This window comes from Hesperophylax consimilis, chromosome 20, assembly GCF_061612785.1.
Source record: "Hesperophylax consimilis isolate HC1 chromosome 20, BYU_Hcon_1.0, whole genome shotgun sequence".
Classification (NCBI taxonomy): domain Eukaryota; kingdom Metazoa; phylum Arthropoda; class Insecta; order Trichoptera; family Limnephilidae; genus Hesperophylax; species Hesperophylax consimilis.
The window spans coordinates 6,106,092-6,178,180 of record NC_142855.1 but is presented as its reverse complement, the minus strand read 5'-3'; the positions used below and the strand labels follow the sequence as shown (position 1 = coordinate 6,178,180).

At 33.7% G+C, this 72,089-nt stretch overlaps 2 protein-coding genes and 2 long non-coding RNA genes across 5 annotated transcripts; 1 reads left to right on the top strand and 3 right to left on the bottom strand.

Annotated features, from left to right (window-relative positions):
• The first annotated feature begins 15,174 nt into the window (after positions 1–15,174).
• On the top strand, positions 15,175–17,810 carry LOC149413981 (uncharacterized). Of its 2 annotated transcripts, XM_089643717.1 has the most exons (7): positions 15,175–15,352; positions 15,435–15,544; positions 15,712–15,951; positions 16,199–16,270; positions 16,383–16,499; positions 17,291–17,597; positions 17,752–17,810. In XM_089643717.1, exons 3-6 carry the CDS (start codon positions 15,877–15,879, stop codon positions 17,579–17,581), a joined length of 555 nt encoding a protein of 184 aa, XP_089499843.1. In that variant the 5' UTR covers positions 15,175–15,352; positions 15,435–15,544; positions 15,712–15,876; the 3' UTR covers positions 17,582–17,597; positions 17,752–17,810. The 2 variants fall into 2 exon arrangements, with proteins under 2 accessions (XP_089499843.1, XP_089499842.1); XM_089643716.1 differs by having other exon boundaries at positions 17,291–17,797.
• Positions 17,811–20,031: 2,221 nt separating this feature from the next.
• LOC149413980 (uncharacterized) lies at positions 20,032–20,834 on the bottom strand. Its single transcript, XR_016303992.1, has 3 exons — positions 20,522–20,834; positions 20,147–20,428; positions 20,032–20,065 (listed from the first exon to the last, which is right to left on the bottom strand). It is a non-coding gene; the product is annotated as an uncharacterized LOC149413980 (long non-coding RNA).
• A 5,401-nt stretch (positions 20,835–26,235) lies between these two features.
• On the bottom strand, positions 26,236–28,100 carry LOC149413979 (uncharacterized). Its single transcript, XR_016304068.1, has 4 exons — positions 27,708–28,100; positions 27,565–27,627; positions 27,380–27,463; positions 26,236–27,268 (listed from the first exon to the last, which is right to left on the bottom strand). It is a non-coding gene; the product is annotated as an uncharacterized LOC149413979 (long non-coding RNA).
• A 4,915-nt stretch (positions 28,101–33,015) lies between these two features.
• LOC149413978 (uncharacterized) lies at positions 33,016–42,995 on the bottom strand. Its single transcript, XM_089643955.1, has 8 exons — positions 42,942–42,995; positions 41,669–41,829; positions 39,304–39,450; positions 34,277–34,392; positions 34,038–34,176; positions 33,880–33,948; positions 33,477–33,602; positions 33,016–33,029 (listed from the first exon to the last, which is right to left on the bottom strand). Exons 2-8 carry the CDS (start codon positions 41,820–41,822, stop codon positions 33,016–33,018), a joined length of 765 nt encoding a protein of 254 aa, XP_089500081.1. The 5' UTR covers positions 41,823–41,829; positions 42,942–42,995.
• Between the last annotated feature and the right edge of the window lie 29,094 nt (positions 42,996–72,089).

Genomic DNA, 72,089 nt, shown 5'->3' with positions numbered 1-72,089 from the left:
TATATAATTTTATCAATGGAAATTAATATATAAACAGTAGGTAAAATAAATGTAAATAATAGAAATGTTAATGTAGTTATATGTTAAGGTTTATCATAGCCCGTCTCACTAGGCTTAGCCTGTGTTGAGGCAGCTATCTATCTAGTTTATTTATAGTACTATAACGTACCTACAATTATATAAAAATATGAACACTAAATAGTTAGGTAGCATCAATATCAATACATCATATACCAAGTTCGTTTCTAGTCCTAATAATATACCTACAATTATATGAAAATACATACAATAATTAGGTTGCATCAATGACTGCGAATATGAATGAGTGCACCGGTAAAGGCCCTATCATTACTTTTAATCCAAATGTTTACGCTATCTTTGAAATTTTTTTGTGAATGACATGTTTTTATTTTATCAGGAAGAATGTTATAAAGTCTAGTCGCAAGATATCTAAAATTTCGTTGTCCAAAAGTAGTGTGCGTTACAGGAATTTGAAGTAAGTCTTTGTTATTGCTTCGAGTACAGCGAGTATAAGATCTTTTTTCGTAGTATGTATGTATATTTGTGTATAGGTGAGTGAGTATTGTTTTTGCGTATTTCTGCCGAACATCAAACACATTCATAATATTAAAGATCAAGTTCGAGTCAGTAATTAGAGGAAGCCTAAGAATTATTTTTATAATAGTTTCCTGTGCCCTTATGATTGGGTCTAGTGCAGATGAAGTTCCACCTCCCCACGCTATGATACCATACTCAATAATAGATTGACAGAGTGCAAAATAAACCATTTTCAAGTGTTGTAAGTTTAAGAAGTTTCGTATCGTTCTGAAGAAGTGCATGGTTTTTCTAATTTTGTTTGCAATACTTTGAGTGTGAAGATTCCATTTGAGGTATGGATCAATGGTGAGGCCGAGGTACTTTATCTGAGCAGTGCGCTCAATGTAGGGACACTGAAAACATTCTTCAGAATTCAAACATGTGTGTATTCTAATAGAGGCATCGTCATGAGGTTGACCTGTAATATTAATGCTTGATGTGATGTATTTGGTTTTCTCGGCATTCAGTGTGAGCGTATTTGTATCCAACCATTTTTTTACAATGCTTATGTCCGTTTCAGCTTTTTGTAGACAGCTGACCAAGTGTCAGCTTCAAACAGAAGAACAGTGTCATCGGCAAAATTAACTATTTTCCCCTGAATATTAATGTTACATAAGTCGTTAATATACACCAGGAACAAAATCGGTCCTAATATGCTTCCTTGTGGTATACCTACCATAATTAGTTGAGCAGGTGTTGCTTAATATGTTATTTATTTTAACTTGTTGCTTACGCCCATTAAGGTAGCTTTTAAGGAATTTAAGTTCGTTGTCCGCAATACCGATTTTTTCAAGTTTATTTGTTAATTTACTGTGCGATATGGTATCAAAGGCTTTAGATAGGTCTAAGAAGATTGAAATACATTTTTTGCTTTTATCAAGGTTTTTAACAATGAAATCAGTGACAGCAGCAATAGCGTCTGAGGTACTCTTGTTTTTTTGAAACCCGTATTGATTTTCTGAAATCAGTTTATGGCTCACGATAAATTTTACCAACCTTTTCAAATACTTTAGATATACTAGTTAGTAGAGTTATTGGTCTGTAGTTGTTTATGTCTGTCTTGTTACCTGTTTTATGTATAGGAATAACAATACCTTGTTTCAGGTTTGAGGGGAAGTGGCCCTGAGTGATACCAGAGTTTATTAAGTGTTCTAGGGGCAATGCAATTTCCGTAGACAGCGTTTTTAAAATCTTGGTTGATAACCCATCATCTCCGGCACTAGACGTGTTTTTTAGGGAATTAATTATTTTTAGAATCTCTTCCCCAGACACTGTTTGAAAGTTAAATCTTCTTTGAGAAAATTGGAGTCCTATTTCAGAAGTTTGAGCATTCCCACAATTTGGTAGACGAGAAGCAAGATGTGACCCAATATTAATAAAAACATTATTGATGTGATCCGCAACGAGCTTTGGGTTTTTTGAGGTATCAATAATTTCTCCATCAATGCAGAGTTTACTTATGTCTTGTTTGTCTTTAGTGTTTTGTGGATTTGTGGCTTCTCTTAAAATTTCCCATATTTTTTTGGGATCGTTGTTGCTTTCTTTGATTTTGACTCCGTAATAGATTTCTTTTGCCTTTCTGATGACGTCACCGCACGTATTTTTGTATCTTTTATAGATGTTTATTGCTATTATGTCATATGGATTTTCTTTCACTTTTTTGTGTAGTGCGTTTCTTCTACGAATGCAGTTGATGATTGAATGACTTATCCATGATTTCAGGGGTTTAATTTTTTTTGGAATTTTTTTTGACAAAATTGTGGTATTATTACTTAATTCATTTTTCAGAAAGTCAACAAAATATATCCATGCATCATCTGAGTTTTTTTTATTTGGAAAAGCTCTTGCCAAGATTTATTTTTAATTGAGGCTTTTAAATTTTCAAAGTTAATATTATTGTATATAAGAGACTGATCTCGTCTATTTTTTGTGGTGTCGGATTGCAAAGTGAAGATTGTTGTGTAGTGATCTGTAATTGTTGATTTGTAAATTATGCTTTTGTTTTGTTTATTAGTTTTGACCATTATGTGATCAATACATGAAGTTGATTCATTGACTATTCTTGTTGGTGTATTGATGGTACTAATTAATCCATGGAATTCTAACATGTTCAGGTAGTCATGACATTGGTGATGTGAATTGTTTGGGAGTATGTTGATATTTAAATCTCCCATAATTATCAAATTTTTAGTATGGGAAAGATTGGATAATATGCTATTAAGACTATTTAGAAATGGTGTAATATTACGATTCGAAGGAGAGCGGTATATTGCTAGAATGCAAGTGTCATTATTGTATGTTATTTGCAAACAGATCGCGCCAGTAATGTCTATTTCCGTTACAGTGGGGTTAAGATCATTTTTTGTGTATACCAGTTCATCCTACAAAGTTCATATTCAGCAAATAGAGCCGGTTCAAAATCAGTTTTTTCGTACAACCAAGCGTATTGTGACATGCGAGCTCGATCAAGTATACCGATAGACTAAATTTCTTCAATGTACGCACCCCTGAACAGAGAAGACTAAGTTTTGATTTAAATTTTCTTTTCAAAATTATTAATACTTTAATAAACTGCCCTTTTCTACTCCATCAAATCATGTTCAACGTTCCTAGAATTGATTCCGACTTATTCATTTTATTCCGATACATATTAAAAAATACGAATCTAAGCTAGGGTATGACTCACCTTTACCGAGAATGTGACGTAATTGTGAGGGAAGGACATTATTATAACCTTATTTAACCACGGACGGATTTTTTTATACTTCACCTAAAAAGAATTCTTCGTTAAAAAATGTGTTTCCACAAATTACAAATGCAAATGTATCTACTAAAATATAATTGCACTCGGAACGCAAGAATGATTTTTCTTTTATTCCGTCATCTCGAAAATTTTTAATAATAATTTTACTATAGTCCACGAGCATAGATAATTATAACATGAGGAGCAAACAAATGGATTTCCTCGGAATTTCGCAGCATATGGTGTGAAACTAGAATTTATACTCCACTCGGAACATGCGAATGGATTCTTTCAAAATGTGTCAGCAGATGAATCTGCAAATGCAATTTTAACAAATGATTTGGAAGAAAAAACTATTTTTTTATGTTAGGTTCGATATGATTAAAACAAATGTTAATTCAGTTTTTTAAGCACATAGTCTGCAACTAGAACTTTTTAACTGCATTTAAAATACGAGAATGGTATGTAGAAATATTTATTTCTTTCGAACTTATTCACAGTCTGTATTTCAAAAGTTATGTGTATGTGACTTGTAAGAGCATTGTGTTGGATCTTGGGTCGCAGGTACCTACTAAACAACCAACACATGTTCGTAGATCACTGCAAGTGTACCGGTATGCACACATAGAGACTTCTCTGATTTGGTCGTCAAATTGAAGGAAACGTGCGGAAACGAATACAAAAAATGGCATTGGCTTAAGGAACGGACAATCGGACAATTCAGCTTTTCGACATGGTTTATTCGGCTCTTGCAATGAAATTGTTTATTTCCTTTTTTGCAGTAAGCTAGAGATGAGTGACATATCTATCTTTAGAAAGCCAAAATTACTGCGCTTGAAAGAGAAGACTATAAGCATATTGTGTCTACTTTTTCAAGTAAAGTAGACTAAAAATGATGCATAAATATGAAAGTTTGATGTAACATCTCTATCTGACTAGAGACAAAAATGAGAAGCCATGTTGAACGTAGGTTAACCAATTTGAAAAGGAAAATAATGCGTTGTTTTCAAAATTATACACATTGAAATAAATGATTTTAAAAAGCATGTAAATTTTTAATATGCTAGAAAAAGTGCTGGACTTGACAACATTCCACCTGTGTTAATTAAAGAATGTCTAATGAGCCTATCTGTTCCTCTTTGTAATTTTTAACCATCAATGACAAGATGTTTCCTTAATATATGGAAACATAGTTTTCTTACCTTTAAAAAGGTAAGAAAAGTTTTCCATCTTTAAAAAGGGTGACAAAACGGATGTTTCAAATTACAGACTAATATTATGTATCCAGTCATCGATACCTAAACATTTTGAAAAAATAGTACTTGATAAAATATCTACAAACATTATAACTCCCTACCAACATGGCTTTTGTTCAAATAAATCTACATTAACCAATTTACATACGAAAATTTAATATCTACATCCTTAGCAAACAGGTGCCAGATAGACTCATTATACACTGATTATACACTGACTTCACCAAGGCATTTGACAAGGTGTGTCACAAAATATTAATCAATAAATTAGCTAAACTTGGAATTTACGGTAATTTACTAAATTGGTTAACTAGTTATTTGTTCAAAAGAAGTCTTTGTGTGAGAATAAATGGCACGAATTTATGGCGACAAGTGGAGTGCCGCAAGGCTCTCATCTTTATTTGTTTATTTTATATTTATATATATAAATTACAAACAATTTAAAACAAAATGAACCTTTGTCTGTCCAGCTGGGAAGGATTCCCGTTTCAGGACAGCCAAATTTTGTATTTAGTACATAATATTCTTACAATGGAATAGCGATGCTGTCAAAACAAATTTTGGGAACATTGCTGAGTGCATTCGAAGTGACAGGATGGTTTCTTTATCCTTGAAAGAATCGCAAGATGTAATTTATTACCAGGGTTAATTTGGATAACATTAGTAATTGCATTCAGAAAGGATGATTGAGACAAGTCTGAAATTTTTTCCAGGGCATTTTGGAGAACATTTACAATTGTATAGATAGAATTTCCACATTTATAAATCAGTGTGACATATGCAATATAGGGTGGAACACTTTTGTATGAAAAAATTTTTTTTTTCGAAATTCGAATTGGAATACCAGGGAAAAGTTGCTTTATGTAATTCTAAATAACAGTTCTCAATTTGGAACTTCTAGCTCGACATCTTGAGGTCCCGCTAGAGACTTGAAATTTTATTTTTTAAGTTTTTACAGACGTTTTGTATTAAACACCCTATAAACAAAATAATAAGTAAATATAATATGTTATGCATGAAATGATAAAATAAAAGTAGATTTTAATTAATTAAAACATTTATTTCAAAATTAAACACAGATTAAGAAAGTTATGTTGGTATGAATAAAATCATTTTTTATAGCAAAAAACCATTTTTAGGTTCAAACTTTGGCATGAGTTTTCGAGATGCTAATTTAGATTTTATGAATCCCTCTCGTCTTATCTTGTCGAATGCACTTAGAACTGCTTCTGTCACAACTTTTACAAATCTTTCCACAGCCTAGGTATGGCAAGTCAGTCTCATAAACTTCAACAATGTATCTTCTCCATTTTCAATAAGATCTTGTAACTGACCATCGGAAATATTCATCAGTATTGAGGGTTCGTATATATTTTGTTGCCAGTCAATCATGTCTATGTAAGAACATGCATTTAAGTTCACTTTTGGCACCTCAAAAATGCGCGAAACAGATTTTTTATTAACTTGACGAGCCTTTTAAATGCGTCTTGCAGCGAGTTCTCTAATGTGCTTACATGAATCTGTTATCATACTCAACAACAAGTTTTCTGGATGAGCGAAGTAACTGTTACAAATTATAACAGGGTCCACTATCACTAACAACTCGTTGGACAAATATCTAGTGCTGTTAATGAGCTTCCATAAATGATTTGAACCATCTTTGCAGGATGAATGTGTTTTGATAGTAAACCAGACAGGAGCGTATGATTATACGAAAAACGTTGCTAAAGTCACAAGATTTTGTTGTGGATTTTCTGCAGAAATATACAAATGCAGTATGCGATTAGCTCTTGTCATCCAGCGGGCATGGGGTAGTTTACCTGAGCTTCTCTTTAATAAATCCAGGAGACCAGGATCCATTTATGACAGCAGTAGTAATTTCTTGTAAATATTTCTGGTCTGTACTGAGATCTGTGGATATTTGTGGAGGTAGTTCACCTTCTATCTTCTCAAAGTTAGCCAACGGCAGCGTCTCGCATATCTCTAATGCTTTACCAATTTGACCTGCAAATGATTTAGGTCCTGCAGTAGGGCCATCCAAATAGGTAAACAAATGCCTCAATGGTAACTCATTGGAGTGTAAGAGACAAATTATCCATTGCAATGGTCGAGATTGTCTGTTTTCCCTGTATTTGTTTGTTTTTCCATCACAGCCAACAGCCATTAAACCATCTAGTGATATCTTTTCAGTCATTTAAAATCTGTGGATAGCTCTTTCAATATTTCTTGCACTGCCCGATGTTGGAACCCCATACCCGACATAAACAGTACCTGGTTCTTTTATAATCGAAATATTTTCCTCTTGTACAATCACTCTAAGCCTCTTCGATCTTTTTAAAACAGTTTTAGCCGTCTTGTCTTTCCTTCCATCGAAATATAATGAAGGAATTTCTGTTACTCTTTCTTCGGTTAAAATTTGCTCGCGTCTCATTCTGCCTTATTGTTCTTAGTTTCATCCTATCTATTATGCCTCATTTCTTGTTTGAGAGTACGTAATCTTCTATTTAGCATTTTTTTACTATGGATAAGATCAGTTCTTCCTAAAGCCATTAGTCAGTTAGTGCGTTGGTCTTCTTAAAACATTTGTTCCTCTTTTGGAACTTTTTTTTTCTCTCAAACAAGTACAGCTTACAAATTTTTGACATTTACTTGCAGCTATGTCAAAAATCTTTCTACTCTGTACTCTGAACTCTTCTAACTTTTCTTCCTTAAGTTTCTTCAAAGACTTTTTCAAATTATAACACTTTGAGTGATAACTTTTTAGTAACTGTAAGATTATTTTGTGTGTGACAATTGGAATCGAAGATTTTATCCACAATTCTTCAATTTTCGTTCAAACTACTACGGCAATTTCCAAATACGTAGATTCTTTTGTTGTGTTATTCCTTACTTTTAAGTCTTGTCTAACCCATTCGTAGAATTTCATCACATTTTCATACGTAGGTAGGATATTCTCTTTCAACTCTGCACTTACACCAAATATCGGACATTTTAAATTTTGTCTTCTAGAAATCAGTTTAATTCACTTAAAAAACCTTTATCAATAAGTAGTCGTGAATATAATTGACGCGCGACCTTTCACCTGAGACAATTATCGACAGTAGTTTAAACAAAATAACTGCATTTCGTAGATTGTCAGGTGCCGCTCTCCGCTTCGTCCCGCACTTTGCACCTCTGTTACAGCGCCAAAGTATATTAAAATAAAGAAATATTTGATTGCAATAGCTAGTTAACTATATTTGAATATGTTTTTAAATAAAATAAACCTATTTTAATAAATTCTGTACTATTTTCTAGGCCGCGCAAATATCCCATAAACTGTCGTTTTTGTAAATGTTCGATGTCTTGGCGGGGGCTCTTACCGTTGTCTGATATTTTTTATATTTTTAATTGAGGTAATTGATGGCAATTGGCAACTTAATACAACTATTCCAAATCAGAATTAGAAAAAAAAAATTTTCGTTCCGCCCTAATATGCATCCTATGGTACTTTTTTAGAATTTCTTAGGTGATAGAAATTACCCATTACTAAACCAAATTTCTGAAAATTTTGAATTTCTAATTTTAAATTTTCGAATCTTTATTTATTAAATGGCTAGTCATTATTATACAGTAATCGTAGTATACAGATTCGTAAATTTAAATAATAACAACAATGAAGATCAAGTATTAGAAACAAAAATAACCATTTTTAAACTTGAAATAAAAAGTGACTTTACATCCTTATCTCTCATATGTATAAAATAGCCTTTTGGAATATGAAAAATAAAAATTAACATAATATTATCAACGCCATTATATTTTTTCTATCCAAGTACTTAAAAAAGTTCTAAATAAAAGTTCTACGTCCCATTTGGTTTATAATATTCATAAACGACATCGTTGATGTATTTACTGATATAAACGTTCTACTGTTTGCCGATGCCATGAAATTTTGTACAGAGATTAACCACATTAATGATTGTATTACACTTCAAACTAACTTGAGATATCTTTTTGAATGGTGCTCAATCAAAAAATTGGCATTAAACATAAATAAATGTCAGTTCATTCAATTTTCCAAAATAAGTAATCCCCATAGACATATGAATATTAGTAGACCTGCCCCAAGTGATTAAAAGCGTATTATCCCCACTCCCCATACCGGTTCCATTGGAGCCGGCTGTGCTCGCGTATGGCCTCAAGTGAAATTTGAAAACGTGACGTCATCATTCTTGTGCGAACTATGGTCGAGGCATCATCGGTTCATTTTACGAAATAACACGACAAAATGTTGACTTGTACTATGAAAACTTGTAAAAATAGATGTGAAAAAGAGAATAAACCCAATTGTCGTATTACATTCCATATATAAGCATTATTTTACTTTATTTTAAGCATATTCACATCGTATAATATAGATCAGTTTTAGAAACATATACTATCACATCGAGAAACGTCTGGACGCGAAACACAAAGCTGGTTGGTTGCTGGGAAGTAAATTATGAACATTTATAAAAGTGTCTTAACTAAATACTTAAACGAAATATTCGACTCTGAAAATGGAACCGAATTTTTTTGCCGAATTTGGACTTCGCAAATTTGTTCATAACGTGGCGAGTAATTTGCGCTCCCATGTAAAAATGTCTATTCATTCAAAAGCAGGTTTTACTTTTAAGAAGTAAATGGTGATATTATAATGCGAGATGCCTATTTACTGTCAGATTGATTTATTGACGAATCACAGTCAGCCTTACTCCCTTCGTTCTTCAACAGTTGATTTTACCCCTCGCCATTATCTTCTCGTCTATTAATTCCTATGTCTGTGGTAATCCCATTTTTTTCAATATTCATTAAATGATGAAAATTTAAATTGTGCTAGTAAAATTATTGATCTAGGCATTATGTACGACAGTAAGCTCACCTTTGTATGTGTTATTAATAATATTATCAACAAGGCCCTAAAGACTGGCTTTGTTTTGAGAGCTGCAAAAGATTTCAATAATTTAGGAACATTTATTATGTTATGTAAAAGCCTTGTCAGATGCCAACTTGAGTATAGCTCTACGTTATGGTCTCCATTTTTCAATATTCATTCAGAGATTCAACAGAAGTTTCTAAGGTTTATAAATTATAAATTGCATATTCCTATACAAAACATAAATTACAATTACCTCTTGGATAAAATGTCTCTATTGAAACTTTCAGAGAGAAGAATAAGCCCAGATTTAATACTGTTACAAAGAATACTACATTTTAAAATTCACTGTCCCGAATCGTTTCATTTTTTTTATGAAGGTCTTCAGTCAAATAACATTACAGTAATTGGGGAAACTTTACTGGGGTAATAACCAAAAATAATTTCTAACATTTTACTCAGAAATCAATAAACAAATCAGTAATTGAAATTAAAATACCTATCTAGAAATAATATAAATGTATCGTGTTTAAGTGGGATACCCAGAGTTTGATAATGCCTTCAGAGGGCGAAACAGCTGTCAGACGTATAATAATTACACAGCAGAACTTGTTTAAAAATAAATTGTTTTTATAAACCCAATAACAATAGTATTAAATATATAAAAAATAAAAAAGGAGTTCTACAGATTAAACTTGATAACAATAAATAAACGAATTGCTTCAATTTATCAATATCCATGTTCCCAAAAAATCATGCCGACATTTCTTACCTTTTTACTTCAATAACACCAGGACACTAGCTTACCAAAATTCTCCGATTCCGAGATTTCACTACCTAAGAAACAAATATTCTGATCTGGGTGATATATTTTATCTTAAAACTAATCAGTATAAATGTTGTATATTCTATCACTTTTATTCTTCTAGACACAAATAGATCTATGTACCCATATAACTTCTCCGCTTCTACTATTTTGTTTTGTTGAATCTTTTAAATTCAATTATATGCGTGAGGATTTCTTTTTGTCATTATGTTTACATTCTTCTTTATTGTATTAAGTGTTGCATGTATTTTTTTTAAGAAAAGCCCACTAGGGCGTGTAATAAATAAATAAATAAAATATGCTGTTTCATTTGACGTCGAACTGTATTGATATTTAAAAAAATATTTTTTATTATTTGACCTAGAATTGCCACAGTGTTTATAATATTTTTAATGATTATAAAAATATGTATTTTAGAAATACCTTAAATACTGATTAATTTGTTATGTGCTTTTACGGAGATATGGAAGATTTAAAGACCAATATAGACCATCGTTACATTATGGACACGGGCGGGTTAAATAAAATAACAAAACTAACTGCACAATAAACTGTTACACATTGAAAACTTAAAATATAAAGAAATAGAATCAACCTTACCGTCAACAAAAAAACAAATATAAATGATATATTTTTTAAAGTTTGACACATCTCTCATTGGAAGATCTAACGTCAATCTACCACGCTATAGTACAATCAAATCTCCAATACGCTATAGAGTCAGCTGGAGAGCTGCATACAAAATAAATCTACTCCCTGTTGAAATTTTACAACGTCTAGTTATAAAAACCTAGAGATTATACAAAGCATATATTTTTTTAATTTAAACTATTAAAAATTGATGGTCTTGTCCGATAAATACCTTATGATTAAAATAATAAAAGAAAAACATAATCAGAGTTTTTTTACTGGTAGTCATACTTGTCAAAAACATACACTTCCAACACAAAAATGTAACACCACTTTTGATCAACATCATGACATATATTTAGGGAAAAATGCTTCAACAGCCTACACGAAAATATCAGAACAACCGAAAACGATGAACACCCACTAAAAGCGATTAAAGTGAAATTCAATGTAAAAATACCAAATTGATGAAATTGTCTTCATAATTGATGTAAATTTTAATTTGTTTATTTACGGGTACATATATATTTTTTAATAATCTTATTTCCTTAATTGATAATTAATTAAAAACACTTATTATTCTTAATATTAATGCTCACCACTCTTTTAAACACGATCGCCTGCTTCTATAGAACAGAAACATAAAAAAATCAAAAGCGGTCAAAATTAATTTTACGAATTATTTTAGTAAATATAAATGATATTCTGTGAACTCATTAATAATGTTTAATAAAAATATTGCGTACGAATATGAATAAAGAATTAATATTTTAGTTAAAATTGCTAAGCAATAGCTTATTTCAACCAAATAAATAAATTAACGTTATCTACGAAAACGTAGGTTATAACGAGCGTTGTGTTCCACAAAATGAAAAAGGCATTTCGATACAATTCACAAATACTTGTTTGACAACAACATAATTTTTGAAATCAAAGTAGACAAACACGAAAGTCAAATCAGATTATTATAAGTTGTTTAAATACATAATTCATAGTTAATTCTAAGGTTAGGTACAAAAATGGGTTACAATAATTAACAGCCACAATTCTTAGATGTACAATGAATGTACGGACAAGTAATTGTATGCTACTGTTATTATTAATTTTACGATCGTAGAAATTAATATGACAAATATTATTTATATTCTTAGAATTATGCTGACAACGAAATCGCTATCGGTTTTATCTTATCGCTAAAAAGGTTTTTTTCCAATATGGGTACGCATATGACGAATTAAATCCCTTGTGAGCGGATGAATAGGTACAGAATGTACATTTATAAGTTTTTTCTTGAGTATCGGTAAGAATGTGATATTTTAAATTTCCCTTAACAGAACATAAATAGCTGCAGAAGGAGCATGAATAAGGTTTTTCTTCAGCATGGGTAAGCATGTGCGGTTTTAAACGTCTCTTTTCAGAACAAGAATAGCTGCAGAAGGAACAAGAATAAGGTTTTTCTTCAGAATGGGTAAGCATGTGCGGTATTAAACGTCTCTTCTCAGAACAAGAATAGCTGCAGAAGGAACAAGAATAAGGTTTTTCTTCAGAATGGGTAAGCATGTGCGGTATTAAACGTCTCTTCTCAGAACAAGAATAGCTGCAGAAGGAACAAGAATAAGGTTTTTCTTCAGAATGGGTAAGCATGTGACGTTTTTAATTTCCCTTCCGAGAACCAGAATAGCTGCACAAAGAACAAGCAAAAGGTTTTTCTCCATTATGGGTAAGCAGGTGATTTTTCAAATATGCCTTTATAGAACATGAAAACTGCATAAGGAACATGAATAAGGTTTTTCTCCAGTACGGGAAAGCATGTGGAGGTTTAAAGTTTCCTTGTGAGAACATGAATAGTTGCAAGGCTTTTCTTCAGTATGAGAATGCTAGTGTCGTGCTAACACTGACTTGCGGCGGCTTAAGAAGTGGGAACATGAATTAGATTTTCCTCCAGGATGCGTCTTCAGGGCCAATTTCAAGTCTGAAAAAGATAATGGATAAAGCTCAATAAGTTTTTATTATCATAAATTAAAACAAAAAATATTAAAACGGGTTCAGACAAATCAAACCGATTTTACCTGCAGTCTGGTTAATACTTTCAGAATGCTCTAAGCATTCCTTTTTAACATCCAGCAGGTCTATGTCTATTTTTGTATAAGGAATTCCACCTTCGTCTTCTTCTCTGTGTCCTGCCTGGATCGGAACAGTCTCCACATTAATGCTACCTGGAATAACAAAACATCAAAACATCTACACATATGTAAAGACATACTGAGTGTCGGTCTGCGATTTGCGGGTACAAATTTCCATTAAAAACATGCAATTATATAAATACAGTTTATTTTATTAAGACAAATCACTTTATTTTATATAAATTAATTATTTGTCTTTTATATAAAATTAATAATGCCATCACCGAGTCATTGCATGTAAGGAATATTTTTTTTAAAACAACAATATTACATATTAGTTTTTACAAGAACTTTGTGCTTTGAAAAACCCTTTGTTGTTGTTAATTGTTGGCCGACTAATGACTGACTGACTGACTGCTCGCTACGTCAGGCCTATTTATATAGCCCGGCCGATAGCATCAGTAGCTGTGCGAGATCGCGGGTAAAATGGAGACAACTCGCTCAGTCTGGGTGCTACTGGAATTTTCGTTGGCGCTGAAATTATGTCTAGGCAACAGGCTAGAACCTTCTAGCGAAATCGCGTAATGTGCTAGACCAACTCGCAACGTATTGTCGTAAGTAGCTCTAGGCGTCGCGAGTAAGTAGTTCACTCGCAAGTAGGTACTCGTAGACAGGTAGGTAGCATCTTATTTACTAGATATATTAGGTAGATACTATTGAGAAATTATGAAGAAAGGGGAAATAAGAAAAGAAATTTTGTAATTATGTTCACTTATAAACATTACACCAGATGGCTGTTTTTTCAGCGATTGTGTTCTATTCTTGAGAAGGTCTAGTTTATTAATGTCAATCGAATAATGAATTCCGAAATCCCCATCAAACGTCAGGATACAAGTTTAATTAAAAAATACACGTTACATATATCTTATTATCTCAAATTATTATTTTTTTCTTAGGAACAGATAACGTTTAGAAGAGATACTTTATTTTATTGGTAAAATGTAGCGAAGCAACAGCTTGAGGAACAAGGAATTCTTTGCGGGCATTATAAGTTCACATTTTCTTAGTTCGACGGTTTCCAGCAAAGCAATATTACAAAGGTAAAATCAAAAGTACTGATAGACGACAAGAGGTGAAGTAGTAAACAAGCAGCTGTCCTGACTGCGTCGTCTGAAACTGCTTTGTGATAATATACTTAATGCAACTTACTAGTTGGCTGAACACTCTCAGCATACTGCAAACATTCCTTCTTTACATCCGGAAGGTGGATTTCTATATCCATATACGGCATTTCACCTGCGCCTACTTCCTGGTATCCTGGTTCCATCTTGATGGAAAAATTCTCTGGGTTGGGAAGGTTCATGGCACTGCTGTTAGGTGATGGTAATTGGTTAATTGATAAATATTTATTAATTATTTCAATAAGGAAGCTTGAACCCCCTACTTACTGGTAGATTGTAGATTAAAGATTTTAAAAATAAATACAGTATTATAAAGCCTTAGCATTTAGTATTAAAGACGAAATCGATAAGTTATTGTTTTATTTTAATTTATAATGTGACATAACAAACTATCTGCTTATATTAAGAAACCTAAACCTAAAAAAGTATTTTGCGGTATTAAGCTCTGGTTATAGGTTAGTTAGTAATAATTTCTAATATTTCTAATATTTTACTCAAAAATCATTTAAGAAATCAGTAATTGAAATTAAAATACCTACCTAGAAATAATATAAATGTATCGTCTGTAAGTGGGCTACCCACAGTTTGATAATGCCTTCAGAGGGCGAAACAGCTGTCACACGTAATAATAATTACACAGCAGAACTTGTTTAAAAATAAACTGGTTTTATAAAACCAATAACAATATTATTGAATACATAAAAAATAAAAAATAAATGGAGTTCTACAAATTAAACTTAATCAGCCTTACTCATAATGAAATCCCTAATACGACGATAATACTCCGTATTAGCTATACAGGGGTGGGGGCCTATACTGGTCAGATTAAAAATATTTACTCATAATCATAAATTTTCCCAATGTAGCTCGACCGCTGGATTATGGAATATGATTTTTTTACAGTAGCAACACTTGAAAAATTTGGCATTTTGCGGCGTGTTGCCAACTTCACGTTTATTCAAATGTCAAAAAAGTAATCCAAGAATTGGTTTGTTTATCTTCGAATAACCTAAAAATGGATAATGTTGAGATTAATTTTGTTGAAGAGGTAGAATTAAAAAGGCGCAAGCGTAACAAAAATTGGGGTGACGTTGAAAAGGTTTGTTAACTTTTATCTTGGCTCTAATGTTTTGTTTACTTGTTTGAAATTAGTGTAAGTATAATGATTGTTTTCCTTGTAGGCCTTGTTGAAGGACTGTGTGACTGAACACGTGAGGGCTGTAGAGAACAAAAACTCGGACGGTAACACCCTAATTGCCAAGAGGGAAGCTTGGAAGCTTGTTTTATTAAAGTAAGTATACCTCCATAATATATCCGCATTGTTAACTTTTCTACAGATTAAACTTTAAGTTTGTCGCTTCGTAGCTTTGACATCCATTTCAAATAAAAAAATACCAGTATAAAATTAATCAGGTAAAGGTATTCATACCACATAATTAATAGCACACTATTTTTCAGATTTAACACACTAAGTGACCAAAAAAGAGACATGGGTCAGATACAAGCTCAATGGAAGATGCTCAAATTGGCTTGTAAGAGCCAATTGAGCCGGTATAGGAGGGAAGTGATGGCAACAGAGGTGGAGGTCCCCAACCACCAAGTCCTTCGCAGGATATTCTCTCGATGGTGGATTTGTTACCACATGAATTCGTAACGGACAAAAATGTTGACGATAGCGATTCAACATTTAAAGCAAAGGTAAATATCTTTTTATCGAAGGAAGCAAATACTTTGTGGTGTGACATATTAAATGGAAAACACACACTTTGTAAAACACAACTTTTTATATGAATTAATATTTAACAGCCAACCAGCATTTTTTTTTTCAAAAGATAAGTTGATAGTAATATTATTGAAATATTGATGTTTCTGTCTATATTTAAACTCATGTAAATCTTGCTTTAATTGTGGGAGTTATATTGGTAATTGTGTTTTATTATTACAGATGAATTTTCCTACATCAACCCCTCACTCCACACTGCCACACTCTGTTCCCAATAGGAAGTTGTCTTTTGAGGTAATATACCTAAACCTACTTAAATGATCAGCGCAACAATGAGTGCTAACTATTTGCAATATTTAAAGCAGTAACTTTTCAGTTGGACATAATCTTTTGTTTATATCAACAGGAAACAAGTGAAGCTGATTCACCACCACCGCCACTATCACCACAAGCACACACCATCCAGCATGTCCCGCTGCATGCTTGCCCTCCACCTCTACCTCGGAGGCGACCACGCCATAAAGTAAGTATTTCTTCACACCACATTTTTGTTTGCTCAACTGACTTTATTGTCGTACCAAAACTGAAAGTTTACTAAGAAAAACAATAACTCATATATGAATATTATTTTTTTATGTATAAAATGCACGATAATTAAGAGATTTGCAGAGAATAGATTAAAACACCGTACTAGGTGACTGCCTGTTTCATGGTGACTAAAGTTGAATATAGTTATTTTGTATGTAGTGTTGACATATGGATTAATAAAAATAATAATTGTAAAGCGCCGTTTTTGTGAGAAATCACCTCTGCTGTACACTTTGTTATATATAGGCACTATCTAAGTTTATTATTTACAAAGATACATAAACATACTTACCTGGATTGGAAATTGGAAAAATTATAATAGAAAGTTGGAATTTTTTTATTATGTAATAATTACAGTTTACAATGTATAATAATATTTGCTAACAATAATGATATATAAAAATTAGTTTTCACATTTTTTTTTTTGAATTTTTTTGATGTTTCTCCTTTATGGAAGCAGACGCTTGTGTTTAAAAGAGATGCTGAGTATCGAGATGAACATTATTTATATAAGTATCCTTATTAATAATTTAAGGAGTTAATAATATTAAAAATATAAGTGTATATCAACAATGTACAATTTAACGATTTATGACGTTACATTATTTAATTGACGAATTTCGTTATTTTGATTTTTTACATTGAAATGATCTCTGATAGAATAATTAATAATAATTATGTTAAACCAGTTATGAAAACTTTGTCATTTAATGTTTTTATTTTCAGGAAGACGACTTAGCCCAAATGAAGGCGAACGTCTTTGAAGAAACAAAAAAAATAATGCACCTTGAGCACCAAAAAAAAATGGAGTACTTGTTCAGGCTCATGAAAGACGAATCCAGGGCTAAAATTCGTCTACAGGAAGTAGAGTCACAGACCAGGGTTAGCTTGATGAAGAAGGAAAGTGACCTTAAAAATTGTCTACAGGATGAAGAGTCGCAGACCAGGATTAGGTTCATGGAGGAGGAACACAAAATTAAAATGTCGATGCTGAAAGATGGATGGATAGCCAAATAATTATTTTATTTTAAGAGTATGTATGATATATGGTGTGATTGTGGGCGAGGCAAGTGGTTTGACAGACTGTCCTCTCTGCGTAACCTTTCTAGGAAGGGTGCAATGTTTGGTTAATTAGAATTTGTATACATCCCAATTGATTTCTCGTAATATTTTATATATGATTGCAGACCCCTAGCAGCTCTAAAAAAGGCGTGGGACAACTTGAAACGAGATGCCCGAACACAGAGGGCAAGTGTTCGTTGGAACTGGTGGAGGGCCCAGTCAAGACATAGAAGATCCAGTGCTGCTGAAGGTTGAGGCAGCAATTGGATTAAGTTCCTCCGAGATGGTAAATTCGTAAGTTAAAATATCTTGTTTTTAATTAAATTGGTATTTGGTGATAACTGAACATATTAAATTCTCCCTATATTCTATTAATTGCTAGTTTTGCTTTGTGGGAACTATTTTCTTTATGATTTATGATTCTTGTTTATTGGTCATCGTTCATTAGCTTCGCAGACCAATATCAATAATAATGCCTTTTATGTGTACTTTTTAATCTTTCTTTGGTTTGCTTTCATGTTGCCCACATCTTCGAGTCTCTGTTGCCGAGGGTTACGACTCCCACTCCAAACGCTCTGATGAACAAGGATACTCCACTAGATGCGCTCCTTCACGGCATAGAGAGCTGCCAACACCAACGTTCCGGATGCCTGTGATTGGTCACTCCGGTTTATTGGTGTTGCTTCCATACTATGTTCCTATAACATTCCATACTAACACATTCCATACTATGTTCCTATAAACTGTAAACTATTCTATTATTTATGTAAAACTTGTAACTTTCTGCCTAGTTTTTTAATGCTGAATCTTTATGTGGATGATGTTTTTTTCTGTAGTTTTATCAAAGGTTACAGTTAAGAGTTTAGATTAAAAAAACCTTCATTAACAAAACAGTTTTTTCTTTGTTTTTTTTTTTTTTAATTTCCTGAAAGTTCAACCTCGTAACACATTTTACGTCGAGTACTGAATATTTAATATTTGCTCATCAAAACCTAACAAAACTGCATGTATTTTCATTGGCCGACAGTTTAGAGAGACATGACAGCAAAAATAGATTTAAAATCAGTAAATTAACTGCCAAATCCATCCACAAAGAGAATAAAGCTTTTTCTAGTAGCGTGGATTCATTTATTGCAATATATGAGACATTTGTATAGCAAGAAGAGATTGTTTAATTTATAAATGTACCTAACCTTCCATTTCCCAACCCTTATGGGTCAGTGAATGACCAACAACCAACTGAAAACATGACAAATGACTCTCCGAATAAGCTAATGGGAGAAGAGTTTGGAACGTTAAGAGAGTTAGAGCGAAGCATGTCAGTCCACCATTAATCGAGTTATCTGCATTTATCCCTTCTTTCAATATCTCTACAACCTTGTCAATTCTCATAAACATGCTTCCCAAATACACTCTCATTTACCTATTAAATATAAAGTACCCATTAATCATACACATTCATTTTAAAGTTAAGTTGAATTGAATTCCTTGTAATATAAATAGACCAGCTCAACGCCCATGTAAACATAATGAGGAAATCTATAAATGGTTTCTCAGTTAGGTGAATTACACATGACTATAAATTAAGCACGTTGTAAACTGATTTCCCTAAAATAAAAATAAATAAACAATATTGATCATACCTTAGTCTTATTATTATATCTTCATTATTGTGTAATATGCATTTGTGTCGCAGGTACATTATACTACTGAGTATGTACATTTTTTCAGTGTAATATAATTATATATGTAGATACAATCATATCGAGTACATACTAATACATTTAAAAATGTTGATCAATGAACACCTGTCTAGTGGCATTTCCAATATGATTGATTGGGGCTACTTGTTCATTTGGGGCTACTTCCATGAAACCACCACCACCTGCTTCTGTTCCTGCACCCTCATCATGTTCTTCATCATCATCTATTCCAAATTACAAATCATAGAATTAGTACATACAAAACTCTAATGTAAGGAATATCTAAAAACTGACATATTATATTATGTTTCATTTTAACACATCTTTTATTTTGAGTTGTTTTCTTACCTAACTGAGGATCATTCATATCGATGGCAAGACAATGGAGAACAGCAAGAGCTACGATAGTTGTCTTGATGGTATCGAGAGATCCTGACATACCCCGCAGCAGGCAACGAAATCTCTGTTTCCATACCCCAAAACATCTCTCCACCGTGTTGCGAGTAGATATTTGAGCCCTGTTATACGCCACTTCTCTGGGGTTTCTTGGGTTCCTAACTGGGGTGAACAGATATGGTGTACAGGCATAACCTCCGTCTCCCAACAGTCGTCCGTTGAAGTGACCTTCTTCAAACCTCTGCTTGATGGAACTTTCCCGGAAAATACGAGCATCGTGAGTACTGCCTCTCCAATAAGCAACAATATCCATAATTTTTAGTTCTGCATTGCACACCACCTGGAATGAATTTATTCATGCAATCAATGTTGGTTAATGTTTATATTTCAGACACGTATTGAGGTTTATCACTTTACAAACCTGGACATTTAAGGAATATATCCCCTTCCTATTGATGTAATATTGGCCGGCATCACCCCCAACTTTCCTTATTTTAATGTGCGTGCAGTCAATGGCACCCATTACTCCAGGAAAACGTTTTATTCCTTGGAACTTTGCAACTGTTGATTGTTGCTCTTCAATAGATTGTGGCATTTTAATGTACTGTGGAGAAAGGCGGGCAAATGCAGTTGCGACCCTTTTGGCAATACGGGACATTGTCTGTTGACTAAATCCATGTAAATCTGCACAATCATCTTGTATCTGCGAAAAAATGTTATAATAATTTAAAAACTGTTTAGTTATCGATTTTGCTGATTTGTTTCACAGGAATGCAACTATAAACACTATCCTTACCTCGTTTCTGCCCCAGTATCGTATGGCACAAAGAACTTGGAGATCGGTAGATATTTTTCCACCCCGTTTGTTATTGACATGCAAATATGGCCGTACCAAGTCGATCAAACGTCTCATATTTGCTTTGGTGAATCTATATTTGGACCTAAAATCTCCTTCCGTTAGCGCCGTAAATGGGTCATACCGCTTTTTGTATGTTTTCCGTGCCCGTGGTGGATGAATACGGTCAAGATTTGCCAAAGCTCCAGTCAAAACGTCAAAATTGTCAAAGTCAGCCATTTCCGAATTTAATACGCTCATAATACTGCCTAATCCTGCTCTTCGGGTGGGTTGAATTTTGACGTCTGCTAATACGGTCAGATTAGGCAATGCGCATGCGCGCGAGTTGGCGCTATTATGAGTAAAAAATTCACTTAACCTGTCCGTATTATCGTAGTGTTTCGATTATGAGTAAGGCTGAATAACAATAAATTAATGGGTACTAACATTATCTTCTTACTCACAGTTAGCTGTTCAATGATCACAAGGAATTGCACTTTTGATATTTACAACACATCAAGCTGTAAAGCTTCTTGTTCATTTGACAGGTAGGCCTATAAATAAACCACTCAACATAAATCAACTATCTATAGATTGATAAATCCACCCTCTTTCCATACGATTGGTTTGGTCCAATTTTAACCTTAGATCTGGCAAATTTTAAGACACAACGATTCGGTGACGTCACATCAAACCATCGACAAAGGATAGAGGAAATTTTAAAAATATGGCGCAACCATAGACAATATAATTCTACTTCGGAACCTAAATTACTTATTATTATACTGAAATGAGACCCACAATCTGATACATATTGAGCTAAGATTGGAAAATCAATGAATTCAGATTTTCCTAATATCTCCGACACCGTTCCCGAAATCGATTCTCAAAGGTAATGGTTTTTTTATTTTTTTTTATTCTAGATAAAAAGAAAAATTACATTTTTTTCATTTATTTAACTAGAAATAACGAATAAATAACACATAAATATATTACCCAACGATATTATTCAATTTCATTGTTTTGTTGATTGAGCATAAAACTGAATAATTTTTATTTTAAATGTACCTACACTTTTTTCATTTTTAATTTCATCTGGGATGCAATTATATATGTTGCTCCCCTCGTAACCAATGGATTGCTTGCCATAGTGAGTATGTATGGTGTTTAAATGTATTTTATCGTGTTGCCGTGTAAAGTGTGTGTGTACTTGGGATGTTTTAATGAGTTCTGTATTTGTATGTACCTATGTGTTTATTATTTATTTTGTAAATAAGGAGACATGTATTATTTTCATATAATTTTCTTAATTTTAATAGTTTTGTTTCCATATATAATTTTTTTGTTGATGTTCTTGGTCTGAAATGAAATAGATTTTTGATTAGTTTGTGTTGTGTTACCTGTAGTTCATTTATATATGTTTCACATGTATTTCCCCAGATTTCAATCAACTTGTTTAAATGTGAGTGTACGAGGCTATAATATAAACCTTTTTTAATTTTATTTGGTAAAAAATATATGATATCCGGCTAAATACGCTAATTAAGGGGGTGATTGTTGGAAAGTTAGGTGTTTATCAATGCACAGCCCAAGATATTTCTCCTGTATCAGTATTTGCAGGCTGTTATATTCAATTTTTAAGGGTACATGAGGAGGAATTTTTTTACTAATTAAAAATCAACATGGCCGCTCATTTTAACTAGCCGCGTCCTGATTGGTTGAAAGTGGAGATTGAACATTCAAGACCTCAACGTTCGGCGGGATGTTGAACAAATATCAATGAATTTTAAAAAATATATTATATTCATAACGTTGAGTATTTTAATGTTCAATATCCGGGAGTTTGAACAAATAAGAACTAAAACATTGTTCCGTGAGTGGATATCATATAAATTGGCACTCGAAAATGCTGAAATGTCACTTAAAAATCAAAAAATTTGTTTTAATTAGCTTCATTAATGCGTAATAGTCTAATGAACATATTGGCATTCATAACTCAGTTTTGCAAAAAAAGGTCTATTGAACATACAAGAACTAAGACAGAGATTTGTCAATGATATTTTACGTTTTGTTTCATTCTTCAGCTTCATTCTTAATCGATAACAACATAAAGAATTATTCCAAACTTTTTCCGAACTATCCAACTGAAAAACAACCATTGTTCCACACACTACAAGAGTGTAAAATGAAAAACTGACATATATTATGTTTATATCACCATCTCTGTAAAAGGTATAATATTCATCGTTCTGTCTCGCTCACGGCTATTACCTTAGCGTCCCTAAGGGTGGGTTTCTTCATTTACCGAGAATGCTAAATGCAATGCTAATTGTAAAAGTTAACAGTAAAAATCATAAAAATGGGTTTTTTCATTTGACATTTACCGTTTACTTTCACCTAAAATCTTACAGCAAGGCAACCGTGCTGTAAATGCTAAATGCAAAGTAAAAAAAATGGCTGCCATTGTCAAAGTGACAGTTTCAGAGTTGAGAGGTTATTTTTTGTTGTAGCTATTTTAGAGATTTTCTTGTTTCTATTTTACGGTATTTGCTAGTATATTATCATTATGTTCTCGACAAGTGACAGTTCGTCAAGCTCTGACGATGAACATATAATTAATTATATGACACGACGTATAAAGCGTCATAATATACGGAGGAATTTTTATCTAATGGAAGACCTGGATTTCGTATGCCGATTTCGAGTTAATAAAGAAACTGCTCGACTTTTGACTACATTAATTGCAGATATGATATGTTCTCCCAGTGACATGTAAGTAATGGTTGATAAAGTGTAATTACAAATATTTATTCAAATGACATGACGTAATAATGAAGCTTATAAAATTTGTTTCTTTCTGCTAGGAATAATGCCGTCAAACCATCTGAGCAGTTGTTATTGGCTTTAAGGTTTTATGCAACTGGATCAATGCAAAGAGTACTGGGAGATGTTGCGAATACACACAAAAGTCGACGAATACACCTCAGGAAGAATAGCTAGGGAAGCACTCATTCATTCTTATTTTGACCAGTAAGTATTTATTCCTTGTATCCTTCATATTTATGTACACGGATAACCACTTTCTTACGGTATTCATGGCATTACGGGCATGAGTGTAGAGCTGTCCTCTCTGCCTACCCCAATAGGGAGATGGTGTGTACTGAGTATATGTAAATATCATTTTGTTTCAGGTTGGTGGCCAGAGACACAATGTAACTCATGTGCAGTGACTGCAGTGTGCAGTAGGCACATTTCAAGGAATAAGAAAATGAGGAATTGAAATGATGAACTCTTTTAAAAATATTATTTTTTATTTAAGAAGTTGTAGGACTTATGTAAGAAAATTATTAGTTCTAAATAACAATTAAATGTTCATAATTTATTAATGCCCTTTTCAGGGGTTTTTGATGAAAATATATAGTTATAACTAATACTGTAATGTATAAAAATGATGTGAATGAATGTGAGAATCATGAGGATGCTAATCTTAAATAAAAGATTCATATTACGGAATATAATTTATTGTGAAACAAAACATAGCATGAGACTCGATGAATGATTTAAATATAAATTATCTCAGGGTGCGACTAACCTCGAAGAAACGTTAGTAGGTCGGTATTATTACGTAAAACATATTAACATGGTGATTGAAAGTTATGCTACATTGTAGGCAGTAAAATGAATTATAATTTTAAATATCATTACTATAAATATCAAGGGCGCCAGTTCCATATAACGATAGAACAAAATTTATTAAATTATAGTAAACCAATATTGCAAACAGAAAGAAACTAAATAATGAATATTTGAAATGAATATTGAAATGCATAATGATAAACTAAAAACTTCCCGATTTCGTGTTGACCGCCATCCGCGAAGAGTCCTTTCTTCTCCGTACGTCTGATTGCTGGATCCGCCACCCCATAAATATACCACTCTCTAGATCGATATCTTCCGGCTTTTTGTATCCAACAGAATTATACAGTACTTAACCACAGATATACAAGCAGTACCTACCGTGCTGAGCAGAGCAGTAGACAAGGTAGAGGAAACTCAAGGCCATTTAAAAAAAGATGCGACCATAGACAACATAATTGCTATCAGCCTACTTTATTCACTCACTAGCCCAAAAGAACTATTATAAAAATAAAAATGTCCTTGAAGCAGAAAAATGTCGAAATGTTTTCCAAGGGCAAGGTTCATCTGACTAAGAAAATAAACTTTTACAGTGCATTTCCTTAAGATGAAACTTGTTAATCTGAGAAGAAGACACCCAAAATGACAAGAAATTTGCAAAAACACTGAAGAAAATTTCCAAAACATGATTGTCCGACAGTACGACGAAAAATTCCGACATTTTTCAGCCTCATGAACTCATGGTTACATATGTTTAAAAATCTTTAATTTCACCAAAACAATAAGATAATACAGGATAACACTAATCAATAACATGAATAAGTTTATCGATATTATAAATAACATTTATACGTTGTGGAGGAAGACATATGTCAAGTATCAAGCATTGTTCAAAAAACCGAACGAATAACCTAAAACTGTTAATTCACTTTAAACTTGAACTTACGTAGGTAGGTTGAATATAATATGTTTATAACTCGCTAACACTATACTGGCTTATATTGTATTTTTATCACGAACAACTTTAACACGCAATATTTTCGACGGAAATGATAGTATTTCGGCAGCAAATGACAACCCGCGTGTATAAATAAACCACTGTCATTTTGTTTGAATGATTTGAAAACTGTCAAACGGCATAATTCCGTCATCTCTTTCTGTTACACGAGTCATTATGGTAGAGAGCGAGAGATCAAACCAATCCTTCTGTTCTCACCAATGAGATCTGAGCTTTTAGCCATATTATTCGTTTTCTATAAGAATTTTGAGGTGGGCGTGGCGGTTTCAAATGAGTTTCATGGCCAAAGCTTAGTTAAATGCCCCTGCGCCACCCGAATACTGAAGACCATAAATCAACTATCTATAGATTGATAACTCCGCCCTCTTTCCATACGTTTGCTTTCGTCAAGTTTTAACCATAGATCTGGCAAATTTGAATACACCACACATCGCCGACGTCACAGCACACCATCGACAAAGGATAGAGGAAATTTAAAAAAAAAGGCGCAACCATAGACAATTTAATTCTGCTTCGGAACCTACCTAAAACCCAATTCATTAGCCTAAAACATAAGTAAAATGTCACCCAAGACCACAAGGTCCCATCTGACAAAGCCCTGTCCTAAGAAAGAAATGGCCTTTAAAGTAACTTCCTTTACAGCTCATTTTCTCAGGACAGCGTTTTATCAGAAGGAAGCTGAAAAGCAAACTCATAATTACATGTACAATAATTTTATTTTTTAAATATAAACATGAAATACAATAATATAAGCACAAAACACATTTAGAAGGTGAAATTACTGTATCGATATAAAACTAGCTGTTGGAAATGACAGTTATTTTCTTTCAACATCCAACGGCAATTGAAAAAAAATATTGTCAATAAGGCAGTCAACGATTCAACCTACTGTTTTAGCGTCTAATTACATTATTATTATTTTTGTTTCCCTCCAACTTATCTTATTACTTAAATATTTATACCTTTCATATATAAATAGTAAGTATATAATACTTTTTAGTTTAAAAAACTTTATATGCCTTTTAGATATTTTTAACTTAGGAATAGTACACAACATAAAGAATGTAACAGTGTAAACAGAAAAGTAAATTTAACAATAGGTTATTGTTTTAACAATACATATTGGCACCTGATAAATAAATAGGGTATAATAATAACAAATAAAAACACCAAATACAAGAGTAAAATTTAAAGAAGGTGTTGAGAGAATATTCATTATGATGTCAAGTATGTAATAAAAAAGTAGAACTATATATAAACTAGACATATGAAATAAACTAATTCGACTATTTTTTTATTAACACTAGTCGGTGACTGAAAATGGGCTGCAGACTAATACAGCCAAACTGAATAATGTAAACTCCGCATCAGAGAATATTTGGCTTAAAATTACAAACGATAACAATATTTGACTTGTATATTTATTTTTTAGTTATTATTCTACTACTCATATAGAGATGTCAATAGAAAATGAATTGGCAAGGATACACCACAACCATACAATGGACCTGATTTAATGAGGAGCATGGCAGTACTACGATATTTAAAAGACGCTTATAGGAACAAATTGTGGTCCTAATTGGTTTTAACTTAGTAAAATAAATTAGTTATGACAACCATTTCTTCCTATATTTAGCATATTTTAAATGTTGCAGTACTGCCATTTTCTTCATGGAGTCAGGTCCATTCTATGGTAGTGTATCCTTGCCAATTAATTTTCTATTGACATCGGTACACCATGCATTGATTATAAATGGTACAGTAATTTTGATAATGAATTGAATTTTTTTTTTATGTTCGTTACAATTAAGCCAATCAAAACATATATATTTGGCAATGGTTTCTTCAATAACGGGCACAAGATATAAATTTTCGCAATTATAATTCAGTACATACTCGACGACATAATGAATTTCAAGAGCGTTGATAGCAAATTTCTTAGTGGGATCATATGGGTCACCTATGCAAGATATTTTACATCTATGTTCTGCCATCCCCTGTGCACCAAGAGCAACGCTGCTGGTTGCAGAGAAGACTGGGTCCTGCACTCATTTCTGGAAAAAATATATCATAGTTCTTGAAGAAATTGAAGTAAAGATTGACATATTAGAGGAACAAAACTAACAATACTATTCCCTTTTAAGTAATATAAAACAGATATGTACCTCCATGTTCTACTGCCATCCCCTGTGCAGCAAGATCAACACTGCTGGTTGCAAAGAAGACATGACTGGGTCCTGCACTTATTTCTGGAAAAAATATATCATAGTTCTTGAGAAATTGAAGTAAAGATTGACATATTAGACGAACAAAACTATTCCCTTTTAATTAATATAAAACAGATATGTACCTTCATTTTCTACTAGCATCCCCTGTGCATCAACGGGTACGCTGCTGGTTGAGATGTTACGCTCTGAAATAAATATAATTATTAGATTAACCGAATTAACAAAACACATAATTATTATTATAGGCTGATGCAGTATAGAATACCTTTTAGGATGTAGTCATGATACGTGCTGAACACCATTCTCGAAATGGACTCTCAGAGGTTATGGTTGGAAACTTGTGTCGAATTGTCTCTGTCCGTACATCCTTTCACACAATACGTTTTAAGGACTTTATCGGTAGGCACATAAATGTTATTTATCACACATAAATCAACTGTTTCACACAACCAGATATTTGACAATTTTATGATGACAAACAACGGCGTCTGTCAAACTTTTCTTACAGTTTTTTAGAGGAAGTGAAATGGCGGGAAGCATGAGTCGGCCACCTAGCGGCGAGAACACGCATTACACCGTTTGCGAACCCTCTCTTTCTGGCGCACGAGTCTTATGGTAAAGTGAGCGAGAAACAAAAAAAATACACATCGCCTACGTCACAAACATAGATTTTTACCATGTCTATAATTTGTGTTGACGTTTTTGAGCGGAGTTATACCAATACCTCCTAGAACAACTAAGGCCAGGACACTGAATCAAGATGGCCGCCGCTAAAGGCTGATGAGCATGGATTAATAAATCTAATTAGATGCCAATTATGGTAAAATAGTGATCTGAAGAGAGATTATATTATACTAAATACACACTGAAGTGCAAAAAACATAGGTACATATACACTGGGAAAATTGTAGTGACGGGTAAAAAAGGAAAAGAAAAATTCTTAGTAAAAATCTTTAATTTCCTTTGTTAAAAATGCAACATTTCTAAGTACAGTACTTATAATAATTAGTAGTAAGTAGGTACTTATAATAATTATAAAAGGTATTAAAAAAAGAATTTTTTAGAAGTCTAAGAGCTAGTTGTTTTATAGAATTTAAACAATTCAGCAAATTTCAATGTATGTTTTCATGAAAGTTCTATTGAAATTCTGTTATTATATCAATATGGACAATTTGTTTCACATAACAGAACTTGAGTAGAACTTTGACAGAACTAACTTTGAAATTTGATGAATAGTTCATGTTCTGTGAAACAACTAGTCCTAAGAAATAAAGTAAATAGAAACAAAATGAATAATTGATAGCATTTAATAATGAAATTAGATTATAATGATATGTGTGGGAATATGTATAATATGAATGTTGTGTGTGTTGGTGGATATGGTAGACGCTGAGATTGTAGAGCAGTCTGCTGCAGCTACTGGAGGCTGGCTGCTGGGGGCTGGCTGCTGTATGGCTGGCGGGTGCATCTGAAAATAATAACAACTAAAGTAGTACACATATAAGTAGTAGGGGTATATTGTTTTGACATGTTGAATGTTGATGAGGGAATGATGTGCTTGGATATATCAATCAGTCAAGAATATTTTTTTTTACTGTGTAGATTTTGCGACTTTTCACTACTTTTTTGGTGGTATCATTTCTTTTTTTAACATAATTATTTAACAATGAATTTGTAGATGATCTGATTAAATGGTGCAAAATAATATTTGGTGAATGTCCAGCGGGACAATTAAAATCTGTTAGGAAAAAATCTCTATCGTTGATAGCATCAATTGTCAATTGTAATACTAATTCACGCTGGTTATTGTAATCTAAAAACATTTTTTCTAGTTTGGTTGATAAAAGCTTTTGAACGGTCACATAGTTATGAATGACGGCATTGACGATGTCAGGGTGAGGACATAATAAACCACCTCGATCCATATTCCTTATTAGAGAGTAACTACAATCTGTGTCTAACATTTTATCGACAGTGATGGAATTGGAACATGTTGTACATTTAAGTTTCTTTAAAACGGTTCGGGCACAATAACCTGCGAGATATGTAAGAACAGGGAGACTGGCTTCTGCTTGCTGGAAATCTTTCTCAGTAAATGTTTTATATAAACCAGAAAAAGATAAATTCGGTTGCTTATTTGAACTGGTACAGGCCTGGGGTTCAGTTTCAAGTTCACAATCAATAATGTCAATCTGTATACGGCCATATGCAGACGAAGACAACGTCAAAGGTAGCAGATCTTGTATCCTCAACTTTGACTCCACTTCAAATATTTGTCTGATTGATATTAAATATTGTGAACCCGCCATAGTTCTATACTTACCAAACCTAGCTTCTAATGCATCTGTTTGAATTTTGCCCGGAAGAAAATATTTAAACTTTAAAGTATTTATACAATATTCAGCCATTTCTAAAAGACCACGGGTTGTATGTGTAATAGCTAAGTGAGTTTCTCTTGTCAATGAATTAAAATGATTATTTGAAGCTTTCCATGAATCTAACCATTTAATAATTTTTTCTAAAAATGCTACATTTTCTTCACCAGGTTTAAGAGAAAGTGGTTGTTGAAGGGGATTTCTAAATCGTATTCCCTTGAATGGAGTTTTTACATTGACAATATCCCACCACGTGCGAATTAAATATATGAAATCAGCAGTTGTTGCATAATGGGGAATATTATGTCGCTCACCTAGAATCATTAATGCCTGTTGAACAAATTCATTAAACACATTTTGAACAAGCTTCACGTTTTGTCTTTCAAAAGAACTTGGGCAAAGAGATTTCATTGTTAATCCATAAGCAAACTTGACTAAATTTTTACATTCTAATTCATGAAGTCGTTTTATGGAAGAAAACGCAGCTACTGATTCAGACGTATGATCGTGGAAGTCTGGAAACGATAAAACTTGTTGATTGTCTTTCTGATTAATCCAATTATTTCTTATACATTTGAATATGTGGACGGAATCTAAAATATAAAATAAAGGTAAACTTTCATTGGATGGATGACAGTAGACAGTTTTCAGTTGCGGGGGAGTGCTGAAAGACATCATAGCTTTTCTATTAATGGAATTATTATCACTAACTACGCACAAAACATTAAAACCTATCTTTTGAAGACCCATTATAATTTTTTTAATAACAGTAAATAATTGTGCTGCATTCATAGTTTTAACGGGGAGTATGTGGACTACTTCTTTATATGAAGAGAGTAAGCTTTGAATCATAAAGACATGGGCAGTAGTAGCTGCATTTTCACTATTGTAAGCTATTCCCAAAATGCTGCCTCCAATGTTACATTCAAATCACTTTTCGTTAACAAACTAAATTTATGTTTAATAAATGACAAAAAATTACTGTCACTCTGTTCATTTAGCGGGTTTGTTTGAAACTTGGAGCAAACTCTTTTCAAAGTTCTAGGATGGGGAAACGTTAGATGATCTGAGCCTCGTAGGAATTTATATGAATGGGGTGAAATAGAATACAGAATGCTACTGAAGACTACAAAACATGGTGAATATCTTAAAGCCCCTGATTTTCGATTTAATAATTGTAACTGTTCTGTTAAAAATTGATTTTTTTTTGCTTTTTGGTGTCATCTGCAAATAAGTTATCAATTTCACTTAGTAAATGGACCACAGTTTCTAATACAGTATCTATAGAATTGTCAGAAACATTTTTGAAGGACTGAATCGATAATAAAATAGTATTAAGTTCATTGTAATTGTTTATTTGCTGGGGAAATATTTTTTCACCTAATTGTGTTAATTCTATGCATTCAACAAATAAACTCAATTGTAAATTTATATCGACAACGGCAGATGCAATGACTTTTGGAAATGGAGTTGAGGCAAGATAAAAAAAAACTACGGAACTTTCTCTTTTCACAGTAATACAATCAGTTGGGAAGTTATTTTTGTCAATGCAACCTAAAAATTCATCAAAAGTTGAAAAATGGTTCAGAGATTCAAATACTGCATTAGAAACTATGCTCTTTTCTACTGCTATTTGTAAATTGAGAAGTTCTTTCCTGCTTTTCCTTGCGTCCACACTTTCTCGGGCTGATGTTGGAGTTGCCGACAGGTAGGCTGGACAATTTGGCAGAATTGATGGGACGGCTCCTGGAGCAAGTTTCACTCTCTTATAATTCATTATACATTGCTCTCCAGTTTCTATATTGGTGTGGACACTGGCTGAAATTATGTCTTCCTTTCTAAAATGCAGCTCGCAAACCTGAAAAGTTATTACTTTAATGTTCATTTATGTTTAAATGTTTATTTATAAATGAACCTCATTCTTCCACCAGATGTCTTAAAAGATATATTAAATTACAGCAATTTTGGCAGCATACCATAAATGTCAATCTCTTTCTAAACTTCATCAATCAACATGCATTCAATTTTACTTGTACATATAATATAGGTACATTTTCACAATGCACGACAATTAATAGATTTTAATTACACATAGTACCCTTCTACAAAATAGTGTTAATTAGCCGTTCAATATTAAATATCTAGGCACTAGATTGAAACATTGCGATTTTTCATTTTGTTGTCTTTTATTACAGCAAAAAGCTGTAAAAACCGATATTACTATACGAAATTTGACAACAACGTTAATAAACACTTTTTAATATCAAAATAATATGAATACGATCTGTAAACATCACATTTGCCCATAGCAGTTGCACGTTTTTTATATACATTATTGAGGTTATGTACAAAATCGAATTGTCGATGTTATTGTAAGGCGCTGTTTTTGAAATAAAAATAAGCACATTTCACTTACCGTTGAATATTTCGTTGGAATAAAATCTCGATGAATAGCCTTAACCCATTTTTGACGTAAAATAGCTTCATTTGGAAACTTGAAAGTGTGACGTTTTGGTCCGCTATCGTAATTTCCTTTGCAACGCGGAACAACGCACTTGTTAACCATTTTAAAAATTGAAAACACTTCTGTAGATAATAAATATATAAAGTCGCTAAAAGGTTTTAGCTTAACGCTTCTAATTTATAGTTTTTTTCGCTAAAATCAAGACGCACGCGCTGCGGTGTACGCAATAATAGCCCATGGACGTGGGTGAAGTGAGTCAAAATGTATGAATCTGACGTTTCAAGCCGCCAACGTTCAGCCTCCTAGAAGATTAATTGCCGCCAGAGGCGCAAACTGAGTCTAGGCCTTAGTTGTTCTAGGAGGTTTTGGTTATACCCCCCTGCTGAAGACGAAGCTCGTCTCGTTCCGTCAGCCAACTCCGAACCTTGTCTCAAAGTGTCGCCAGTTGTAAGGCATCCACACCAAATAATAAAAATTAACGGGTACTTAATTTATCCCGTTACAATACATATTAAATAATAAACAAGTATAGAAGTGGTTCAAACAAAATATTGTTTAATTTATTACGCATAATTATTTATTATGGCCAAAATCGAGATGAATGGAGGAAGACCCTTGAGGAGGCTAACCACTGGAGCGATTACAGAAATATGCTCTGATTGCTTCACATTCCAGGACGAAACAAGAGCATAAATAAAATGTATTATTAAACATAAGGCAATTCAAGCGATGGTTCAGCGATCCTCTTCTGCAGAAAAAATACAAACGGAAATAAATGTGTTGAAGTGGAAGAATGAAAGAGAAGAACTAAAACATGCTGCTGAAATGCATACATAATTTCCTCTAGATTAAATATGTAATTGTTTTTCTAGTAACAGTAATTCTATTTTTTTTTCTTTTTTTCCAATTCAATATTTTACATTTCAGCAGCAAATTTTAGTTTTTCTCTTTCCTCTTCGAATTTTCTTTTCGTTTTTTCCAATTCAAATGTTTCTTTCGTCACATTTATTTCTGTTTGTATTTTTTCCGACTTCAATTTCATCACATCTGTGCAAAAAGACAGCCTCGACTGTTTCAAAGGTGTATCTTTGGGAAACCTTTTGCGAATATCTGGAACAAGAATAAACATTACTATTTTATTTATTGGATTCATGAATTAATTCAAATTTGTATTGATTACAATGATTCCACTTACTTCTGGCAGGAGTTTCAATGTGGCTTTCAATTTTGGATGTAACGTCAACATCTACCACTCCTTCGGATAGTTCCTGACTTGGTGCTAAGATATAGGATATATCCTGGGATGGCCCAGGATTTAATTCTGAAATCAAATAATAACTATGTACTTATATATTATGGGATTTGGCGGAAGAACAATTTCCTGGTTAAAGAAATGACAGTAATTGGGATCAAGTAATTGATTGACGGGACAGTTGCTAATTATTGCAGTTGTAGTTGCAGTTTGTAAATCACTTGTTTATCTGCTTGCTGTCTGCTAACTGACATATACACGGACCTTGCACACAGCATTTATACAACATATTCATAATACCCTAATATTTATATGTTAATATGTATCAAATTAGAGAACATCTTACCGGAACCCATGAGCTGTTGGATAATGGACACTTTATCCCCATCCAATGGAACATAATTGTTTGGTGTGGCTGAAAAGATGAACAATATTTATATGAGAACAAAGCTGACATGTTTTTTTTAGACCTTAGCAGAATATGACATGTTTATGAGAACTTACAATCTCCATCATACGTTGAAGTAATCCCCACAATGGATTCCTTCATTACACTAGACACCCATTCTGAAGTGTCGGACATTGGCGGAGGAGGAGGTCCACCACCAGTTTTTATGATGGATTGCTTCTGCTTTCCAGCTTCCTAAAATAAACAAAACATACATTTTTTAATTATAAACAAGAAAGAGTGAAATCGTCAAGAATAAATCCAAGACAATATCAAATGAGTACTGATTTTTTACCTTTCTTGCGACGCGCTTCATGTATTCCCACTTGTACTTGATCTGTTTCACCGTTCTTAAGATGGTCGTTGACGCATTGAACTCACTTGTGATATCTATCCATGCTTTCTCCTTTGCTTGTGAGCCCATTGCGTCAATTTTTTTACACAAAATTATTTTGCCATATTTATCAATGAGGTTCTTTAGCATCTCAACCTCCCTCGCCGAAAAAATAGTTCCACGTTCGCTGCAAACATGTAAACATTGGTTATATACTGAAAAATACCATTAAATATTTACATAATCGGTTTAATATACATTTTTTGGTAAATAATAATAAGCCGTCACGTTTTTGATAGGCACAGATTTTGCAAATTACACTTCGTTTCAACTTAGTTACCTACAACAAAGAACATCGATTTCAGGCTGATGAAAAAATTTACGTAGGTATATGAAAGTTTTTTATGGAATATAAATTAACAGTTTGTCATCAGCCCCGACTGAAATCGATGTTTTGGAAGTAACTAAGTTGAAATGAAGTGTAATTTCCAAAATCTGTGCCTACAGATGTGGCGGCAGATTAAATACCCACTTTTTATTTCAAAAACACTTCAAAGTAATTAGATAATAATATAAAATTACTATTAATATCGACATAATTGAGTTTTCACTTACTTTTCTACAAAAATACTCATTATTATCAATTTTATAATAACACACGGCGCGAACCAAAAATGATGAAACCATAGATGAAGATGATGTTTGACATTTATTGTATGGGTTGCCACATGAAAAAAATATATGTACAGTTTCCAATACGAAAATGTGGGAATTAGATTGGTTTTTATGCTGTCATCCCTATTTACTTTTACCGAAGCAGTTGGCATCGTGAAAAAACCCATTTTGTCGTAAATGTCAAATGCACTGCTAAAGTAAACTGTAAAATGCACAGTGAAAGGTAAATGGTAAAGGTAAATGAAGAAACTCACCCTAAGCTTTCTTCGGTACCTAATTTTTACTTCGACAAAAAATTAAGCGCCATCTCGTTTATCCTATGGCGCGCATAGGGACAGAAGATACCAAAGGGGACATTCTTTAAATTGACCCAGCGAATTGTGTGGACTTGTGAATGAAAACTTCTATTAGAGACAACAGATGTCACTGCTAGTCAGTCGCCGCCGCTGCTGTTTCGCGTTACATTTAAAATAAATTAAGAATAAGACTACATTTTTTTATGCAAATAATTGATTATTATTCTTGTGTTATAATTTTGGGGGGTCAAACAACAATTGACCTAAGCGAAGAACCGCCACTGGTCACAACAGTGCTGCCAGGGTCTCTTATCTATGTGAGGTGTCAGCGCTTCATTAGCAGCAGACACATACCTGGACGGATGACGAACCTCGTGCTGGCACTGTTGGTGGACTCTCTCGCTGCAGCAGCTGGTCCAGTTTCTTCACCACCTAGGATTATTACTGCATAGTCTCCATCTTCTATCTTCGTGTCACCTCTTCTTGTAATTCATTTTTCTTTTTTAGTTATTTGTTTTTAGGGTGTTATGCCGTGTTGCGCTAACTACTTATTTGGCCAACGTTTCGGACAACGTTACAGTGTCCATCATCAGGGCAGATGTGTTATTGATAGTGGTGAAATGTGAAAAAAAAATTCTTTTGGCCGTAAAAATCTTAAATCATATTTTCATTTTTCTTAACTTAACTTCTTGTAATATTTATATTTTTTTGTAATACCTGCATCAACTGTAAAGCACCCCTGAGGTGATATCTCACAAAAGCGGCGATATACAAATTGTCCAATAAATAAATAAAAATTATATTTTATGGAATGAAGATTGTTACTAAGGGTAAATAAATATATTTACATGTTTTTTTATGTTAATTAATATCTCCCTAATTGTTTTAACTTTTTAAACTCGTGTTTATGATGGAAACATTATTATGAGTTGTATACATGAAACAATTTTGGGAATACTAATAAACATGGACATTCAAATTAATTAATAAATTTGTCCTAATAGTAATTTATCATAATGGGTATGTGTTGAGTAATAATAATAGACTGAATGCTGTATACATGAAATTCCCGAGGCGTATGTGTGTTTAAACATTGTATGATCGTCTGAGAAGGATGATGTAAGCGTAATAAGTAAGATTAAGAAAGGTAGGCTCAGATAGTTTGGGCACATAGAGCGAAAGAATGAAGAAAGGAATGTATAGAGAATTTATGCTTGCAGATGTATGGATGAGGAAGACATGGCACGATCAAAAGAAACAGATATTTGAGTCGGGTCATTTCAATAGTCAGAATGAAATGAAGAGTACGTATGAGACGATGTACGAAATAATAAGAACAATATTTATCTTTCATGGCAAGGGAAAGGAAACTGCGGCCTGCGGGTTGCACGAGGCCCTCGCTTTCTGTTCGGCCTGCTAACCACAAAAATAGTACAAAAATAAATTCTTTCAGAACGCGATAAAGATTTTCTTACGCGGTGTTTGGGATACATTTTTAAGACATTAATACAAAAACCAACGTGAGGTATAACATAGCTGACAGTTAATTACGTATGCACCTACGTTACTATAAAACAGTTTCGACACAGATATGAAGGGGATCAGAAAATCCTTTTATAATTAAATTTCTTTAAATCTTTTCATTTTACTAACAAGAAATTAAAGGTGTAATAAGAAAATATGAGTGTAATGCTTGGACTGTCTTTGGATCTGATCTTTGGAGGTTTGGAGTCTGAAGGTTAAGATATTTTAACACGAGGGGTGGTGGGAGTGCAGAATTCTCGGAGAGGGCAGATGTGGCGAAGTAAATACTGCAGCACGCTCTGTGACTATTGAGCAGACAATAAAGTTCATAACGTTTAAAATTTATGATCTTTAGAATCAGTCAGCGTGTGAGGTTTTAAATGTCCCCTTTTAGAACATGAATAGCTGAAGAAGGAACATGAATAAGGATTTTCTCCATTATGGGTAAGCATGTGAAGTTTTAAAGTTCCCTTTTGAGAACAAGAAAAGCTGGAGAAGAAACATGTTTAAAGAATTTCTGAAGTATGAGTAAGCATGTGATCTTTTAAATATCCCTTTTAAGAACATGAATAGCTGCAGAAGGAACAAGAATATGGTTTTCTCCAGTATGGGTAAGCATGTGAAGTTTTAAAGTTTCCTTTTGTGAACAAGAATAGCTGCAGAAAGAACATGAAAAAGGTTTGTCTCCAGAATGGGTAAACATATGACATTTTAAAGTTCCCTTTCGAGAACAAGAATAGCTGCAGAAGGAACAAGAATAAGGTTTTTCTGCAGTATGAGTAAGCATGTGACGTTTTAAAGTTCCCTTCTGAGAACCAGAATAGCTGCACAAGGAACACAAATAAGGTTTTTCTCCAGTATGGGTAAGCATGTGACGTTTTAAATGTACTTTCTCTAAAAATGAATAGCTGCAGACGGAACACGAATAAGGTTTTTCTCCAGTATGGGTAAGCATGTGCCGGTGTAAAGATCCTTTCCGAGAACCAGAATAGCTGCACAAGGAACACGAATAAGGTTTTTCTGCAGTATGAGTAAGCATGTGACGTTTTAAAGTTCCCGTTTGAGAACAAGAATAGCTGCAGAAGGAACATGAATAAGGTTTTTCTCCAGAATGGGTAAACATATGACATTTTAAAGTTACCTTTTGAGAACAAGAATAGCTGCAGAAGGAACACGAATAAGGTTTTTCTTTAGTATGAGTAAGCATGTGACGTTTTAATATTCCCTTCTCTACACATGAATAGCTGCAGAAGGAACATGAATAAGGTTTTTTTCCAGTATGGGTAAGCATGTGCCGGTTCAAAGTTCCCTTCTGAGAACCAACATAGCTGCACAAGGAACACGAATAAGGTTTTTCTGCAGTATGAGTAAGCATGTGACGTTTTAAAGTTCCCGTTTGAGAATAAGAATAGCTGCACAAGGAACATGAATAAGGTTTTTCTCCAGAATGGGTAAACATATGACATTTTAAAGTTCCCTTTAGAGAACAAGAATAGCTGCAGAAGGAACAAGAATAAGGTTTTTCTGCAGTATGAGTAAGCATGTGACGTTTTAAAGTTCCCTTCTGAGAACCAAAATAGCTGCACAAGGAACAGGAATAAGGTTTTTCTGCAGTATGGGTGCGCAAGTGCTGTGTTAACATTGACTTGCTGTGGCTGAAGTAGTTACAATGGGAACATGAATAAGGTTTTCCTCCAGGATGTGTCTTCAGGTCCGATATTGTGTCTGAAAAGATGGTGGATAAAGCTTAATAAGTATGTATCTAAAAAGAAAACAGAAAATAATATTCATATAAACTTAAACATATAAACTTAACATTTTTAAAAACAATTTTCGTCTTCATATGTTAGAAGTAGACATATTCTTATTTTCTTACAACAGACTTATACCTACAAACTATCATGTTTAGATTTGCTTTTTGCTTGGTTTTATATGTCAAATGATGAAGGTTATATTATTGCTTTACTATTCTATATTTATAACCTTCACAATATTTTTTTATGTAAAATATGTAAAATGGCAGACCGAACACCCTCGATTTAACAGGCCACGAAAACTTGTCAAACGCAGTATATTTGTTAACAATACTGCCAATAATCATTTCTTTAACTTTCTAACTCAAAGGTCTCATACACTATGTGTCGTATTGTATTATGTTACTGCTGCCACTACCTAGCATTTACATATAAACTTTACATTTCTTTATAACTAATTTAAGTTTGTTTTACTTTGGGGTAGGAATATTCTTATTCTTACTTTCAACAAAGGTTTATACCTACAAATAATTATTGCATGCATTTACTATTTACTTGATGTTATAATATGTCAAATGGATATGGTTATATGTATTTTTACTATTACTTTTGTGAACTTACAATCTTCAGAATATTATGAATATTTTTTATGAACTATGTATGTAAAAGCCCAATGGGCGTAAAAATAAATAAAGAAAAATTATTAAAACAAATTCAGACAAACAAAAACTGATTTTACCTGCAGTCTGGGTAATACTTTCAGAGTGCTCCAAGCATTCCTTTTTAACATCCAGCAGGTCTATGTCTATTTCCGTATAAGGAAGCCCACCTCCGTCTTCTTCGCTGTGTTCTGCCTGGATCGGAACAGTCTCCACATTAATGCTACCTGGAATAACAAAACAGCAATACAATGATATGTAAAGACCTGCTGAATGTTAAGCTGATTACAGTAACATATACTTTGCGGGTACAAATTTCAAAGACAATAAATATAATATATTTTACCAAAAAGACAAATTAACTTTTTCATATAAAATAATTTAACCTTAAATTATTAGACTTTAAACAAAATAAATTATGCCATCACCAAGGGATTTCACTAATAAACATTACAACAGATGGACGCAGTAAGAACATTTTCAGAGATTGTGTTCTATTCTTGATAATGTCTAGTTTCTTAATGTCAATCGAATAATTATCAATTAATACTTTCACATATCTTGGCTTAATAATCGATAGAAATCTAAAATGGAACAATAATGTTACTGTGTTAATAAACAAAATAAGAAAGGTAGCCTACATCTTCTGAGGAATATATTGGACATAGTTACATTAAAAACTGTATACCACGCGCTTATTCAAACAATGCTTTCTTATAATGTTGTCTGCTGGGGTTCTTCACACAAGACTGCCATAGAGCTTTCAAACGTAGCACAAAAATTAATTTCAAAAATATATTCCTCACAGTTATTATACAATGAAAGATAAATTATGTCGGTAAGGCAGTTGTAAATAATAAAGGCTCTCTGCAAATTTTTCAACAACATTGATACTGCCAAAAGATCACAACAAGTGCGCAACACTATTCTCGGTCCAACTTAAGAACAACATGTTGGAGTACCAAATTAGGTTCGTTCTGCGCATACCACCCCCCGCTCCTTTCCTTCACCATCGCTCGGCTATCTCCGGCAATCTTCGCTGACAATTCGTTTGTCGTTAGTGCCCACGCTTAGAGAAATTAACCCATTCAGACCCTGCTATAAAATGGATGTTCAGCCGGTATGTCCGAATTCATTATCACCAATTACGAAAAACAAAAAAGGACAGGTAAACATTATTTATGTGTTATTTGTATGACTATTCGATTTACAACAATGCATTTTTATAATTCAAGGATATAGATAGGTAATATATGTATAAAATTTGAGAATGTTGGTGTTGATCGGTTTTTTTTAATGTTTATAGGTGGTGCACAAACCTCAACGGACAATGATAATAAATATGTATCGAAAAAAAATTTCGGAATATCGATCACATTGTTGATGAACTAGAGGACAATAATGATAATTCGTTAGCTTTTGAAATTTCAAATGAATCATCTGAGGAAAATTAATTTTTTTTTTAATGGCAATGATGATATTTTCAACTTTGGATTGATTTCTTAGCCGATTTGATAAATCTGATGCCTAATAAAGTACAATATGTATTGTAATACTATCATCATCATTATTTGAATGTATTAAAATGTTTTAATTTTTAATTTTATTTATCGGTAGGAAAATAAATTAAATAATTAATTTATTAAAATAGTGGGTCTGAATGTGTTAACGCTCGTCCTTTTAGGAGTGGGGAGAAGGGGCGGAGACATGCGCGTCCACGGGTTGTTCTAATGTTGGATCGAGTATAGATTGGGTTCTTCTTTAATGTATCAGCCGGTGAATAACAGAACATTCTTTTGACAAAGGAAGATTTCTTATAGAGCTCCGTTGCTTTATAATATGCACAGTGAAAATATAAAAAAGTATAGGTTCGTTAAATCTATCCAAGAAAATGGTCAAAAATTCCATCGTAGCTGGAAGTTGTTATTTTGGATTACCATTATCGTAGCTTCTGTCATTCGGTCATTATACCTTAGAAAGACCATATTCGATATAATCCATCTATGTATGTATTATGTACTTTACTTATTTGATAAAATGAAATTCTAATGGTAATGTGCTCATCTCGACACTGGAATTCCCTAGTGAGATGAGCAGCGAAGGGAAAAAAAATCCGATATCACCGTTATAAGTCATGATACAAATATATTTTAACACGAAAATATAATTCACGTACATATCTTATAATCTCAAATTATTCTTGGAATGGAGAACGTTTAGAAGAGATACTGTATTTTAGTGGTAAAATATAGCGAGGCAACAGCTTGAGGAACTAGGAATTGTTTGCGGGCATTATAAGTTCACGTTTTCTTAGTTCGACAGTTTCCTGCAAAGCAATATCACAAAGGTAAAATGAAGTACCGCTGGACGACGAGAGGGGAAGGAAAAAACAAGCAGCTGTCCTGACTGCAACTCCTTTGTGATAATATACTTAATGAAACTTACTAGTTGGCTGAACACTCTCAGCATACTGCAAACATTCCTTCTTAACATCTGGAAGGTGGATTTCTATATCCATATACGGCATTTCACCAGCGCCTTCTTCCTGGTATCCTGGTTCCGTCTTGATGGAAAAATTCTCTTGGTTGGGAAGGTCCATGGCACTGCTGTTATGTGATGGTAATTGGTTATTTAAGAAACATTAATTAATAAGTATAACAAAGCCCTTATAATAAGGGAGCTTGAACCCACTGATTGCGTATTCGAAGAATCCTACATTTAAAAACTTATTTGTGAAACATTAATGCCAATGGCCAAGTCATCAATAATCAAATCCACCTAAATAGGAACCCAATACTTAGGTCGTTCCCTATTGACAAAGACCACTATCTTCCAAACCCCCTACCTACTCCTACAACCTCTGCCACTGGAACGCAGCACAATTCCATGCAACCCATATAAGCTTACTATATTAATCACATACGTTTTAATGTTAGATTTTAGATTTTAAAGTTAAATACAGTAATATAAAGCCTGGGCTTTAGTAAAAAGATGAAACTTTTACTAAGTTATTCTTTTATTTTAAATTATAATAAGCATAACGAAGTATCTGCTTATATTAAGAAACCCAAACCTAAAAAAGGATTTTAGGTTAGGCTCGGTTAGGTTAGGTTACGTTAGGTTATAGGTTAGATTATGGGTCGACATTTCGTCAGTTGCTACTCTGGAGTACACACCGTTTTAAATACATTTTAACTGATCCAAAAATATAACAAGAACTTCGTTCTTGGCATCTCTATCAGAGTACATCTTGCTTGAAGTATACCCAAAGCTAGTTAAATCATTATACACATAATGTGAAAAAATCCATCCAAACTTCACGTCCATTAGTCATGCCTGATATTTTATTTATTTCTATTAATTAAATGTACTCTTACAAACAATTACGCACAGCGGCTACCTAGGCCGACTGAGAAAAGTTAATTCTACCACGATACAGATGATCCAACTTGGTTGAACGGTTGTGTGATTGGATGTTGTAACCGTTCTACTTAATAGCCACGCCACATATCACATACAACGCATCTCCACATGGTTCAACTTTAGGTTAAACTCAACCAGATTGATACAACCGCTTAGCCAAACTAAATGGTATGTAAGGCACAATGCGTGAAGACGCACATAACCTCATAATTAATTTGAACACAAAATATGGAAAACGATCGATGGCATAACTCTCGGAATAATCCAGTAATATTTAACGTTAAAGGGTACTCACAGTTAGCTTTTCAATGATCACAAGGAATTGCACATTTGATATTTACAACACATCAAGCTGTAAAGCGTCTGGTTCATTTGACAGATAGGCCATAGATATATGTGTTAAATTAGATGCTCAGCTTACTACATTTGCGTTACTGTAGGTAGTAGGTACTGGAGTAGTTGTTTTTATGGTGATCTTGGCCATACATAGTTGACATTTTTTTAATAAATAAATACAGCAAATGACCAATGTGACATAATTTGCCTTTGGAGGTTCGCCCCTCCCTCTCCCCAAACCGATAAAATCTGCCTCTTTCCGCAGCTACTGCTCCCGCTGAACTCCGAGCTATTCAATCGATTTATCACTCAATTCTTTTTATGTTTCGAACAAAATATTTCAATCGTGTACATGTTTCGATCCTACCCATAGCTACTGTAAATAATATGACAATAATTAGGTTCGCAATAAAACAACGTGCTTGGCTAGGCTGACAAAAAACAGAAGAAGTTTATTACATACCATAGACTCTCTTCGCTTTGTCTTAGGAGCCATGAAATCTTCCCCAATCAACGCAATGCGAGTTGAATGCTGCGAACCTCCTTTACATGTAAGAACTCGATGCCTAGCAGAAAAATATGTTTCTAAACTACGTTCAATAACATCCCATCCCTTGGTTCATAAACTTCAATTCTTAAAGTATGGGGTAAATTCAAATAATAATTTAATAATTTCCCTTCTGGAAAAATCATTCTCCTCCCTTTCTCTATGATTGCTACAATTCTCTCCTGGATTTATCTTCACACGCCTCTCAATGAATCTCTTTTGTTACACTTATGTCCCTATGAAATCTTTACTTTCTATCCCAAGGTCAATCAGTTTAGAGGAATAAATAAATAAATAATCATTCAAAACTCACCGCATTCAAATAATGGAGAATTAAAAAAAACTTGTCAAATTGTGTAATTTTTTTCACAGATGGTTCAAAACTCAGTCATGACTCCCATTGCAGGGCCTATGTGTCTATGTCTATGTTTTTGTGTTTTTAAGTGTAATGTTCCTCGTATGTTTGTGACTAAAGTATCCGTACTTCATGGACACGGCCGTATTGTGGTGACCTCGGTGTCGAGTAAAGTAAATATAAATCACGTTCATCGAGATCTCCTGGTCACTGGTACAATTTGTGATATTCCTTTCTCTAACTAACCTATTTGAATAATCCGTGATCTCCGGCCTGTGTCCGATGATTTTTTCCTAAGCCAGTTGTACCTACCGTCGGGTGGCATACCTACATACCTTAACTAATACCTCGATCCCTGTTAGTATAGACAGAGTATACAATATCTTGAGAATTATTTCACAATAATGCTCATATTTCAACGTTGCGTAATTTTATTATTATTTAAATTCATATTAAGCTTCCCCTATATGAACGATCCAAATGCATATGTTTTGTTGTAATCCAGTTCCATTTAAATAGAGTGGGTGACCTCTTTACTAATGAAATTGTTAAAACTTTTCTCATAAAACTGTGCGTCATTTTTTTCCCTACAGGACATATAACCCTAATCTTGTAGTCTATACTCGTATGTTTTGATTTTTTAATTATTCTGTAATTTTTTTTTTAATTTTATTATTTGAGAAAATTAAATAGTTTTGCTTTTGCATAAATTGGTGAAGTATTGAATCGATAAGCATAGGGTGTCGGGTTTTGATGATTTTTTGCCATCTCTCTTTGGGGTCATCATCGCCGTCGTTTTTATCCATGTTTTCTACCTGTTCTGAGTTTTGTTATTAACCATTACTGCAAAATACATAACTGCACGAATTCCAATGAATGTAATGAGTGCCCCAGTAGGTATAGAGCGCACTCTACAGATGAAGTACCTCGGCCTCACCATTGACCCACACCTCAAATGGAATCTACATACTCAGACCATTGCAAATAAAATTAGGAAAACAATACAATTCTTCAGATCCATAAGGAACTTCCTTAACTTACAAATTCTAAAAACGATTTATTTTGCAATCACCCAATCCATCATTGAGTATGGTATCATTGCATGGGGAGGGGGTACTTAATCAGCTCTAGATCCTGTTGAAAAGGCGCAGAAATCAATTATTATGAAAATTATTCTCAAACTCCCTCAAACTGCAAGCAGTTACTTAATTTTCTTCAAAATGAGAGTAGGTATTTTATGTTCGACAGATCTATGTAAAAAATATCCTCATGCATCTCTTTAAAAACAAACACGTAATTTACGAAAAAAAAAATATTTATGATTTACGCGTAATTCGAACAAAGAAATTTGCAAACTCTTCCACCTTTGGTTAACCTAGCTTTAGATACTTTGCCACAAAAATATTCAACATGCTCCCAGAAAATATTAAACTAAGTCGAACTGAAAAAGTGTTTTAAAAATATATTAAAATTTGGATTTATTCAAATGATCGAGCATATACTGGTGCCCTCGCAAAAAACGCCTTGTCACTGACAGTTATTGTAGTTTGTATGGTGATAAAACATGCTGTATTTGTATTGTGCATATGCAAACACTAATGTAACCTAACCAAACGCCTTGTCACTGACAGTTATTGTAGTATGTATGGTGATAAAACTTGCTGTATTTGTATTGTGCATTATGCAAACACTAATGTAACCTAACTAAACGCCTTGTCATTGATAGTTATTATAGTGTGTATTGTGCTAAAACTCGCTGTATTTGTATTGCGTATATGGTAATAAAAATGTAACCTAAAATAATGTATTGCTTTATATGAACCTATATTAAACATTTATAAGTAAAACATAGACAAAATGCGAGAAATAATTAACTACAACACATGTTCGCCTAGTGAGGCAGGTTATGCACAACTTAAAATATAGTATATTATGCCAAATCTTTATAACACTCATACAAACTTACTTTTTCTTCTATTTGAAACTGTTCTATTATTGTAACATTAGTTTTTCAACAATGTCATTGTTTCTAACTTACATATAGGTATTTTACTTACTGATGATATATTTTATATATTCTGTAATTTTTTTGACGAATTAAAATAAATTAAAAAATTAATCTTCTCCAAAGGATAATTTCAAAAGTTACTTATTTAACCATACTGGAGAAAAACCTTATTCGTGTTCCTTGTGCAGCTATTCATGTTCTGTCAAGGTAAATTTGAAACATCACATGTTTACCAAAAATGGAAAAAAAACACATTTGTGTTGCTATTCATGTTCTGAAAATACAAAAATTAAAACGTCACATGCTCATCCTTTTACCCATACTGGAGAAAAATCTTATTCGTATTCCTTCTGCAGCATTTTGTCTTCTCAAAAGGGATATTTAAAATGTCACATGCTTACTCATACTGGAGAAAAACCTTAATTATATTCCTTCTTCAGCTTTTCATGTTCTCAAAAGGGACATTTTAAACATCACATGCTGACACATACCAGAGAAAAACCATTTTCATGTTCCTTGTGCAGCTATTCATCTTCTCGAAAGGATACTTTAAAAATTCACATGCTTACCCATACTGGAGAGGAACCATATTAATAATCCTTGTGAAGCTATTCTTGTTCTCAAAGGAAAATTTAAAACGTCACGTGCTTACACATCTGAAGAAAAAACTTATTCATGTTCATTTTGTAGCTATTCCTCTGCACTTAAGGGACATTTAAGCCGTCATATGCGTAACCATTCTGGAAAATACCTTACTAGCTATAAGATAAAACCCACAGCGATTTCGCTGCCAGCATAATTCTAAGAATAGAAATTATATTTGTCATAAATTTCTACGATCGTGAAATTGATAATAACAATAGCAAACAATGAATTAAGGTACATTCATTGTAAATCTAAGAATTTTGCCTCTTATCTATGTAAGCCAATTTTTTGTGCCCAACCTTAAAATTTACTATGACATTTGTATTCGACTAATAATAATAAAAATCTGATTTGACTTTCGTGTTTGTCTACGTTGATTTAAAAAAATTTGTTGCTGTCAAACAAGTATTTGTGAATTGTATCGATTTGCACTTTGTTATTTTGTGAAAAATTTACTACTTTTAACTATTTAAGTTTGAACGCAACGCTCTTTATAACCTACGTGTTCGTAATAATAATATTTGGATGATTTGTATAGCGCCGTTTTTGTGCAAAATTACCTCAGGGGTGCTGTACAAATATATAATACATTTCTACAATGATCTATGTTATAACAACTATATATGAAGATAATATACAGTACCATACTTACCAGGTAGGTGACTTGAGAATAACACTTCAATAAAACAAATCACTTTAATACGGCCGTGAAAATCTCAAATCACATCTCTAGACCAATTATTTATTAATATTAATATTCATTTTTTTTTTACTCAATAATTAATCAGAACAGAAAAAAATCATTTTTACTATGTGGTGCCGTTCCTTACCCTGAATATTCTTAGGTGAGAGATAGCATCTCTGTTTCTACCCGATTTCGGCTTCTCTTCCCCAAATTTCTCCTTCTTCGCTTTCTCAAATTTCGCACCATTTGCCGCGCGATTCGTCCCTCCGTAAAATCAACTACTGCCGCCAACAGATATGCATGTACGCATGGGATGGAGCGACGCCGTTGTTATTCAATTGACATCATGTGTCCACCGCGAACGGTTCTTTAGTTGCAATATCACGACTAAAACTAAAAATTATTTTTCTTCTGCAAAAGATTTTTACGCAATCTCAGAAAATGTTGTGACTCTCGAAGCGGTTTAGATTCCCGTGTCCGCGAGTGTAAATAGTGAAGAACATTTGTGTTCTGAAAGTTATTTCTGTGAATCCTATAAGTGTGACATAAATCGAAAAAGGCGTCGCCGGCGTTCAAGCTCCGTTAGTTTTTATTCCTCGAACTCCCGAAGTAGGATTGGTAAAGAATGCAGCCTCAGAGAATATGTGGCATGATCCTCGTATTTTTCAACCATTTTTCTAAAATTACCTTTAATGCCTGCACCTTCTAGAGATATACTCGAGGTGTTAGAACGCCTTCAACGGTTTATTTAACAATGTTGGAGTAATGTAAGATAAAACAAGGTCATTAAAGACCACTTTGCCGGTCTGGGTTTTAAAGAGATCGAGGTGAATTTTTAGTTGTAGCCGTTAGATTCTGTGTCTGTTCATTACGCCACTATTGAAAAATTCTTAGCGACGATGACGCATGCAACTTTTAAGCTCAGGGAGCAACGGCAGCAGTCTTTGCAACAACTGAAGGAATGGGGTTTCGAAGCTCGGGATACTGAAACAGATCTCTTCCTTCATCTCATCTGTTCAATGAAGAGGTACTCTCATCCCAGTTGCAGAAATTGGAAGAAGTAAAGAACTGTTTTTTGGTCTTCTCCAGAGGCCAACGTTCAACTGGTCCAAAAGAGCAAAGTAGCAAAACCAGTTCAACGTTTTCTGGCCCGAGATTTCTTTCCATCCCGATAAAATGTTCAGTCCCGAGGGAGGCAGATCCCCAAAGAGACCCCCAGTGCTCCACCTCTGGAGTTAAAAGGGAGTGAAAGGAGTAGGAAGCAAGCGGGGCGAGGGCAGACCTCTAACCGGCGTTATTACAGGGGTGCACGACTGGAGACCACTAAAATTTAGGGCGGGGTAAATACTGAATTACAAAAACAATTGGGCTGTTCTAAATGCTCCCGAAGTTGTGTCATTTTTAGAATGATTTATTATGTGTATTACCCTTCTCTACAAAGCCCTATTATTACGCGCATCTGCCCTCATTTTAAAAAGATTACTCCAGCAATGACAAAGGAAATAATATTCCTCAAATTGGATCCGGCAGTCAACAACTCCGGTTTTAATTCCCAAATGTTCCTTGTCAAAAAGGTTCTGACAACAAACCTATCTTCAACCTGAAAAGTCTTCTGATCGGTAAGAAAATTTCTCTTAAAATATCTCTTCAGAAATTTTCCTTTTGACTGGATGATAAAAATAGACATATTTCCACATACCAGGTGCAGGACTCACCGTCGTTTTCTAAGGATTAAATATTCAAAGAACAGTCTTTACAAATGACATTCCCCAGGGCTTAAGCAGTGCTACACAAGCCTTTGCCTAGGTGACTAATTGGGTTGCAGAAACCCTACGATATCAAAATGTGAGGACCATTGTATACCTAGACGATTTTCTTCTGGCCTGCCGGGACAGGGAAACTCTTAAGGTCCGAAACAAAACTGTTTCTCGCACCTACTACGAGACCAAGGGTAGACCGTCAATTTGAACAAATACGTCAGCGAGCCGACACAAGTAGTAAAGTATCTGAGTGCAATCTAACTGCAAATACCTCTCATTTACCCGATGCCTCTCATTTCCTCTCGACTGAGGCAGCAGATCATGGCTGGGACGCTCAGGTGGACGATACTCCGATAACAGGGAATTGGACCAGGGAACCACGGGGTTGGCACAGCAATAAAAAATGTTTTCGATACTAAATGCCTGAAAAAAACGAGAACAAAGGATTGATAAGTTCTGCAGTTCTGATAGAATCAGACAACATAACATTTCTCGGTTATTTGAGGAACGAAGAAAGGAAGAAAGACCTTTTAGATTATCTCATACAAATAAAATAAACCCTAGAAGTTCAATATTTATCAGGTCGGTAAAATGGCCTTTCGGACCACTTGTCTCGAGAATCTTGACTTCCGGAGGGGCACCAATTAAAACCGGAGTTGTTGACTGCCGGATCCAATTTGAGGAATACTATTTCCTTTGTCATTGCTGGGGTAATCTTTTTAAAATGAGGGCAGATGCGCGTAATAATAGGGCTTTGTAGAGAAGGGTAATACACATAATAAATCATTCTAAAAATGGCACAACTTCGGGAGCATTTAGAACAGCCCAATTGTTTTTGTAATTCAGTATTTACCCCGCCCTAAATTTTAGTGGTCTCCAGTCGTGCACCCCTGTAGTAACGCCGGTTAGAGGTCTGCCCTCGCCCCGCTTGCTTCCTACTCCTTTCAATCCCTTTAAACTCCAGAGGTGGAGCACTGGGGGTCTCTTTGGGGATCTGCCTCCCTCGGGACTGAACATTTTATCGGGATGGAAAGAAATCTCGGGCCAGAAAACGTTGAACTGGTTTTGCTACTTTGCTCTTTTGGACCAGTTGAACGTTGGCCTCTGGAGAAGACCAAAAAACAGTTCTTTACTTCTTCCAATTTCTGCAACTGGGATGAGAGTACCTCTTCATTGAACAGATTAGATGAAGGAAGAGATCTGTTTCAGAATCCCGTGCTTCGAAACCCCATTCCTTCAGTTGTTGCAAAGACTGCTGCCGTTGCTCCCTGTGCTTAAGAGCTGCATGCGTCATCGCCGCTAAGAATTTTTCAATAGTGGCTTATTGAACAGACAGAGAATCAAATGGCTAAAACTAAAAATCACCTCGATCTCTTTAAAACCCAGACCGGCAAGGTGGTCTTTAATGACCTTGTTCTATCTTACATTACTCCAATATTGTTTAACAAACCGTTGAAAACACCCCGAGTATATCTCGAGAAGGTGCAGGCATTAAAAGTAATTTTAGACAAATGGTTGAAAAATACGAGGATCATGCCACATATTCTCTGAGGCTGCATTCTTTACCAATCCTACTTCGGGAGTTCGAGGAATAAAAACTAACGGAGCTTGAACGCCGGCGACGCCTTTTTCGTTTTTTGTCACACTTATAGGATTCACAGAAAAGAACTTTCAGAACACAAATGTTCTTCACTATTTACACTCGCGGACACGGGAATCTCAACCGCTTCGAGAGACACAACATTTTCTGAGATTGCGTAAAAATCTTTTGCAGAAGAAAAATAATTTTTGTTTTATTCGTGATATTGCAACTAAAGAACCGTTCGCGGTGGACACATGATGTCAATTGAATAACAACGGCGTCGCTCCATCCCATGCGTACATGCATATCTGTTGGCGGCAGTAGTTGATTTTACGGAGGGACGAATCGCGCGGCAAATGGTGCGAAATTTGAGAAAGCGAAGAAGGAGAAATTTGGGGAAGAGAAGCCGAAATCGGGTAGAAACAGAGATGCTATCTCTCACCTAGGAATATTCAGGATAAGGAACGGCACCACATAAAAAAATGATTTTTTCTGTTATGATTAATTTTTAAGTAAAAAAAAAAAATAATATTAATATTTATAAATAATTGGTCTAGAGATATGATTTGAGATTTTTACGGCCGTATTAAAGTGATTTGTTTTATTGAAGTGTTATTCTCAAGTCACCTACCAGGTAAGTATTGTATTGTATATTATCTCCATATATAGTTGTTATAACATAGATCATTGTAGAAATGTATTATATATTTGTACAGCACCCTTGAGGTGATTTTGCACAAAAAAGGCGCTATGAAAATCATCCAAATATTATTATTACGAACACGTATGTTATAACGAGCGTTGCGTTTAAACTTAAATAGATAAAAGTAGTAAATTTTTCACAAAATAACAAAGTGCAAATCGATACAATTCAAAAATACTTGTTTGACAGCAACACAATTTTTTAAATCAACGTAGACAAACACGAAAGTCAAATAAGATTTTTATTATTATTAGTTGAATACATATATCGTAGTAAATTCTAAGGTTGGGCACAAAAAATCGGCTTACATAGATAAGAGCCAAAATTCTTAGATTTACAATGAATGTACCTTAATTCATTGTTTGCTACTGTTATTATCAATTTCACGATCGTAGAAATTTATGACAAATATAATTTCTATTCTTAGAATTATGCTGGCAGCGAAATCGCTGTGGGTTTTATCTTATAGCTAGTAAGGTATTTTCCAGAATGGTTACGCAATTGACGGTTTAAATGTCCCTGTGCAGAGGAATAGATACAAAATGAAAATGAATAAGTTTTTTCTTCAGATGTTTTAAGCTGCTGCCACACGCAAAGCTCACATCAACAGATAATATATAAAGCACAATAGCGCTCGCCATACAATCCCATACAGACCCGACACACGTAAAAAGATAACGCGCTATAAGTGTGATTCTGAACTTCGCTAACCGAATTTATTTTACGTAACCGCTCCCGACGCGATATTTGAAAAGTTATGCGTCCCCCTCTCCGCCGTAAAAAGGAGAGGGGGTCATTTTAATTACGGAGCTACCAACTAAGTTCCGTGTCCCCTTTGACAGCCATGACATAAGCAGCCTAATAATGCATTTACACTTGGAAGTTTTTTCCTGTAAGTTGCTCACGTAAGCGACTTACCACAAATTTACCAATGTAAACGACACCATAAGTCGCTTACCGTAATTTTTACCAAGTTACAGAAGTTTTTCTTACGTAAGTTTTTGACAGATCTAATCGCTCACGCGGGAATTTACGACTCTCTCACAGCTTATCAAAACAGATTGATAAGTTGAGTCGCTTACCGTAAGTTTTGACGTCACTGTCGGGATGGTAAAACAGAAATCTGCAACACTGACAGGTCTTTCTGCCATTGCTACTTGGGACTTGTTTATTTGTCGCCATGATCAGCTTTATGAAATAATACACTACAATAATCTATGGAGACTAACATAACATTATTTATCATTAACACAATGTCATGTTTAAAAAATGCCTGTGTAAATGTGTGATAATGATTCTAGTATTCGACTTCACGAACTGATGGATCAGCTATCAAACTTCACAACAAATTAATATCTCCAATGAATGCATACAAAAATGCAATACAAGAATACATTACCTGACGACAAAAATCGAAGAGTCACCATTATTTTTTTCTAACTAACTAACTAACCATCACGCCGTTTCCCCGCAGGGGTAGGTTGAGAGGACGGACCGCCAAACAACTCGGTCTTGGCACATGCTTCTTGCCTCATTCACATTCATACATCGTCTAATACATACTCTTCTATTATTCTGACTCTTGACATGGCCCGACTCAAGTATCTGATTCACTTGGTCGTGCCATGTCTTCCTCGGGCGTCCCCGACTTCTGCTACCATTCACATTTGCATCGTATATTCTCCTTACACTCCTTTCTTTGCTCATTCGCTCTACATGCCCAAACCATCTAAGCGTCCCTTTCTTGATCTTACTCATTACGCTTACATCAGCCTTGTACTCTTTGCGGATCTCCGCATTTCTCACACGATCGTACATGGTGTTCACACATACGCCTCAGGAATCTAATTAATTTTTCAGTTGGTGAAATAGCATTCCGAAAACGAGTATCATTCTTTTTAATTAGCGGTCCAACCATTTCCAATATGTATTAGAAGTCAGTTGCTCTAATTTGGATAAAATTAAAGAATTTTCGTTGTTCCTCAATTCTTAATTCTGCCGTTAAACGAACGAAATCCCCATCAGTACTTTTTCTTTGAAGCCAACTCCTAATCCAACACTCTGCGGGCCCTTACGTTTCTGTTTGACAAAATTGTGCATATTATCGCAGCGGCAATCCGTTATGTGCGGAAATGGGTACTATTTGGGAATCCATGATCTAACCGTAAATAAACAAATCCCTTATCAAATATTACTAACTGACAGCTGTCAAAGTCGGCGGCAACGCGTTGTTGTCAGGAAGCCATCTTACCAAAAATAAAATTACTGGTGTAGCGGTCTCTGTGAGAAGTTCGTAAGTTAAACTTCCAAACAACTTCCGTGAGCATTATTTACGATAAGTTGGATGCATATTATGTAATCGCTCCTGTGAGTAACTTATCAAAAATTTACGAAAGTCGTAAATTTTACTTACAAGTGTAAACCCAGCCTAATAATGCATTTCTTATTTATTATGTTAGCTCATATCGTCATGTGTGCTAGTAAATTTAGAAACATAAAAAAAAACTTTATTTGGCAAACATACTTAACATATATTTAAAATATAAATATAATCAATATTTGAATTTGAAGTAAACAAATTTTCGCCCTTTCAAAATTAATCATATTTTCAACTCAGTATGTTTATATGGTAATATCATTCGGTTTTTTGATAAAGTTGGACGGCCTGATACCTACATAGAGATGCTTCTAGTTTGTTCGTTTGTTGATCGTTTTCAATTGTTTTCCAGGGTAATCTGGTTTGCTCTCGTCAGCTCTCGTGCTCTCTTCTCGTTCCATGCCCTGGTGTCGGTCCTTGCCGCCTTTGCCTTCGACATTTTTGGAAATTGACGTGAGCTTATTTTACAATAATTTATTATATGTCGCTTTCGTCGATCGGCGTGCGAACTGCGAATTTCCTGATTCGACGGAGAGGTTATGTGAAAATGCGCTATTTACGCGCAGATTGTTTAAAATCTAAAAAGTTTATAAATAGCATTTATAATTATATAGTTGGCGGCATCATCATCTGAGGATGAGCTGTCCAACAGATCCAGCAATAGGCGACAAGTATCATCCATTTCGAAAACGTGCTCAAGCTGTCAGTAAGTAAAGTTGTCACTTTGACAGATGAAATTATGTTCCTCGGCCGCTCTCGAATTCAACTGACCCCCTCTCCCACCATAGGAAGAAATATTTGATAGCGTCGTGTGTCGGTAGAAAAGATGATGCGCTGTACATTAACTTTTGATGTGAGCTTTGCGTGTGGCAGCAGCTTAAGCATATGACGTTTTAAATTTCCCTTTGAGAACAAGAATAGCTACAATAGGAACATTAATATGGTTTTTCTCCAGAATGGGTAAGCGACTTTTTAAAGTATCCTTTCGAGAAGATGAATAGCTACAAAAGGAACATGAAAATGGTTTTTCTCTGGTGTGTGTCAGCATGTGATGTTACATATGTCCCTTTTGAGAACATGATGCAGAAGGAATATGATTTAGGTTTTTCTCCAGTATGAGTAAGCATGTGACATTTTAAATTTTCCTTTTGAGAAGACAAAATGCTGCACAAGGAACACGAATAAGGTTTTTCTCCAGTATGGGTAAATAAGTGACTTTTTAAATTTTCCTTTTGAGAAGACAAAATGCTGCACAAGGAACACGAATAAGGTTTTTCTCCAGTATGGGTAAATAAGTGACTTTTTAAATTATCCTTTGGAGAAGATGAATTTTTTAATTTATTTTACCCCGTCAAAAAAAATTACAGAATATATAATATATCATTAGTAAGTGAAATACCTATATGTAAGTTAGTAACAATGACGTTGTTGAAAAACTAATGTTACAATAAAAGAACAGTTTCTTATAGAAGAAAAAGTAAGTTTGTATGAGTGTTATAAAGATTTGGCATAATATACTATATTTTAAGTTGTGCATAAACTGCCTCACTAGGCGAACCTGTGTTGTAGTTAATTATTTCTCGCATTTTGTCTATGTTTTACTTATAAATGTTTAATATAGGTACATATAAAGCAATACATTATTTTACGTTACATTTTTATTACCATATACGCAATACAAATACAACGAGTTTGAGCACAATACATACTATAATAACTATCAATGACAAGGCGTTTGGTTAGGTTACATTAGTGTTTGCATATGCATAATACAAATACAGCATGTTTTATCACCATACATACTACAATAACTGTAGGGGACAAGGCGTTTTTTGCGAGGGCACCAGTATATGCTCGATCATTTGAATAAATCCAAATTTTAATATATTTTTAAAACACTTTTTCAGTTCGATTCGTTTAATATTTTCTGGGAGCATGTTGAATATTTTTGTGGCAAAGTATCTAAAGCTAGGTTAACCAAAGGTGGAAGAGTTTGCAAATTTCTTTGTTCGAATTACGCGTAAATCATAAATAATTTTTTTTTCCTAAAGTACGTGTTTGTTTTTAAAGAGATGCATGAGAATATTTTTTACATAGATCTGTCGAACATAAAAAACTCTCATTTTGTAGAAAATTAAGTTACTGCTTGCAGTTTGAGGAAGTTTGAAAATAATTGATTTCTGCAACAGGATCTAGAGATGATGCAGTACCCCCTCCCCATGCAATGATACCATACTCAATGATAGATTTGGTTATTGCAAAATGTATCGTTTTTAGAATTTGTAAGTTAAGGAAGTTCTTTATGGATCTGAAGAATTGTATTGTTTTCCTAATTTTACTTGCAATGGTCTGAGTATGTAGATTCCATTTGAGGTGTGGGTCAATAGTGAGGCCGAGGTACTTCATCTGTGGAGTGCGCTCTATACTGGGGCACTCATTACATTAATTGGAATTCGTACAGTTATGTATTTTTATGGAGTAATCCTCATTAGGTTGGCTTGTAGTATTGATTTCGGAGTTATCTGGATTCATCTTAAAAGTTAATTTCCTTTCGTGCGTGAGAGGTACAAAACAGGGGCAATGGTAGGTAGAAATTCAAATCGGATTATAATTATCAGATGTAAATTTTAGTTAACCATTTCAGAACAAAAGCTAGGTAGGAATTAAGAGATGCTTTACCCAAGGGATATGGTAGTGTAGCCTGGACACGCTGGGGACGATGATTGTGTTCTGATTGCCAATCACCGTTTATTGTTTAGCAAGTGGAAGAGCCAGCGAAATTTGAAAGAGATTTCATTTCTATAGTTACCCCCTTTCCTTCCCATCCTCTCCCCACGCATTCCTTTTCCCGAGATAAGACTAAGTGGTTAATAACAAAACTTACACGTATCAGAACAGGAAGAAAACATGAATAAAAACGTCGGCGATGACGACCCCAAAGAGAGATGGCAAGAAATCATCAAAACCCGACACCCTATGCTTATCGATTCAATACTTCACCAATTTATGCAAATACAAAACTATTTCATTTTCTCAATTTTTAAAATTAAAAAAAAAATTACGGAAAAATTAAAAAATCAAAACATACGAGTAGAGACTACAAGATTATGGTTATATGTCCTGTAACTTATTGACCTTGGGATAGAAAGTAAAGATTTCATAGAGACATAAGTATAAGGAAAGAGATTCATTGAGATAGGCGTGTGAAGATAAACCCAGGTGAGAATTGTAGCAATCATAGAGAAAGGGAGGAGAATGATTTTTCCAGAAGAGATTTGAATTAACCCCATACTTTAAGCATTGAATTTTTTGAACCAAGGGATGGGATGTTATTGAGCGTAGTTTGGAAACATTTTTTTCTGCTAGGCATCGAGTTCTTATATGTCAAGGAGGTTCGCAGCATTCTACTTGCATTGTGTTGATTGGGGAAGATTTCATGGCTCCTAAGACAAGGCGAAGAGGGTCTATGGTATGTAATAAACTTCTTCCGTTTTTTGTCAGCCTAGCCAAGCACGTTGTTTTATTGCGAACCTAATTATTGTCATATTATTTACAGTAGCTATGGGTAGGATCGAAACATTTACACGATTGAAATATTTTGTTCGAAACATAAAAATAATTGAGTGATAAATCGATTGAATAGCTGGGAGTTCAGCGGGAGCAGTAGCTGCGGAAAGAGGCAGATTTTTATCGGTTTGGGGAGAGGGAGGGGCGTACCCCCAAAGACAAAGTATGTTACATTGGTCATTTGCTGTATTTATTTATTAAAAAAATGTCAACTATGTTTGGCCAAGATCACCATAAAAACAACTACTCCAGTACCTACTACCTAGAGTAACGCAAATGTAGTAAACTGAGCATCTAATTTAACACATATATCTATGGCCTATCTGTCAAATGAACAAGACGCTTTACAGCTTTACAGCTTGATGTGTTGTAAATATCAAATGTGCAATTCCTTGTGATCATTGAAAAGCTAACTGTGAGTACCCTTTAACTTTAAATATTACTGGATTATTCCGAGAGTTATGCCATCGATCGTTTTCCATATTTTGTGTTCAAATTATTTGAGGTTATGTGCGTCTTCACGCATTGTGTTTACATACCATTTAGTTTGGCTGAGCGGTTGTATCAATCTGGTTGAGTTTAACCTAAAGTTGAACCATGTAGAGATGCGTTGTATGTGATATGTGGCGTGGCTATTAAGTCGAACGGTTACAACATCCAATCACACAACCGTTCAACCAAGTTGGATCATCTGTATCGTGGTTGAATCAACTTTTCTCAGTCGGCCTAGGGAGCCGCTGTGCGTAATTGTTTGTAAGAGTACATTTAATTTATAGAAATAAATAAAATGTCAGGCATGATTAATGGACGTGAAGTTTGGATGGATTTTTTCACATTATGTGTAAAATGATTTAACTAGCTTTGTGTATACTTCAAGCAAGATGTACTCTGATAGGAAACGAAGTTCTTGTTATATATTTGGATCAGTTCAAAAGTATTTAAAACGGTGTGTACTCCAGAGTAGCAACTGACGAAATGGCGACACATAATCTAACCTATAACCTCACGTAACCTAACTTAACCGAGCCTCACCTAAAATCCTTTTTTAGGTTTGGGTTTCTTAATATAAGCAGATACTTCGTTATGCATATTATAATTTAAAATAAAACAATAACTTAATAAACACCACTTTCATCTTTATGCTAAATGCCCAGGCTTTATATTACTGTATTTAACTTTTTTTATTTTATTTTATTTTTTATTTTTTATTATTGATACATTATTTTACAGTATTTCATATTTTAATTCAGTAATGTTGGCCTCACTGGGTTGTTTACCCGTGCTGAGGCCGTAAATACTTTAAAATCTAACATTAAAACGTGTGTGATTAATATAGTAAGCTAATATGGGTTACATGGAATTGTGCTGAGTTCCAGTGGCAGAGGCTGTAGGAGTAGGTAGAGGGTTGGGAAGATAGTGGTCTTTGTCAATAGGGAACTACCTAAGTATTGGGTTTCTATTTAGGTGGATTTGATTATTGATGACTTGGCCATTGGCATCAATATTTCACAAATAAATTTTTAAATATAGGATTCTTCGAATTCGCAATCAGTGGGTTCAAGCTCCCTTATTATAAGGGCCTTGTTATACTAATTAATTAATGTTTATTAAATAACTAATTACCATCACATAACAGCAGTGCCATGGACCTTCCCAACCCAGAGAATTTTTCCATCAAGACGGAACCAGGATCCCAGGAAGTAGGCGCTGGTGAAATGCCGTATATGGATATAGACATCCACCTTCCGGATGTAAAGAAGGAATGTTTGCAGTATGCTGAGAGTGTTCAGCCAACTAGTAAGTTGCATTAAGTATATTATCACAAAGGAGTTGCAGTCAGGACAGCTGCTTGTTTTCTCCTTCCCCTCTCGTCGTCCAGCGGTACTTCATTTTACCTTTGTGATATTGCTTTGCAGGAAACTGTCGAACTAAGAAAACGTGAACTTTTAATGCCCGCAAAATATTCCTAGTTCCTCAAGCTGTTGCCTCGCCATATTTTACCACTTAAATAAAGTATCTCTTCTAAACGTTCTCCATTCCAAGAATATTTTGAGATTATAATAAATGTACTTGAAATACATTTTTGTGTTATAATATATTAATTTGTATCATGACTTATAACGGTGATATTGGATTTTTTTGTCCCTTTCCTGCTCATCTCACTAGGGAATTCCTGTGTCGAGATGAGCACATTACTATTAGAATTATATTTAATCAAATAAGTAAAGAACATAATACATACATAGATGGATTATTTCGAATATGGGCTTTCCAAGGAATAACGACCGAATGACAGAAGCTACGATAAGGGTAATCCAAAATCACAACTCTCAGCTACGATGGAATTTTTCACCATTTTCTTTGATAAATTTAACGAACCTATACTTTTTTATATTTTCACTGTGCATATTATAAAGCAACGGAGCTTCCTTTGTCCAAAGAATGTTCTGTTATTCACCGGCTGATACATTAAAGAAGAACCCAATCTAGTGTTGCGCACTTGATGTGATCTTTTGGCAGTATCAATGTTGTTGAAAAATTTTCAGAGAGCCTTTATTATTTACAACTGCCTTACTGACATAATTTATCTTTCATTGTATAATAACTGTGAGGAATATATTTTTTAAATTGATTTTTGTGCTACATTTGAAAGCTCTAGGGTAGTCTTGTGTGAAGAGCCCCAACAGACAACATTATAAGAAAGCATTGTTTGAATAAGCGCGTGGTATACAGTTTTTAATGTAACTATGTCCAATATATTTCTCAGAGTCTTGAAGATGTAGGCTAGCTTTCTTATTTTGTTTGTTAATACATTAACATTATTGTTCCATTTTAGATTTTAATGAATTATTATGCCAAGATATGTGATAGTATTAATTGATAATTATTCGATTGACATTATCAAGAATAGAACACAATCTCTGAAAATGTTCTTACTGCGGCCATCTGTTGTAATGTTTATTAGTGAAATCCCTTGGTGATGGCATAATTTATTTTGATTAAAGTCAAATAATTTAAGGTTTAGTTATTTTATATGAAGAAGTGAATTTGTCTTTTTAATAAAATATATTATATTTATTTTCTTTAAAATTTGTACCCGCAAAGTATATGTTACTGCAAGCAGCTTAACATTCAGCAGATCTTTACATATCATTGTATTGTTGTTTTGTTATTCCAGGTAGCATTAATGTGGAGACTGTTCCGATCCAGACAGGACACAGAGAAGAAGACGAAGGTGGGATTCCTTTTACGGAAATAGACATAGACCTGCTGGATGTTAAAAAGGAATGCTTAGAGCACTCTGAAAGTATTACCCAGACTGCAGGTAAAATCAGTTTTTGTTTGTCTAAATTTGTTTTTATAATTTTTATTTATTTATTTATACGCCCATTGGGGTTTTACATACATAGTTCATAAAAAAAATAATATTCTGAAGATTGTAAGTTCACAAAAGTAATAGTAAAAATACATATAACCATATCAATTTGACATATTATAACATCAAGTAAATAGTAAATGCATACAATAATTATTTGTAGGTATAAACCTGTTAATAAGAATAAGAATATTCCTCCTACAAAGTAATACACACTTAAATTAGTTAATAAGAAATGTAAAGTTTATATGTAAATGCTAGGTAGTGGCAGCAGTAACATGATACAATACGACACATAGTGTATGAGACCTTTGAGTTAGAAAGTTAACGACATGATTATTGGCAGTATTGTTAACAAATATACTGCGTTTGACAAGTTTTCGTGGCCTGTTAAATCGAGGGTGTTCGGTCTGCCATTTTACATAAAAAAATATTGTGAAGATTATAAATATAGAATAGTAAAGCAATTATATAACCTTCATCATTTGACATATAAAACCAAGCAAAAAGCAAATCTAAACATGGTAGTTTGTAGGTATAAGTCTGTTGTAAGAAAATAAGAATATGTCTACTTCTAACATATGAAGACGAAAATTGTTTATAAAAATGTTAAGTTTATATGTTTAAGTTTATATGAACATTATTTTCTGTTTTCTTTTTAGATACATACTTATTGAGCTTTATCCACCATCTTTTCAGACACAGTATCGGACCTGAAGACACTTCCTGGAGGAAAACCTAATTCATGTTCCCATTGTAACTACTTCAGCCACAGCAAGTCAATGTTAACACAGCACTTGCGCACCCATACTGCAGAAAAACCTTATTCGTGTTCCTTGTGCAGCTATTCTGGTTCTCAGAAGGGAACTTTAAAACGTCACATGCTTACTCATACTGCAGAAAAACCTTATTCTTGTTCCTTCTGCAGCTATTCTTGTTCTCTAAAGGGAACTTTAAAATGTCATATGTTTACCCATTCTGGAGAAAAACCTTATTCATGTTCCTTCTGCAGCTATATTTGTTCTCAAACGGGAACTTTAAAACGTCACATGCTTACTCATACTGCAGAAAAACCTTATTCGTGTTCCTTGTGCAGCTATTCTGGTTCTCGGAAGGGAACTTTAAACCGGCACATGCTTACCCATACTGGAGAAAAACCTTTTTCATGTTCTTTCTGCAGCTATTCTTGTTCAAAAAAGGAAACTTTAAAACTTCACATGCTTACCCATACTGGAGAAAAACCTTATTCATGTTCCTTCTGCAGCTATTCATGTGTTGAGAAGGGAATGTTAAAACGTCACATGCTTACTCATACTACAGAAAAATCTTATTCGTGTTCCTTCTGCAGCTATTCTTGTTCTCAAAGGGGAACTTTAAAACGTCACATGCTTACCCATTCTGGAGAAAAACCTTATTCATGTTCCTTCTGCAGCTATTCTTGTTCTCAAACGGGAACTTTAAAACGTCACATGCTTACTCATACTGCAGAAAAACCTTATTCGTGTTCCTTGTGCAGCTATTCTGGTTCTCGGAAGGGAACTTTAAACCGGCACATGCTTACCCATACTGGAGAAAAACCTTTTTCATGTTCTTTCTGCAGCTATTCTTGTTCACAAAAGGAAACTTTAAAACTTCACATGCTTACCCATACTGGAGAAAACCATATTCTTGTTCCTTCTGCAGCTATTCATGTTCTAAAAAGGGATATATAAAAGATCACATGTTTACTCATACTTCAGAAATTGTTTATACATGTTTCTTCTCCAGCTTTTCTTGTTCTCAAAAGGGAACTTTAAAACTTCACACGCTTACCCATGCTTGAGAAAAACCTTAAAGATTTTCCTTCTGCAGCTTTTCTCGATCTTAAAAGGGAACTTTAAAACTTCACATGCTTACCCATAATGGAGAAAATCCTTATTCATGTTCCTTCTTCAGCTATTCATGTTCTAAAAGGGGACATTTAAAACCTCACACGCTGACTGATTCTAAAGATCATACATTTTAAATGTGATGTACTGCATTGTCCGCTCGATAGTCTCAGCGCGTGCTGCAGTACCTATTTACTTCGCCACATCAGCCCTCTCCGAGAATTCTGCACTCCCACCACCCCTTGTGTTGAAATATCTTAACCTACAGACTCCAAACCTCCAAAGATCAGATCCAAAGACAGTCCAAGCATTACACTCATATTTTCTTATTACACCTTTAATTTCTTGTTAGTAAAATGAAAAGATTTAAAGAAATTCAATTAAAAAGGGATTTTCTGATCCCCTTCATATCTGTGTCGAAACTGTTTTATAGCAACGTAGGTGCATACGTAATTAACTGTCAGCTATGTTATACCTCACGTTGGTTTTTGTATCAATGTCGGAAAAATTTATCCCAAACACCGCGTAAGAAAATCTGTATCGCGAATTGAAAGAATTTATTTTTGTTCTATTTTTGTGGTCAGCAGGCCGGACAGAAAGCGAGGGCCGCATGCAACTCGAAGTTTCCTTTCCCTTGCCATGAAAGATAAATGTTGTTCTTATTATTTCATACATCGTCTCATACGTACTCTTCATTTCATTCTGACATGACCCGACTCAAATATCTGTTTCTTTTGATCGTACCATGTCTTCCTCATCCATACATCTGCAAGCATAAATTTTCTATACACTCCTTTCTTCATTCATTCGCTCTATGTGCCCAAACTATCTGAGCCTACCTTTCTTAATCTTACTTATTACGCTTACATCATCGTTCTCAGACGATCGTACAATTTTTAAAAACACATGCGCCTCGGGAATTTCATGTATACAGCATTCAGTCTATTATTATTATTCAACACATCCCCATTATCATAAATTACTATTAGGACAAATTTATTAATTAATTTGAATGTCCATGTTTATTAGTATTCCCAAAATTGTTTCATGTATACAACTCATAATAATGCTGCCATCATAAACACGAGTTTAAAAAGTTAAAAAAATTAGGGAGATATTAATTAACATAAAAAACATGTAAATATATTTATTTACCTTTAGTAACAATCTTCATTCCATAAAATATAATTTTTTATTTATTTATTGGACAATTTGTATATCGCCGAGTTTGTGAGATACCACCTCAGGGGTGCTTTACAGTTGATGCAGGTATTACAAAAAAATACAAATATAACAAGAAGTTAAGTTAAGAAAAATGAAAATATGATTTAAGATTTTCACGGCCAAAAGAATTTTTTTTTCACATTTCACCACTAATAACTAATAACACATCTGCCATGATGATGAACACTGTAACGTTGTCCGAAACGTTTGCCAAAGAAGTAGTTAGCGCAACACGGCATAACACCCTAAAAACAAATAACAAAAATGAATTACAAGAAGAGGTGACACGAAGATAGAAGATGGAGACTCTGCAGCAAGAAACCTAGGTGGTGAAGAAACTGGACCAGCTGCTGCAGCGAGAGAGTCCACCAACAGTGCCAGCACGAGGTTCGTCATCCGTCCAGGTATGTGTCTGCTGCTAATGAAGCGCTGACACCTCACATAGATAAGAGACCCTGGCAGCACTGTTGTGACCAGTGGCGGTTCTTCGCCTAGGTCAATTGTTGTTTGACCCCCCAAAATTATAACACAAGAATAATAATCAATTATTTGCATAAAAAAATGTAGTCTTATTCTTAATTTATTTTAAATGTAACGCGAAACAGCAGCGGCGGCGACTGACTAGCAGTGACATCTGTTGTCTCTAATAGAAGTTTTCATTCACAAGTCCACACGATTCGCTGGGTCAATTTAAAGAATGTCCCCTTTGGTATCTTCTGTCCCTATGCGCGCCATAGGATAAACGAGATGGCGCCTAATTTTTTGTCGAAGTAAAAATTAGGTACCGAAGAAAGCTTAGGGACGCTAGGGTCATAGCCGTGAGCGAGACAGAACGATGAATATTATACCTTTTACAGAGATTGTGATATAAACATAATATATGTCAGTTTTTCATTTTACACTCTTGTAGTATGTGGAACAATGGTTGTTTTTCAGTTGGATAGTTCGGAAAAAGTTTGGAATAATTCTTTATGTTGTTATCGATTAAGAATGAAGCTGAAGAATGAAACAAAACGTAAAATATCATTGACAAATCTCTGTCTTAGTTCTTGTATGTTCAATAGACCTTTTTTTGCAAAACTGAGTTATGAATGCCAATATGTGCATTAGACTATTGCGCATTAATGAAGCTAATAAAAACATTTATTTTTATTTTTAAGTGACATTTTCAGCTTTTTTCGAGTGCCAATATCCACTCATGGAACAATGTTTTAGTTCTCATTTGTTCAAACTCCCGGATATTGAACATTCAAACACTCAACGTTATGAATATAATATATTTTTTAAAGTTCATAGATATTTGTTCAACATCCCGCCGAACGTTGAGGTCTTGAATGTTCAATCTCCACTTTCAACCAATCAGGACGCGGCTAGTTAAAATGAGCGGCCATGTTGATTTTTAGTTAGTAAAAAAATTCCTCCTCATGTACCCTTAAAGTTGAATATAACAACCTGCAAATCCTGATACAGGAGAAATATCTTGGGCTGTGCATTGATAAACACCTAACTTTCAAACAGCATATTCAAGATATCAAAGATAAAATTACCCCCTTAATTAGCGTATTTAGCCGGATATCATATATTTTTTACCAAATAAAATTAAAAAAGGTTTATATTATAGCCTCGTACACTCACATTTAAACAAGTTGATTGAAATCTGGGGAAATACATGTGAAACATATATAAATGAACTACAGGTAACACAAAACAAAGTAATCAAAAAGCTATTTCATTTCAAACCTAGAACATCAACAAAAAAATTATACATGGAAACAAAACTATTAAAATTAAGAAAATTATATGAATATAATACATGTCTCCTTATTTACAAAATAAATAATAAACTCATACATACAAATACAGAACTCATCAAAACGTTCCAAGTACACACACACTTTACACGGCAACACGAAAAAATACATTACACCATACATACTAATTATGGCAAGCAATCCATTGGTTACAAGGGGAGCAACATATATAATTGCCTCCCAGACGAAATTAAAAATGAAAAAAGTTCAGGTACATTTAAAAAAAAATTGTTCAGTTTTATGCTCAATCAACAAAACAATGAAAGTGAATAATATCGTTGCGTAATATATTGATGTGTAATGTATTCGTTATTTGAGTCGTATAGTTCCTATCTACGATAAGTCCACTTTCGTGAAATGTTGGCAAATGAATATTTTTTAATTACAAGGTTTTTTAAATAAAAACTAGAGAATTATTTATTAGGTGGGCTTTGTTGTCAAACTACGGATGTAAATATTAAGATAAAACCATTGATTTCATAAAAGTTTAGGAGTAATTACGTAAATAATGATGGACTTATCGGCATTTGAAAGTAACTGTCAAATTAATCGTATATAGGAACTCACCAGCCTGTACTTATCGGTGTTTGTTTCTCAACACCGTTGACATGTGAATGACAAGTATAGGGCCAACAAAAAAAATGATTTAAATGAAAAGAAAATATTTAATGTTTTTTTTTTTTTTAATAAAAGTTAGTTAAGAAAAGTGCATAGAAGAAAAATTAAATAAAATACAAATGTACTTACGTAATTTTTTTTTCGAATTTTTTTTTTATTTATAATTTTTTACAAAAAATACGATGGATTAGAATGTGTTTACAAAAAAAAACCTATTTTTTTTTTATTGTTTTCATAAAAAAATAAACAAAATATTTTTTGTACTCACAAAAGTAAATAATCATTGCAATATTTAAGAATTAAACAAAACCAATTTATTGAATGAAACATAATATTATTATAAAAAGTAAATGCAGATATTTTATGATTACAATTTTTCTGTATTTATCACAAAATATTCAAAAATTATTGTGCTTATCAACTAAATTATAGAACAAAACACAAAAATATTATAAAAAAGGAAATGCAGATATTTTGTGATTACAATTTTTCTGTATTTATCACAATAAATTCAAAAGCTATTGTGCGAATAAACTAAATTATAGAACAATATATATTATTAAAATGATGAAAGAAATGTAGCAATTTTATGATGATAATTTTTTTTTTGATAATTTTTTTTTGTATTCATCTCGATAAATTCAAAAACAGATATTTTATACAAAAATCGAGGATTTTCAATTATTAATTCTTAATAAAACTCGTGGTTTTAAACAAAAACAAGTGTATTATTTTTATTAAAAAAACTTTTGTTAATTGGCCCATAATATTATGTACCTTACTTATTACAAGAAATAAATAAATAAAATAAAAACTTTTGTTAATTTGTTAATAGTATTGTGTACCTTACTTATTATTAGAAATAATAATAAAAAAGAACTGTAATAAAAATTAAACTTGAAAACAATAAATTATTAAAAACAACTGAGCGAAGTTTTGAGATCACCCAGTAATGGCCGACTCTCAATGAATGATTCCACTCAAAATAGGAGATTTTTAAGGACTTATTACGGCTATCCACGTGTTTTTTGCAAGATTCCTTGATGATAACTCGCTTTCTAGATGTATTCCCCGCCACTTGAACAACATTTGTGGTTAGATCGGACATTATTTAGCTGTAAAAACGTATAAAAAGGCAGACACTTTTACAAAACAACTGCTTTAGCGGCCATGTTAGAATTTGAGAAATGCTTCCCCCCCATTGGCTGCCTGGACGAAATCTTTCTCCCTCATTGGCTGCCTGCACGAGCGGTGGACTTATCGGCTTTTGGAACATACTGCTCCGTGGATTTATCGTTGTTTGGAACTCATTGCGATTTTTAAATCCACTTTTCGTAGGATTTTACGGCCGTTTTGAACTCATCGATATTTGATTAGTGTGCTAAAAAGCCGCTAGAGTAAAACTGCATCATTAGTTCATTTTTGGAGAAAAGTGGACTTATCGTAGATAGGAACTATACGACTCAATTTCTAGTAAAATAAATGAATAAAATGTAATTTTTCTTTTTATCTAGAATAAAAAAAATAAAAAAAACCATAACCATTGAGAATCGATTTCGGGAATGGTGTCGGAGATATTAGGAAAATCGGAATTCATTGATTTTCCAATCTTAGTTCAATATACATCAGATTGTAGGTCTCATTTCAGTATAATAATAAGTAATTAGACGCCAATAAAGCTAAAACGGTAGGTTGAATCGTTGTTTGCATTATTGACACTATTTTTTCAATAGCGTTGAATGTTGAAAGAATATAACAAATATTTCCAACAGCAATTTATATATTGATACAGTACTTCTTTTTTCACCTTCTAAATGTGTTTTGTGCTTATATTATTGCATTTCATGTTTATATTTAAAGAATAAAATTATTTTACCTACTTATAATTACGAGTTTGTTTTTCAGCTTTTGATAAAACGCTGTCCTGAGAAAATGAGGTGTAAAGAAAAATACTTTAAAGTTCATTTTTTTCCTTAGGACAGCGCTATTTCAGACGGGACCTTGTGGTCTTGGGTGACATTTTATTTATGATTAAGGGGGTATTTCACTATCTCTGATTATGTTCTGACCAAGCACTAATCCGCGGATTAGTCATTTTTTCGTTTTCACTATATCTGAATAACGCTAACGCTCGGGTTAAAGTTAGATTTGACTAATCAGTGCTCGAACTTCACGTTAGGCGCTATTCCTCGAATCAAAGATGGCGTCAAAACATTCCGAGGTTAACAGCTGAGAAGTGAGTCGAATTTTGAAGAATGAATTTGAATGCTTGTATGATCCATCCTGAATTATTTGATTGTGTTCAAAATAAGAAACAATGTATTAATTCGACACGAATCTATCTAAAATGACCTGATAATCAACACAACATAACCAAAAAAATGCACACTTCGCGGTGTGCGGACTGTGACGCATGACAGCCGTGGCAGTAGATGGAGTAACTGAAAACATTTTGCGATGTTGCCAGACTATTTCGAGTATTATCTATCCGGAAGCTCGAAACAATGGTGAAACGGTCGCCGTTGAATAACGAAGTTATTCTGATATTTAAAGCCAGCCAACGGATAGCTATTCAGATATTTAGCCCGACATGGTGAAATACCCCCCTAGGCTAATGAATCGGGTTTTCGGTAGGTTATAATTATATTGTCTATGGTTACGCCATTTTTTTAAAATTTCCACAATTCTTTGTCGATGGTGTGATGTGACGTCACCGATGCGTGGTGTCTTAAGATTTGCCAGATCTAAGGTTAAAATTACACCAAACCAATCGTATGGAAAGTGGGTGGATTTATCAGTCTATAGATAGTTGATTTATGTTGAGTGGTTTATTTATAGGCCTATCTGTCAAATGAACAAGACGCTTTACAGCTTGGTGTGTTGTAAATATCAAAAGTGCAATTCATTGTGATCATTGAACAGCTAACTGTGAGTAAGAAGATAATTTTAGTACCCATTAACTTTAAATATTACTGGATTATTCAGAGAGTTAAGGCCCGTTTATAATAGGAATAAGCGGTAAGAATAGGCCGGTGCCGTAATCCGTAATATTTTAGATCTTCGTTTATAATTGAAATAGGAATAGAATAGAATACGTCCATAGAAGTGACTATGCCGCTGTCATCTGTCAATGTCAACTGTCAACCGAGAGTATATTCTTCCTCCATCTTATAAAAGTAATATTGTTTTATATAAATAAATATTGAAACGATGGATTCATCGGATATTGTTGCATGTGGAATGTTTTTGTCAATTCTGGGGCTAGCATACGCTGCAATAGGATACACACAATTGACGAAAAAAATAAGGAAAAAACGACGTTGGAGTGTGCGACCCATTAATCATAAAAGGAAGAAAACAGGACATTTCCATAATTTGTTAAAAGACATGGCGACAGTAGACAACGATCAATTTAAGAAATATACAAGAATGTCGCAGACCAATTTCTATAAATTGTTAGGACTTCTACAACACAAATATTACTGTTCGATTGTCAAATACATAAATAAACCATTCTTGTCAAATAGTAGATACCATAGAGTATCGATCGAAAATACAAAAATCTCGGTATATATCTCAGCTTTCTGTAATCCGTAACCGCAAAAGATAAAGTTGGACCATCTTTTCGGTTATGGAAAAAAATAAGAGATTATTGCCATCTATTATAAACGGATACACAGGTTTCCTATCGTCCAACTTCTACGGCCTAGGGCTTTACGGCTTATTCTTACCGCTTATTCCTATTATAAACGGGCCTTTATGCCATCGATCGTTTTCCATATTTTGTGTTAAATTAATTGAGGTTATGTGCGTCTTCACGCATTGTGCTTACATACCATTTAGTTTGGCTAAGCGGTTGTATCAATCTGGTTGAGTTTAACCTAAAGTTGAACCATGTGGAGATGCGTTGTATGTGATATGTGGCGTGGCTATTAAGTAGAACGGTTAGAACATCCAATCGAACTGTTAAACTGATAAACTGATAAAATAAATAAAATATCAGGCATGACTAAAGGACGTGATGTTTTGACGGATTTTTTGACATTATATGTTTAATGTTAATGACCGGTCGGTGGCCGAGTTGACATCGCGTTTGGGCCCGACCCAGGCGTAGTGTGTTCAATTCCTCGGCTGGCCAAGTCCTCCATCACAACACACGCAACATTTTCAGCTAACTGTGGTGGTAGTAGGAGGTTTTCAAATATTGTCAAGTTATTCGTAACCCGGGAATGTTTGTCTTTCTTTTAAAAAAAATAAATAAATAAATTAATAAACTAAATAAAATAAATAAAAAAATAAATAAACTCCCATGTTGAGAATGTAAAATCCAAAATTTCCCCGATAACCGGTGTACTTTATCGACTCCAAGGTGTGCTCCCCACATCTTTACTGCGTGCAACATATTATGCTATGATCCACTCCCACCTGAGTTATCTAGTTAGTATCTGGGGAACCATTACCAAAAAAAAAAGTTCCGAAATACAAGTAATTCAAAATAGAGCCATACGTAATATATATAATCTGCCATGGGATACACATGTCAAAGATATACTCACAGACACAAATACTTCCTTTTACAGTCCTGCCAAAGTATAACATCACAACTGCCATTCTACAAATAATTCAACACTCCTCACACACCAACACTAAACCAGTCTTTAATTCTGACATACACCAGCACAAAACACGATCACAAAATCAAATACATTTATCATCATCTACTTACACGACCAAATTTGGAATTAACTCCTTACAATACATTGCTCACAAACAATATAACGCATTACCTAGTAATTTAAAACTTCCGGCAACTAACAAAAAAACATTGACAAAAGCTCTTAAAAGATATTTCCTTAGCAGTTTCATTAATGACTAATACAATCTTTCTCTGGTACTCCATAATAACACCTGCGTTTATTTATTTTAATGTATTTATTTTAATGTATTTTATTTATTTGCCTTGTCCTTTCTAATGTTGTCTTTCCCGAAATGAGTTTTATAAACTCATTGGGAATAATACATTATTAATTTGTTATAATTTTGTAATGTATTATCTTGTAATAAAAAATAAAAAAAAATAAAAAATAAAAATAATGATTTGACTAGCTTTGGGTATTCTACGTGCAAGAAGTACTTAGTTAGAGATGCTAGGAACGAAGTTCTTGTTATCTTTTTGGAACAGTTCAATGTATTTAAAAGGATGTAGCGAATGAAACCGCAAAAAGACATATTTTTATTATTTGAGTAGCATCATTGTTATTTTTGTGCCGAGGTTCGATTTTTTTCCTTTCATACTTATAGTTTTTTTTTATTTTTTTTTTTTATTCTAGATAAAAGAAAATTACATTTTTCACTTATTTAACTAGAAATAACATATCCTATATCACACATAAATATATTACACACTGATATTATTCACTTTCATTGTTTTGTTGACTGAGCATAAAACTGAGCAATTTTTTTTTAAATGTACCTATACTTTTTTCATTTTTAATTTCGTCTGGGAGGCAATTGTATATGTTGCTTCCCTCGTAACCAATGGATTGCTTGCCATAATGAGTATGTATGGTGTTTAAATGTATTTTATCGTGTTGCCGTGTAAAGTGTGTGTGTACTTGGGACGTTTTAATGAGTTCTGTATTTGTATGTATGAGTTTATTATTTATTTTGTAAATAAGAAGACATGTATTATATTCATATAATTTTCTTAATTTTAATAGTTTTGTTTCCATATATAATTTTTTTGTTGATGTTCTAGAATTGAAGTGAAATAGTTTTTTGATTACTTTGTTTTGTGTTACCTGTAGTTTGTTTATATATGTTTCACATGTATTTCCCCAGATTTCAACCAAGTAGTTTAAATGTGAGTGTACGAGGCTATAATATAAACCTTTTTTAATTTTATTTGGTAACAGATATGATATCCGGCTGAATACGCTAATTAAGGGGGTAATTTTATCTTTAATATCTTGAATATGCTG

Bases quoted from the DNA above. Each gene is read 5' to 3' on its own strand.
- LOC149413981 (XM_089643717.1), top strand. From the start codon at position 15,877: ATGGTGGATTTGTTACCACATGAATTCGTAACGGACAAAAATGTTGAC. The intron at 16,271-16,382 runs GTAATATACCTA...TTATATCAACAG, and splicing joins ATAGGAAGTTGTCTTTTGAG to GAAACAAGTGAAGCTGATTC. The intron at 16,500-17,290 runs GTAAGTATTTCT...TTTTATTTTCAG, and splicing joins GGAGGCGACCACGCCATAAA to GAAGACGACTTAGCCCAAAT.
- LOC149413978 (XM_089643955.1), bottom strand. From the start codon at position 41,822: ATGGACCTTCCCAACCAAGAGAATTTTTCCATCAAGACGGAACCAGGA. The intron at 39,451-41,668 runs GTAAGTTTCATT...TTGTTATTCCAG, and splicing joins TGAGAGTGTTCAGCCAACTA to GTAGCATTAATGTGGAGACT. The intron at 34,177-34,276 runs GTAAAAAATCAG...TGTTTATTTTAG, and splicing joins TGAAGCGCGTCGCAAGAAAG to GAAGCTGGAAAGCAGAAGCA.